Here is a 68,416-nt window from a genome sequence, read left to right on the forward strand (position 1 = left end):
GCGTGAAGCATTAAAAAAGTCATACTTGTGGAAATGATCATCAAAGCGGTTGACCCTAACAATTTTGCTAGGAGTATTTTCTTAAGAAAAATAAATGTAGCAGTACATAATTCCTCTTAAACAAAATATTCCAACGTCCCCACAATAATCTAAAGTTGAATCCTCTGAGCATGCGATACCTTTTAATATCTTAATGTTCCTTTCCCCTAACTTTCTATTCATATCTACCGGTGATATGCACTGGCATTAATAAATAATTTTGTATGTAAAATGTGTAACTTAAGTTAGCAAACTAGATTCAGATGAATGCTTAGATAAACATAAATGATATCTGCACTCCCTTGTTTTCGTATTGGCACTTCACACTTGATCAACCACTTCCTCCTATGTTGAGTTGAGCATCTTGGAAATGCAACGGCATGTAAAAATTAACACTTCAAATACATTTCAAGGGATTTGCTAGTCAATTTCATGGAAAGCCATTTCTCGGCTAACTTTTGCAGTAGAGAAAAGCCACACATGCTCACTTTTTAGCAGATTTTGTCGTATTCATTTGAGGTGGTTGTTCTTTCATGCAAAAGTCAGCCGTGAAATGGCTTTCCGCGTAATTGCATAGCATGTCTCATAGTCAAAAGCAATTTTAAAAATTAGTTCGACCAAACTCCTTCAAAAACACTATATAAAACTGTCAAAGGTTTGATTCAAGTTTAGACTGTACAAGTATTCTTGAACCCGAGCCATCCATTTTGAAAATGTACGGCCTACGTGTGTTCTTGTGAATTTTCAAATTGAATTTGAATCTTACCTGAAGTGAACTTATTTTTACTGATTTCTACCTAAGATTTTAGTCCCACATCAACCAAAAACTATTTGGATCGCCCTATATAAAGGGGTGAATTCAAAGCTATGAAGAGCAATAGTATTCTTCAATTTCTTGGAGTGATGTTTCTAAGAATAAACCTTAAAAGTGGGATTTCGAATTTAAACTCTATGACTAACCATTCTTTCATGGCTTCTTAATTTGAAGAGAGGGTGAGGATCACTAATTCACTATTACAACAGTATCCACCTTCGACCTTCTCCTTGAGGTAATTTTCTTTTAATTTCCAATCATTTTTATAATTTTCATTAGTGTAGCTTAGATTAGCTTGGAAAACTTATTAATTTCTAGCTTAGATCCTCTGCATATATGATAGGATTACATCTTATATGGTGATATTTGGTCAATTTATTTTGAATTTCTATCATTTGATGTTTCATCAAGCCTTTAAGATGTAGATTCCAAAACATAGAGAACACCCCCCCAATTTAATATGAATTTCCTATTTTATATTCGTTTCTTAGGTTGTTCTAGTGACCAAACATCAGAAACCCTACTAAGTTCTAGGGTTTTCTGATTCCGGTCTGCCCCGAGTATTCAACATGAATCCAAGCATGCTAACAAAATTGGTCAATAATGTACGAGATGATTTTACGATAAATCTGCCCAAGTCATAGATAAGTTCTGATTCGTGGGACCATTTCTATATATTCTAGCATTTTTTATGCATGGTTGTAAAAGAATAAGGGAAATGATAAATGCGCCCATTTTCATCACTTGGAACACCCGGGACACCCAGCAATAGTGTATCAATGACTACAGAGGGGCTGATGTACTTCTCCTCAAAAGGATTCAATGAATTTGATTACAAGGTACACTACAGTTGGGTGTCCATGTGATGAAAAGGGGCGCATTTATCATTTCCCAAATAAAAAAAATGGATCTACCCACTCAAAACAGAACATGACTTGTAAAATTGTGGGCACCACCATACACATGGGTGGAGACCATGGGACCTAACCCATCAAAGCATGAGGCAAAATGGTGGGCCCCACCCGATGCATGGGTTTGAATTGAGTTAGTGGAACCAACACTATCAAAACATATCACCGAGTTTCATGGGTATTTCAGTCTTTTTATAGGGTAATTTTCATCTCTTCATTGATAAGGACATTTTGGTCCTTTACTAGTAAAAAAAATCTATCATGGCATTTTGGTCACAACACGATTGCATGACTCCATTTGCAAATTCTTAAACTGGAAGACTCTTTTTGCAAATAAAACAAAGGAGATGACTTCTTTTGCAAAACCCTTCTTTTTAGAAAGAGAGGGGTTTAGGGTTTAAACGGTTGGGAAGAGAGAGGAGGCTCATTTACGCCACGGAAAAGAAAATGGAGTTGCAGGCCCTTTGCTGTTCGCATCTCCTTCCCAATCTCTCTTTACGCTCATCGTATCTGAAGAAAATAAGCAAGAGTAGAGCCCTCAATCCTCAATTTTCTTCCCCAAAAGTAAGTTATTCTCTCACATTCTCAAACACGTATCTCAAACACTAACTAAAACAGGCAACTGCTATTAATACCAGTTGTGTTCTAATCACTACTGATTGTAGATACCATTAGTTCCACATTTTCCTCAACTCTTTAAGTTATTCAAATCAAAGTACAAATCGAAACCCACCTCAGCAAATGAAGAAAAAAAACCCCTAATGGCTATCTTTTTTGCATTACATAGGAATAAAAACACTGTTAATAATCAGAATCAGCAATACAAGTCGGGAAACTAGGGTTATAATCAGAATCGAGAATACAGAATTAGGGTTATTTAAATTTAAAGACTAGTTTATAATCAGAATCAGCAATACAAGTAAAAGAGAAATTAGGGTTATTGTTGAAAGTAATTGTAGTTACATGTTTGTTTTGGATATCTAGGTTTCAGCTACTTGTTTCTCTCGGTACAAGATATCTGGAAGCTATACTGGATTGAGAAATCAGAGAACTCAATTGGGGCAGTCCTTAAAATGTATGAACTGCTTTGTATGATACCAAACTTTACTTATTTCATTCTTTAGAAAGTGTATATGGATTGCCCATGTTTTAGTGATTGCTAATTATAACTTTTCTCAGGGTATACGTTTAATGATTCGCCGAAGAGAAGAAATGAAACCTTTTATTTGCCCCATTCAGATGTAGGAAGTACTGCTAGCTCTTCAGGGTCTGATCAAGATGCAATATTGAAACCTCCCGAAAAGACTAATACTAGTGTGACTGCTGATAAAGGGGTTTTCAATCTCAGGGAACCCTTTCGTGGTAAATCGGGTTCTGTTTCCTTTTGCGGTTTGACTCACCAGGTAGTTGAAGAAGGGAAATTGGAGTCATCACCTTTCAAGGAAGGTACCGGTTCGTTCATTTGGGTTTTGGCTCCTGTTGCGTTGATATCATCCTTGTTGCTTCCGCAGTTTTTCCTCGGCAATGCTATTTATACAATTATAAAGGATGAGATCCTTGCAGGTATTATTCTGTCTCTGCTTCCATTCACTTGTTTGGCTGTTGCTCTGTATTTTATTGTGCAAGTTATACTTTGTCTATTAAATTACTACAATGCTATTTATACAATTATAAAGGATGAGATCCTTGCAGGTATTATTCTGTCTCTGCTTCCATTCACTTGTTTGGCTGTTGCTCTGTATTTTATTGTGCAAGTTATACTTTGTCTATTAAATTACTACAATTATGCCTGATAAAATCAGTTGGGACTAGAATGTTTACAGGGTCACCATTTTTTGTGTGAGTTGGATCGTACTTTATAGTTTTCAGTGGTACTTGTTGTGTGTAGTTGCTACCTTCTGTTTTTTAGAGCTTGATTCATGTCTCTGTGGCAAGTTTTTTTTCATGTAAAGTTAGGTTATCAATATTATTCTATGATTTGGCCGACAATTTGAATTTATTGCTGACAAGCGTGTCGTGCCATGTCCAACACGACACCCGTGTCTGCACATGTCGACACGCTTTTCGACACTTTTAATTGTACTACTAGAAGTGTCAGACTTAATGTGGTCGTGTCGACACGTTTTTCTACCATGTCAAGTGTCGACACATTGTTATTTGATTATCTTATATTTGTTTTAGATTATTGTTGATTAATCCTAAAATTTATTAGTTTGTTAAATGAGTAATGTATTTATATTGTTGCAAATTATGATATTAATCAATAATTTTATATGTATGTACATGCATGAGTGTGCTATCATTTCTAGATTTTTTGGGGTTGCCATGTTAGACACCTCGTATCTGTGTTGAAACTCGACACACAAATCTTTGTCCACAAATCATAATTATATATAATGTCCGTTTAACCGTGTCCCCGTTTTCTAAATTTTGAGAGCTTGCCGTGCCTGACACTTTGTGTCCGTGTTGACACGCGGCACTCGTGTCCGTGTCCACAAATCAAAGATATTATTAGAGCTCTCTCTCTCTCTCTCTCTCTCTCTCCTTATCCTAAGGTCTCTTTCTTCTATCGATTACTGTCTTAATAAGCCATGAGTTAGTATACTTGCTTATATTATTACAAGTCTTTGCTCATAGATGCATTGGCAGGTTTGGAATGCAGTAATAATTTTGGTAGTGGTTCTTAATTTCATTGGTTGCTGTAGCCCCGGTGAATTACTACATTTTTTAACCACACCAAGTTGCAGAAAGAATGTATAAGACTGCAAAGAGTTTATGTGACCTTAGGAAGAAATTGAGAGTGGTCCATTCCCAAAAAACTGCATTAGTGGTGGTGTCACAAGCATGATGTTAGATGCGACCAATTATGTATTCCTTATTTTCGCACTAAATAATGTTGTTTTGTGTCTTTATAAAAAGGTAAAAGGGTTTTATTTATCTTATTCTTCTATTGTGGTGGGCTAGAGGCAAGGTTCTATGTCCTCCTCTTGTAACTATTTTTTCTTTTCTTTTTTGAATGATTTGTAACTAGTTTTTCTTATTACTACATTTTCAGGTGCCGCCCTGGGTTCCTAGATAAATTCTGGGTTTAAAAAAACAGTAAAAAAGAGTAGCTTGACTTCCCCTGGGAACAATCATTTCTTACGGAATCACATCAATGCTTCATCTTCACGAGCAGTTCTATAGTACATAATTTTATGGACAGAGATTAACTAAAGAACACTGACGTAACTCGATAATCAAAATGAGGACACTGCTGAGTCTAAATTCAATTTCTAAGAACTGATCATCTATATAGTTAAACAATCTCGTGGATATGGTAATAACAAGCTCTCTATCTTTGCATTTCTCTTAGATATTAACTCTCCAATAACATTTTCAGAATAGCAGCATCAATAACAATTTTTGATATTCATCAAGCCTTGGAGGTTTTGTACGCCCTTAATTATTCCTGGTATTCATCAAGCCTTGGAGGTTTTGTATCCCTCAATTATTCCTTGGTTACACATTTGTTATCATTAAATTTCTAATCACTGTAAAGGTATTCTGTTTAATTTTTAGCTTCCACTCCGTAAGACACGGATATGGTTTCAGGTATTCCATGCCAGGAGATAAGACATAAGACATCTGTATCATAGAACTTAACTAGATTTGACTTAGAAGACGGAATTAATAATAAACTTAATATTGGAAGTATAAGACACAAGCAATAAACATGGTAGCTTCCATCACGTCTTAGCCCATCAAGGACACTTGTCACCATCTTAGCCCATCAAGGACCCCAATCTTCCACTATAAATAGGGGTAGAGGGGCATTTCTTGGTAGCTTGATGATGGAATTTTTAAAGGAGTTTGGGTGGACATCCAACCCCACTTGTTGAAGTACTTGAATTTCTTGAGGTGGTTCTTCATGGAGAAAAGGAGAAGACATCTTGATTTGGAAGGTTCTTTTCTATCTTTCCTCTTACTAATGAGTTTCCTTGTTGAAAATGAAGAATATCTCTGAATTTTAGTGTTAGTTTCTATTCTTGAATTGTTCTTCTTGTTATCCTTGCAATTTTTCCTTGAATTGTGTGAGTTTTTGCCGTATCTTCAAGATCCGAGGAAATCGTCCTCCGATCCGCCGTCCGTATCCCCGTCAGATTTCCAAAACTGTCGTGTATACATTTCTAGATGTCGTGTATACATTTCTAGAACCAACATGCATGCTTATGCTACTAATTAGGGCATCATTGTGGAAAATTTTGTTTGAGATTTTGGCTCCATGCCCACTAGCTAAGAATCTGTGATCCATACCTTTAAAACAAAAAAAAAGAATCTGTGATCCATGGTTTATGTGACAAGCTTTCTAATCTTTTAAATGACCCAAGTTACTTGTCATGGATTAATACTTTTTCCTTTTTTGCCATGAGCTACATGCAACTAAGTCCTGCTGTAACACTTCATCTTTGATGCAACCATGATGTATTAAAGTCTATTATTGCATCCAGGAGTGGAAGATATTTTTCGTGTACTTATTTTAGTTACCTCTTTCATTAGACATGATCCAGCATGCGTGCCAGGGATTTCTCCCTACAATTATAAGTTTAGGTATATACTCATGATCAAGTAGCACCTTTGCATGTGTTAGCTTAAACCATTAATAATTTGGTAAGCATCTACAATGGAACTCGACATATTTCTTTTCTATTTTATTTTTATTTTTTTCCTTCCAAAATATGTGATTATTTTCATGATTTTACTGTTATCTTCCTAGTCTCAAATTTGATTCAGAGTTCCTTTTCGTGACCATCCACACCTTTTCAGATATGGTAATCTCCTTTTCTTCCGAGGCCTTGTTTTATATTGGCATAGCTGCATTCCTTCTGGTCACGGATCATGTTCAGCGGCCTTATCTCCAGTTCAGTCCAAAGAGGTGGGGCCTCATCACAGGCCTCAGAGGATACTTGTCTTCTGCCTTCTTCATCATGGGTTTCAAGTTATTTGTTCCTCTTTTAACTGCATATGTAGTTTGGCCAGTGATTGGCCTACCAGCCCTAGTCGCAGTGGCTCCCTTTTTAGTTGGATGTGGTGCTCAATTGGCATTTGAGGCACAGCTTGAAAGACGCAGGTCATCATGTTGGCCACTAGTGCCAATTATTTTCGAGGTATATCACCCATTTTCCATATTCTAACCTTTTTTTGTGATATAAAATCAATTTTTGTTTTTTAATTCCTTGAATTAATTTGGCAGGTTTATAGATTGTATCAATTGACCAAAGCAGCAAATTTTGTAGAGAGGTTGATGTTGTCAATGAAGGGTTCAGCCATGTCGCCTGAATTGTTGGATACAAGTGGTGCATTGGTTTTGATGTTGGTGGTTTTCCAAGTCCTTGGTGTTATTTGCTTGTGGTCCTTGACAACTTTTCTTCTCAGGCTCTTCCCTTCAAGACCTGTTGCTGAGAAGTACTGATCTTTGTAAGTCTACTGTATATTGATGATTACTACGTTTGGGCATCTACTTTATAGCCACAACTTTTCTTTTTTCTCTTGATTTATGTATTGCTGAGGCACTATAATAAATATCAGGTTTTGAAAGAATTAGAATCTCAATGGGGTAGTCAATTAGAATCTCAGGGGGGCATTTCTACACATCATTATTCATTTAGGTATTTTACATTCCAACCCTATACACCTTGTTAGAGTTGTAATTATATAGTAGCCATTCAAAAAACAAAGTTGTAATTAGAGTTGTTTGGAATATGCATCCATGTAATTCTGGATAACTGTAATGTATTGAAAATAAGTGTTAAAGCATATTCACTGTCTACAGAATCAATCTCTGATGTGTATTATTTCTAATAATAATTTGGGGCTTTTCTTTTTTCCTCAATAAGCAATATGATTAATTGATAAACAAATTTTGGTCTGCACTGTTATGAAGCTAATATGTCAAATCTGTCTTGAAATTCACAAATAACATGACTCAGGATCAAACAATTCTGTTTAATTAGCTCTTGATATTATATTGATTTTGTTTTGGCTTTCTAAATACATCATGGTAATATCAGAATCATGAAATCTTAGACTTTAGGTCGGCATGAGATCTAGCTTTAACCATCCCACAAATTAATTATTGTAGATTTTTAAGCTTATCATCTGTGCAGTTGAAACTCGAAAGCGCACTCGATTTTTTGGATCCAATCCTTTCAGCAAAATCTATTATCAAGTTTATAACCGAGTTTTTCACATTTCAACGATGTTGTTACTGTTGATTCTGCTTTAAATCCTCCATGTATCATTAAAAAAAATAATCCTCGTATTGTTATTGTCCGCCAACTACTTTTGTGGCTTTTCTCAAGTGATAATAGATAAAAAGCAACTCATCTAATGCAGTGCAGGACAGCGAGGATATCTCACCAAGACTAGGAAACAGAGCACATGATAGAAGACTGGTGGAATCTTTTCTCGATGAATGGCCCACACTGCATATTTTCTGGGAAATCAACGGTAACGGTGTGCTGATCTTTTGGATAATGTTGCTGCATGTTCTCAAACCACTTGCCATTGGTTTGCTCTCCTGAAATATCTCACATGAGAAAACTTATGTGAGAGAAATATCTCACGGTGTGCTGATCTTTTGGATAAGTGGTAGAGAAAACTTATCATATATTCATATGTATATACAACTATCCTCTTTACAGAAATGAAGTTTGGTAGTGTTTTTTTGTGCAAAATAAAATAAAATCATAATAATAAAAAAAAACAATCTCGTTGAATCCATCACTGCAGTTGTTATTATTTACCTAGAATTTTCATCGGTGTTCTTCCGTTCGATCAACAAATCCTTATTTTACATTGTGCGAATTCATCTTTGCCTAAAAACATTTTTTTTGTTTATCGAAAAGTCTTCCTTTCAATCAACATATCCTTATTTTACATTGTGCGAATTCATCTTTGCCTAAAAACATTTTTTTTGTTTATCGAAAAGTCTTCCTTTCAATCAACATATCCTTATTTTACATTGTGCGAATTCATCTTTACTGTGACTGCATATAGATGGAGATTCATTTTTACTGTAGCAGCTCTATTTCTTCATGAACTGCCAAATGCCAATCAATACAAATCTCATTGCTGTTTACCATTTTCTTTTCTGACCGTCATTGAGAAACTCTACCATGAACCAGCACAATCATGAATCCTCTGTGAATTCATATTAAACACACGGACTTTTCATTATCGAAGTTTGACACCAGATTATTGCCCATGAAATCCCACAAATTTTCATTCACCTGTGGATAGCCTATGAATTCCTTTCTTATTTTTTGCTGTTCTTAACTTGATTTGGAGGTAGCCTATATCTGAAATCAAGCTCCTCACCATGGTTACAAATTTGTGTGGTTTGCCGCCTATGATTATAGGAGAAATGAAATGGTGAATTTCAACATAAAATTTTGTGGAAAATCGATATTAATTAATGCATGAAAAAAACGTAATGTTTCATTTTCCTGCATGAAAATCTATAAATAAGGTAAAAAGAAAATAGGGACAAAAGTTCATGCCCATTTTAATTAATCCTCTGGGTACCTTGTAGCTCTGATTCTCTTTTCTCTACTGTGGAAGATCGTATCTAGTCGTGTGAATACAGGCTTCGTTGTCGAACTATGTATATCTCTGTGTTGTATTTGCTTAGTTTTATTCGTACTTTCTCCTATTATTTATTTTTGCCAAAAAATTTCAAGAAATCGTATATGAGATAAAGTGCATCCGCAGAGGAAAAACTTACTATTCGATCTGTAGGCAGAGCTTAATTGCCAGTGTAGCATTGTTTATGTTAGTGGCAATCCCCAACTTTGATAGGGTGCATTGGTCAATGTTAGACGACAAATGATGGATTTTCTTAGACTGATTAAATTCCTCAGTGTAATTTACAAGATGGCAGTGAAGGCTTCAAATTCTCAATTCCCTGTTAAGGTGTTGATTATCCCTCTTAATCACTGAGGAGGGCCAGAGAGTGTTCTTTGGTTGTGAAAAGAGATGAAATGAGGATTTTTATTTTTGGTATGAATTACTAGGATTTGGTATCCTGTGTAATTCTTGTTTTCTTTTACCTATAGTGATGGATCATATTGATTATCCCTCTTATTCACTGAGGAGAGAGGGCCAGAGAGTTAAGGTGCAACTCGGGTTGAACTTTTACCGTAAAATCGGGTCGGGTTCGGGCTGATTCCAATTCATTTTTTAGCAAAAGCTCAACCTGACCCGACCCAAGTTGCAGGCATACAGTGAGTGTTCTTTGGTTTTGAAAAGAGATGAAATGAGGATTTGTTTTGGTATGAATTACAAGGATTTGGTATCCCTTGTAATTCTTGTTTTCTTTTATCTATAATGTTTGTCATGAACGTCCGATGCCATGCCATCAACCCATGGCCATTTGTCACGTTTTATCAATGTTGGGACCACCATGAAGCCCTACGGATCAACATTATCCTAATGGGGTTTAAGGTGGGTCCCCCATTTTCAAACCTCTCTATTTCCAATCGTGCTGGTACAGGTAGGAATGCACGGATTACAGTTCACGGTTGTCTCAAATTATTGGCTTTGCAATCAATTCTTGTAGAGTCATTTAGGCCCTATTTATTTTCCAGTTTTTTCTTGAAAATTTTGGGAAGGAAAAATATTTCTAAAACTTCATACTATTTTCAGACACGGAAAAAATATAACTTTCGAACAAATCCTAGTCAATTTTTAATTAGAAGGGCCTCCGATTTTATCATTTCCCTCTAAATTGTATAAACCGTTTAAAATGTTTTTCTTATGAATAATCTTTTTGATAAGCATCAAGGCTATGGTTGGATTGAATAAATTTTTGGGAAAAAGGCAACTTGAACCACTACAGTTCAAGTTTTATAAAGATAAGTTCAAGATTTATATATGATTAATGGACGCTATGAGATGGACTCTAGCAAATCCCATGATTAAAATATAAAAAGCATCTATTCTGTCCTAGAAATAATCTTTCCCTTTCCCATTGCGGTTTGTTTTATTTCTAAAGTGTAATTTTTGCTTATCTTATTAGATTTCCAATTTGTGCCTTCGTTACCATGGTTTTAAATTTTGGTTTCGGCTAAAATTTCGATTACGGATAACCAAAATTTTAGCCAAAATCCGGGGCGAAATTCCATAGAAATGCCGTTTTTTTGGATGAGATTTCGGTAATTTTGTTTGAAATACTTTAACGGAATGAAAATATATTATTTTATTACGAATCTCGACGAAATTTACGTTTGGGTTTAGGTCCTCACCGAATTTCAAAATTGGTTGTCGAAATTTAAAACCATGAGTGTAACGGAGAAGGGAGAGGGAGGTAAGCTGCCTTGCCTTGTAGTGGGAGTGAAGAGGAAAAGAGAAAAGAAAGAGGATAATGAAATCTTAGGTCTAAGGTGACATTTCAAAATCCTCGCCACCCTCCTTGGCATGGGTCTCTAGCCCTTGAACCTGTTCAGAAGTAGACAACAGGGGTAGCTAGAAAAGAGGGGTGCTGGAAAAAAAAAGAGTTAATGACTTAAATCCCTGATTTGAGAGTATTTATCATCTTCTCTTCAATTGATGATCATTTGGTTTGTTCAGTTGAGTTTACAGACCCACATGTACTTAACCTTAACCTTTTACAGACCCACATGTACTTAACCTGCCCGCTCTGCACTATTTTAGTGTATAAATACTTTCAGCTTCTCTCCAACTCCTACACTCCAAAAACAAACCAAAGCCAAAAAGTAACAAACAAAGAAAACAAGTGAGAACTGAGAAGAATGCCATCCTCCTCATCTTCTTCTTCTGCGGAAGTTACAACAGAACTCCCCTTACGAGAAATCCCAGGCTACTATGGCCTCCCATTTTTCGGCCCAATACGCAACCGACTCGAGTTCTTCGACTCTCAAGGAACTGAAGCCTTCTTCAAAACAAGAATGCACAAACACAAATCCACTGTATTCAGAGCCAACATTCCTCCAGGCCCACTCATGGCCTCAAACCCTAGAGTCATCGTCCTACTTGACGGCTTCAGCTTTCCCGTTCTCTTCGATCTCTCCAAAGTCAAAAAACGAAATGTTCTGACCGGAGCTTACATGTCCTCCACCTCTCTCACCGGTGGCCACCGAGTTCTTGCCTATCTCGATCCGTCCGAGTCCAAACACGCCAAGCTCAAAACCCTAATCTTTCACCTCCTCCACACTCGCCATGAAAAATTCATCCCACAATTCCAAAAATCCTTCCAAAACCTCTTCCAAAACCTCGAAACTGAAATAACCCAGAAAGGAAAATCCGATTTTTCTGCTCTCAATGACGTTACAGCCTTTGATTTTCTTTCTGAATCATTTTTCGGTGTAAAACCGGCCGATACAAAGTTGGGTTCGGATGCAACGAAACTAATGGCTAGATGGCTTTTTTTAGAAGTCTGCCCTGTTAAGTCTTTTGATTTCCCAAAGTTTCTAGAAGATCTCTTGCTTCACACCTTTCCTCTTCCTTTCTTTCTGGTTAAATCAGGTTACAATAAGCTCTATGAGTTTTTTTACACGTATGGGGGTTGGGTTCTAGATGAAGGGGAGAAGATGGGAATTGGAAGAGACGTGTCACAATTTCCTCTTTGCGATGATTTTTAATGCTTATGGAGAGCTCAAGGTGTTTTTCCCATTGTTGGTGAAGTGGGTAGGGTTGGCCGGAGAGGAATTACACCGGCAGCTTGCAGAGGAGGTCAGGTAGTGTGAAACAAACAATTACTCCAAAAGCTTTAGCCCTCGAGAGTTACTTTCATTTAATTATTTATACTTACACTACCCCTCACTTGTGTCCCCCACTTTTTATTAGATTGGTGCTACATCGTGGCACATTTAGTCCACCAACCAATTACTTGAAATGAAAGGATTAGAGAAAAAAAAAAAAAAAATCTTTTCTACAACCATGAGAGGGGATTTCTATATTTTGCATCTAATTGAATCGTGGGAATATGATAAATCTCGTTCATAAATTATTAGAACCTGTCGACTCAAAGTTTACCAAGAACTTCAGTTTCTAGTCGAAAGCCAATACTTGAAACACGATATTAAAAAAATTTGATCATTTTTTTATTGAATGACACTTGGTACCGCATATACTATTCTAAGTTGGCCATACACATGTGGAATTTTAATATCAAGTTGCTAAATTTTGAACTCAGGATACCATGAGGCAGTAGCTCTTATAGGTTTGGCCATACACGTAGATTTTTAATATCAAGTTGTTAGGTTTTGAACCCACCGTACGTCAAGCTCTTGTACAATGTGAAACAACCAATTACTCCGAAAGCTTAAGTAGTTAGAGTTTGTGTTTTTTAATCATATATACTTCAACAGGTCGGAAGTTAATTCTGCTGGAGGAGTGACTTTTTCAGCGATTGAGAAGATGAAGCTGGTGAAGTCCGTAGTGTACGAGGCATTGAGGATCGAACCGCCGATACAGTACCAGTACGGGAAGGCGAAGAAGGATCTAATCATTGAGAGCCACGATGCAGCATTTGAGGTGAAGAAGGGGGAGATGATTTTTGGGTTTCAGCCATTTGCAACCAAAGATCCCAAAATTTTTTATAATGCGGAAGAGTTTGTGGGAGATAGGTTTGTTGGGGAGGGAGGGAAGCTGTTGAAGTATGTTCTGTGGTCGAACGGACCGAGGTGGAGAAGACGACAGAGGAGAACAAGCAATGTGCAGGGAAGGATTTGGTGATTCTTGTTTCGAGGCTTTTGGTTGTTGAGATTTTCCTCCATTACGATACGTTTAAGATCAATGTTGAGAAGGGAACGTTGGGGTCAGCTGTTGTTGTCACCTCGGTAAAGAAGGCTAACAGTGCGGAAGTTAAGTGAGGTGATTTTGGTGGTGTAATGTCATGTTGGTAAGTTCATTTTAAAAAAATAATGTCATGTTAATAATCCAATATGATGGGTTTTGGTTTTGGGAAGTGATAAATTCGCTCTTTTTTTTAATATGGGACTGCCAAATGAGCAATCAAGCCCGTTGAATCCTTCCCACGTGAAATAAATAAACCCCTCAGCAGTCACAGATGCATCAGAGGTTCCTGGCCCAACTAAAATAAGGGGCGGATGTATCACTTCCCTTTGGTTTCTGTTGTCTTATCTAATCTAATGGCATTCTTGGCCTGGTGTAAAATAACAGGCCTCATCCCATAAAACCATGGTTTCAAATTTCGGTTTTGGAATGCGTTTAGGTCCTCACCAAACCGAATTTTCAGCGGAAATTTCGGACGAAATCCAACAAAAAAAAAAAAAAAAAGGAATATTTTATCTCGTACAAAATTTCGACGAAAATTACCGAAAAGTTTCGATAATTTTGGCTGAAATTTCGGGAAAATATTAAATAATGAATAAAATCCCCAATTTTTTGTGATATTTCTTAAATTTCAGACAGGAATTTCGGGGAAACTAAATTGTCGAAATAAAGTAACATTTCCATTATTAGGGATTTCGCTTTCAGTCTCCACCGAAACCCGGTATTTCGGATTTCGGTCGAAATTTAAAACCATGCATAAAACATGTGGTGTAAAATGGTGGCCCCACCCCATAGCTTGGGTGGAGATTGTAGGTCTCAACTCTCAACTCATCAAAGGTAAAATGGTGGGCCCCACTCAATGCACGGACTGAGTGGAGTTGGTGGGGCCTCCCATCTGCTATTTTTCAGCCTATAAATTACCTTCACCTTCTCTCTAACTCCTGCACATCTGAAAAAAAAGAGAGACAGAGAAAACAAGTGAGAAGAATGCATGCCCTCATCATAGTCTTCTTCTTCTTCTTCTAACGAAGTCACAACAAAACTTCCCATACGAGAAATCCCCGATGACTACAGCCTCCCATTTCTCGGCCGAATACAAGACGGTTTCGAATTCTAATATCAGGGTACTGTAGCCTTCTTCAAGACAAGACGATTTTCAATGCTTATTGTGGGCTCAAGGTGTTCTTCCCATTGTTGGTGAAATGGTCAGGGCTGGCCGGAGAGGAATTACAACTGCCGCTTGGGGAGGAGGTCCGGTAGTGTCATAATTACTCCAAAATCTTAAGCTCTTAGAGTTGTTGTTATTTAATAATTTAAACTTCAACCCTCTCCCGCACGCATGGCCCCACTTTTAATTAATTATTAGGTTGGTCATAGGCCATACACATAGACTTTTAATAACAAGTTGTTTGGGTTTGAGCACAAGACCTGCCATGAGGCAATAGCTTTGATACCATGTGAAACAACCAAATAATCCAGAAGCTTAATCTGTTAGAGAGTTGGTGTTATTTAATCATTTATACTTCAACACATCCCCTCACGTGTGGCCCCCACTTTATTGGGTTGGTCGTAAACATGCCGGATATGGCCCCTCTTTTGGCTTGGCCATACATGTAGATTTTTAATATCATGTTGTTGGGTTCTGAACTTAGGACCAGCCGTGGGGCAATAGCTCGTATACCATGTGAAACAACCAATTACTCCAAAAGCCTAAGCCGTTAGTGTTAGCGTTATTTAATCATTTAGACTTCAACCGGACGGAAGTTGAACCTGCTGGACGGAAGTTAATCATTTATACTTCAGCAGTTGTTGTCACCTCAATAAAGAAGGCTTAACAGTGTGGACGTTAAAGAGGGGTTAGTCGCGTAGGATTCTGGATCACTCTAGGGAAGTCCAGCGGATTGTGGTTCACTCTGAAAATGCCCGGGACTCCTCAAGCGGGGATTTTATAGTGATCAAGGCTTTCAAGTTTGGTATTAGTCGCGAAGAAATGGGTATTGATAAGTCGTAAAAAAAGTTTAAATTTTTTAACCATAACCACTAAATCATCAAGGACGAGAGCGAATTTTGACAGTTGAGCGTTGTGATCAAAGAGGGAGATATTGGAGGTAATAGGCGATATGCGATGCTGAGAGAATCTGAGATTAAGATAGGTAGAGAGAGGAGAATTTTTGTTGTGTACAAGAACAATTTACAGATCAAAAAAATTATTAATATTGATGAAGAGGGAGCTCATCAATAAAATTGGTTTAACAAAAGAGGGAGGAGGAGCATGTAATTTGTGCAAAAAGGACTCAAGGAGTGGGCTTCCATGTTAAAATCGTTTATTAAATGTAGCACGATACATCCCCTTCCATTCTTCAGTCACTACCACGTTTTGTCGGTAGGTTGAATTCTTCACGAGTTAATTGTTAAAGTTTCCTCACTTTAAAATGGCTCTGTCTGAATCAACCAAAAGCACGTTTAAAATGGCAAAGGTCTAAATAGTTGCATTCATAAATTTTACTTATTGGAATAATGAATCCCAGCAGATGAACGGTCTCTATCAGAGAATTGATGGGGCCTACTAACACGTTTTCCCACTTCTTTTTTTTTAAAGACACCCCATAATTTTTTATTCCGAGAAGTACTATCCAGAATGCGACTTTCAGGATCAATTGTATTAAGCAATCTCTGGGCCCCAACGGTAATTCTAGTTTAAATCTAGGCCAATGATAATGTACTACATATTATTATCAACGGTTTATCATTTCTTGATACACCTTTAAACGATGCTTAGTGAATCAAGCAACTTGAAGCATTCGATCAAGCTTTTTCGTAGTGGATTTGGGCCGGACGTTTGGTTTCCCATCAGATCGAAGGATCCTATCACATGACGCAGAAGTGGACACCAATCTATACAGTTTTGGGAAGGAGCGTAACAGCCCCTTTCTTTTTACCATTTTAGCTATAGTATATCCGAGGTTTAAAATTTCGGTTTCAGTAATGGTTTTGGACCCTGAATGATAAGATCATGCACTGAATCAAAAGAAGATACACAAAATAGAAGAGAAAAGAGTTCCACTTCCAGGGGAACAACCTCAATAGTTCTGTTTTAGGAAAATATTTCTCTACCTTTTTCCAGTACAAACTAACTACATAAACATCACTTTTCCCAGATCTGAGATCCACTCATCACAAACAGTAACTACCTTGCCACATCACCCCACTACCTATAAGCTGTAAAACAGTTAGAGCACCACTAACTACACATGATTGTTAACAATACACATAACCTAACTACGACATATCTAACAACAACAGACACAATAAACATAAATAAAAACAACAGACTCATACTACGTATGGATACGTAACACTGAAATTTTGAAATTTCAGTAGAAATCTGGTACAAAAATCGAAACTAATATTTTATTCAATATTAAATTTCAGCAGAAATTACAGAAATTTAGGTAATTTGCTTGAAATATTAAATTAAATTAAAAAAAAACAGATTTTTTGGACCAAATTTCGGAAAACCCAAAATTTCGGCCGAAATAATTGACCGTTCGGATTTTGGTGGTTTCGGTGTCGGTCTCCACCGAAATCCGAAATTTCGGACAAAATTTAAAACCATGAGTATATCACGAGATTTTATAGTATTTTTGAAAAAGTACTAAAAGGTCACAGTGTAAATAGGCTGTGCTCTAAATGCCATTTCTATAGGATGATCCTGACCCTCTGATCTATGGAGGTTTCCATAATACGCAGTTTATATTGGAGGGTTGTGATCATCTTATGAAAATGCTGCACTACAGGGGCTTTGCACCGACTAAAAACTCCGTGTACGGACATGTCTCCTCCGAATATGAAAGACCAATTCATGCACGCATTTTAATGGACAAAATTCCAAGATGTCTTATCTCTCGGTAAGATAAACACCACACGTGTTTTAGTCAATTTGCCAGTTTCACATGCAGCCCTCTCCCAGTGGGCCCCATCTGAGTTCTCCTACAAAAGTCCAATCCCCCCCTCATTCTCCTCAAACATCTTTTCCCTTTTCAACCCCAACCAAAACCCCCGAAACAAAAAATCAACAGAGCTGAGAAAAATGGTTTCTTCATCTGAATCTCAGCCTCTCATAAAAGATTCAGCACCACCAAAACGCCCGATACAAGAAATCCCCGGCTCCTATGGCCTTCCATTTATCGGAGCGATACGTGACCGGCTCGATTATTTCTATAACCAAGGCCGAGACAACTTTTTCAAAATCCGAATGGACAAATACAAATCCACCGTTTTCCGTTCAAACATGCCCCCAGGACCCTTCATGGCTTCCAACCCACGTGTCGTCGTCCTCCTCGACGGTGCCAGTTTTCCGGTCCTCTTCGACGTCTCCAAAGTCGAAAAACGTGACGTTTTTACCGGAACTTATATGCCCTCTACCTCCCTAACCGGTGGCTACCGAGTCTGCTCTTATCTCGATCCGTCCGAGTCCCAACACGCCAAAATCAAAGACCTCTTATTCTACCTTCTCCGCACCAGACGAGACTTTTTCATCCCTGAATTCCACAACACCTTCAAAACCCTCTTCGACGATCTCGAAACCGAGTTGACCCAGAAAGGGAAATCGGATTTTAACGCTCTGAACGACAAATACTCGTTCGAATACCTCGCCCAGGCTTATTTCGGAGTCAACCCGGCCGATTCGAAACTCGGCACGTCCGGGCCGAATACTGCGGCACTATGGCTGTTGTTTCAGCTCCACCCATTGATGACCCTCGGATTACCGAAGTTTCTAGAAGATTTACTCCTCCACACGTTCCATCTGCCTCCTTTCATTGTAAAACCAGGCTACAAAAAGCTCTATGATTTTTTCTACTCTTCAGCCAGTTCTCTTCTAGACGAAGCTGAAAAAATGGGTCTTAAACGAGACGAGGCTTGTCATAATATCCTCTTTGCTTCAGTTTTCAACAGTTATGGTGGAGTCAAAGTTCTCTTCCCAGTGATCTTAAAATGGATTGGTTTGGCCGGAGAAGATCTCCACAAAGAGCTCGTAAAGGAGATAAGATCGGCCGTTAAATCTGACGGTGCAGTAACTTTATCAACGATAGAGAAGATGCCGTTGACTAAGTCAGCGGTCTATGAAGCTCTGCGTATGGAGCCTCCTGTTATGTTTCAGTATGGGAAAGCTAAGAAGGATTTGATTATTGAGAATCATGAAGCTGCTTTTGAAATTAAAAAAGGGGAGATGATTTTTGGGTTTCAGCCATTTGCAACAAAAGATCCGAAGATTTTCGAGAACGCTGAGGAGTATAACGGGAGTCGGTTTGTTGGGGAGGGTGAGAAGCTGATTAAACACGTGTTGTGGTCGAATGGTTTTGAGACTGATGATCCGACGGTGGATAATAAGCAATGTCCAGGGAAGGATTTTGTGGTGTTGATGGGGAGGCTTTTGGTGGTGGAGCTTTTCCTCCGTTACGATACGTTCAAGGCCGATATGTCTACGCAGTTGTTGGGACCTCTTGTAACGTTTACGTCTGTGACCAAGGCAACCGACAGTTGAAGTGCAGTGGTTCTATTCGTTGTGTTGGTTCTGGTTTTTTTTAACGTGTTTTTCGTAGAGTTTGTGTAATTTGATTACTCTGGAATAAAATGGGGTTGCTTCTAACTAGGGGTGTCAATTTTGGCTCGGGCTCGGAAGCTCGCTCGAGCTCGGCTAGAAAAAAGCTCGGCTCGAATCCTTAACATTCGTGAATGTTGTTATGGAGACCGATTTAGAGTAGAACAGAACAAATCCTTGCATGCCACGTGGCATGCGAGGGTAGTTTTGCCATTAAAGGGAAAAAAAACCCAAAAGCAAGGAACCAATTATTTTAGGGGACTGATAAATCGACTCTCCCTTATTTTAATATTTTGATAATAAATTTCGGGAGATGATATTTTCATCCCACGGGGGAGCCCGAGGTGGGCGAGGGGGGGCAATTACACTTCCCCCCTCAAAATTGAAAAATGCTCAGGGTCTATACTCTATATGCATACTTATGTACAAAGTGAGGAGATGAGGGCGGACCCACTTAAAAATAAAAAATAACGGTTTTTTCAGCTTAGAATAATCTGTGATATAGAATTGTCAGAAATTGTCTCTTGCAATTAATGCCTCTCTCTCTCTCTACATCGAGGGAACTAAAAATTTCCTACCAATTGTGGATTGGACAGTTAGAATTGTCAGAAATTGTCTCTCGCAATTAATGCCTCTCTCTCTCTCTACATCCAGCGAACTAAAAATTTCCTACGACATTGTGGATTTGACGGTCTGATCATCCTCTAAAGTGGGGCCCAGGAGAAATCTGGACTTCAGGCATACACACGCCATATAAATTCTCAAATTATACGCTCAGATTATATCAGTTTAAATATGACGTAAGCATGTATAGTCCAATTTTTTTTTAAAAGTATTGTACAACTTACCGTAGGATGGACGGCAGTACAACTTACCGTAGGATGATCCATGCCGTTCATTTGATGGGCTACATCGTAAATGCTTTGTACCCTCCCCCTCTTTTACTCTGACAAACCCTTTAGTGTAAAAGAGTAAAAGAGTAATGGGCCTCCCTAGGGGTGTAAGCGAGCTGAGCCAAGCCGAGCTTGGACAGGCTCGGCTCGGCTCGTTAAGCTCAAAAGATCGGCTCGGCTCTATCAAGCTCGGCCAGGCTAGCGAGCCTTACCGAGCTTGGATTATATTAAGTTCACACCCCCTTCATCTTCCGTGGATAGCCTTATCTAGTGTAATTTGACTACTTTTTTTACAACTATCGGGGGTGGTGCAATTAACTCAAGTCCCATCCAACCCTTAACACGCTATTTTTGATAGGCGGGACCTACCATCTCTACCTAAACTCATTGATGGGGTTCTGCGCTCTCTAATCCCTTGGTGGCCAGTGACCACTTCGAAACGAAATTAATACGAAAAGTCAAAAGTAGCCCCATTAATGAATAAGGCATATCGAATGAGACTTTTTAGCGTCAGGGTCTACGGAGTTTTCATATTCCCCCACTCCGTATTAAGTTTCAATGGTAATTAATAACATGTTAACCAGTTGAAGACCCGTGCGATGGGACAACTAAAGAAGAAAATAATTCACTCTTTTTTTACACAGCAGCAAATTAAGAACATCATTCAAATCAAATGTGCTAATGTCACTTGAGAAACAAAAAGAAAAAGAACAAGAAAGGAAATAACAAACAAATATTTACGAAAATCGGTGAAGATAACCGGAAAGATTTGCAAAAATCTGGAGAAAACTAATTGGGAAAAAAAGAAATATATCAGCAAAACAAAGGCATATCTGGTAACAAAGAGCCTGATTTGTTTGCTCCCCAAAACCTTCTCTATTCCCTATAGGATGATCCTAACCTTTGGAGGTTTCTAGATTGATGCCAGGCTTGCATCGATAAATTAGTGTATATGCTGATTGTTTTGTAGCATATTTAATAAGAAAGAGCATGATTTTTTTGCATGCTTGATTGATTGTCATTTGTTAACTGACTTTTATAGGATATATAGTAGTTTACGGATGTGAAAAGACTGAATCAGCAAGCTAAAGAAAATCTCTCCATTGATAAGAGGTAATTGTGAGATTTTCTAGCTACTCCAATGTAAAACACGGTTTCCTCTAGTAATACGGTTTCCAAAAATACTTTTGTAGTGGAAAGATTTCCAATTTGTTTTGCTGCTTTTTTGCTAATACGTTTTACAGGAGAAACCAATACGAAATACGCAAACCAATTTAGTTTTCAACAATTCTCTAGCTTTCAGCAATTTTCTATACGCCTGTTTTGAAAGGAGGGTGAATAGTTTAAAAAATTGCCGACAGAAAAAATTTAAATAGTTCAATTAATTTAAAGGATAAGAGGCCTTATTGCTCAAAATAAACCCACTTTTGTAACTATTTTCTTAATTTGAACTTACACTTGGTTTTCCAATCATGAAGATAATACTAAAGAAAACAAAAATGCCCGGAGAAGGCGTCCGTGAAGCTGAGCAGTTCATGACCCGCAGTAGCATCTACCAATTGATCGATTTTTGGAAGCGGGTAGCTATCCTTTGGGCATGCCTTGTTCAAATCGGTGAAGTCAACGCAGGTTCTCCACTTCCCGTTGGATTTTTTTACCATAACGACGTTTGCGAGCCATTCAGGGTATTGAATTTCTCGAATAAAGTCAGCCCTTAAGAGCCTGTCCACTTCTTCCTTGATTGCTTGCCGCCTCTCTAAGGCGAAATGTCTTCTTTTCTGCGTTACTGGCTTATAGGTTGGATCGACGCCGAGTTTGTGCATACTGACCTCAGGGTCTATACCAGGCATGTCCGCAGGGGCCCTCGCAAAGACGTCTGCATGAACTGGGTGAGCTCCTGTTGGGCGTCTTCGCCTAAGGAAGAGGCCATTTGAACCGCTTTCCCACTGTCGTCTTGGTACAACGGAATGGAGATAAGTCCTTGACTGGTTCATTTACGACGGTTTGAGCTTTGTCTCTTAGATCGAGCAGTTCAACCGGTAGTGTTTCTGATGCATTTTTGCCTCTGAGCGCCGTGGCATAGCACTCTCTTGATTGCGGCTGGTCTCCCCTGACCTCGCCCACGCCGTTAGGGGTTATGAATTTTATTTTTTGGTGGTATACGGATGCGACTGCTCGGACGAGGTTATGTCCGAGTCTTCCTAAGATAGCGTTATAGGCCGAACCGGCCCTCACTACTAGGAAGTTGACCATAGCAAATGTCTGACAAGGAGGCTCGCCAACAAGAATGGGGAGCTCGATCTGTCCTTGGACTTTGACCACCTCTCCCGAGAAGCCGAACAGATCTGAATTTGCAGGCCTTAGCCGATCATCTCCTATCATCATCTGTTTGAAGGCGTGATAATAGAGAATGTCCGCGGAACATCCATTATCGACCAAGATTTTTTTCAACTCCCAGTTCGCAACGAGCATAGTGATGAACAGGGCGTCGTCGTGAGAGAGTATCAAGTTGTCGATGTCCGCGTCTGAGAAAGAGATCTCGTTCTCTATTTTCATCTACTTATCACAGGTGTGGACGACGTTGACTCGGCAGGCGTAAGCTTTTCGAGTTGATGACGAAGTTCCCCCAGCTGCTGGCCTTCTCATAATGGTGTTTATGACCCCATTGGGCAGGAATCAGTGGCTTTCAGGACGCGGGCTCACTGGGGCAGGAGACTTACGCCGCCCCGGGGGTGGCGGGGATCGTTGAGGGCTTCGACCCCGAGGGCTTCTCTCGCTGCGCTCCCTTCTGCGGTCATCCTCTTTAACATACTTCTTGAGGTATCCTCGGTTAATCACCAGCTCGATTTCTTCTTTAAGGTGCCTGCACTTGTCGGTGTCGTGCCCGTGGTCTCCTTGAAAATGACAGTGTTTTGACTTGTCTCTTTTATTTCCCTTTGAGAGCATTCTGGCCGGCCATTTTAAGAAGTCTTCTTTCTTGATGGTAGCAAGAATGCGCCTTCTAGAGGTGTTGAGGGGGTGTAATTTTCTTCTTTCCTCTGGGGGGCTCCTTTCTCTTCGCGGAGCTTTATTGTCCATGCGCTGCTTGGTGCGGTTCTTTTCTTCCTCGGAGGTTCTCCTCTGGTTCGAGTCCAGGGCAGCCAGAGTCTCCTCTACGGATATGAACTCTTCAGCCCCAGCCATCAGATCCGCCAGTGACTATGGGTTTCGGTGGGCTACCGATCGCCGGAAATCGTTAGACTTAGCACCGGCGAGGAGCGCATTTGTGGCTGCAGAGGGATCTAAGTTCGGCACCTGAAGGCCTCTTTATGGAAACGGCTCACAAACGCCTTCAGATGTTCGCTTTGCCATTAGCGACGCCGCCGTTTTTCTTGGCCTTTGACTGTTCATGAAATGTCAGACAAGGTCATCTCCAAAGTCTTCAAAGTTACTGATGGAGTTCGGCTTAATTCACGAGTACCAATCTCGTGCAGTACCCGTCAGGGTGGTCGGGAAAGCTCTACAAATGAACCTGTCAGAGGCTCCATGGAGGATCATCATGGTTCTGAACGTCTCCAAATGGTCCATAGGATCAGTGGTTCCGTCATATTGTGGGACTGATGGCATCTTGAACCTTTGGGCGTTGGTGCGCCCAATACATTATCGGTAAATGGCGGTCTGTTTGAGAATGCCTTTGAAGGAGGCCGGCCATGATCTTTCGCTAGCTCTTCTATCCGATGGTCTATTTCCTCGATCCTTCTCAGCATTAGGTCGAATCTCTTGTCTGCTTGCCCTGCCGATTTGTCCCTTCCCACAGAAGGGCCAACGGGTGACCCGGAATGACTTTTCGAGCTTCTCCTCCGACGATGAGATTTATCTTGTTGTGCACGGTCCTCCCTGGCACGGTGCCGCTGTACGGAGCGAGATCGAAACCGGTGACTGCGGTGAGGCTCCGTTTGTGCGTGTCTTGTACGGGAGTGATGCGCTAGCCTTGAGTGGTGGGAATAATCACGACGGGGAGGTATAGGTTCTTCCCTAGGGGGGCTCAACCTTTCCTACGGTGGTCGGGAGGCCTCTGGGTCCTGCTGCTGGGGTGCTTGTTGGGCCAGGTGCTTGTATTGATCGACAAGAGTTGTCATTTGTTGAAAAAGAGCCTGAATTTGTTCTGGAGTAGGAGCAGGGTTCAGATGTTCCGAATGAGCCGGGTTCTGTTCCGCTATTGCAGAAGGAGCTACTACCTATGAGGCAACTCGCTCGCTCTGAGCCCTGCGAGGCACTTCAGCTCGGGCTGTCCGGGCAGTTGGTACCTGAGCACTCATCCGTCCTGCCATTTTATAAAGGGGGCTTTGAACAGCTTTTAGTTCAAGGTCCCACGGATGGCACCAATTTATTAGGCTCAAAATTGGTAACAGATGAGGCAATTTTGAAAGAGCTGATCTGGCGAGTCATGGTAGTCCGAGCTGGCTAATTAACTGTGACCTGCGCAAGGGAGTACCCGGTCAGAAGACCAACCCGGAGTCGTGCTTCGGACGGGCCCTTCGACAGTCAAGTCAGTAATCGGCACAAAAAAGGAGAAGGTAATTTTAGGGATTCTCACTCTTGTGGATTTGATCCCTTCCTTAGCATGAGTGAAGGCTATTTATAGTGAAAGCTATGGGGTGGTTGAATTACCTGCCCTGGGACAGGTGTCGGATTTAAAGAAGCCGGTTTTTTTCCTACGAATTTGGATATGGCACAGGCGTTCAATATCAGATTTAAAGAAGCCGGTTTTTTTCCCTTCTATTAACGAAAAATTAGGCTTTAAGAGAGCACTGCGGATTTGTGGTTGTGCATAATATCTTTTTGATAGAAAGGGTTTTTGTTCTTTCCACATATATTGCCCATATTTATGGGTCGTTGGTTTAAGGAGCAATTTTGAGATTTAAAGAGGGACGTTAGTTGTGCCAATATTTTGTAACGAAAACTACCAAATTGCCCTCTCTTTGGTAATAATTTTGGGATTTAAAAAGGGACATGGTTGAACATGTATATGAAATCAAGACCATTGATCTTGTAAAATATCATCGGGCATAGTCTCAGTACCATCCTAAATGGATACCCAACCAGGTGTAATACAAGTGATTACAAAAGTAAGAGTTAACATTTGAGTGGAATAGCCTTGTTGGTTTTCGGATTTTGAATCTAAAACTGATTATTGTCCTGTGTTTTGGAATTTTTTCTATGGTGTAATTTTTTTTGCACATTATGCATAGCATGAGTGGGGCCCACCATTTTACACATGTTTTGATGCTGTGCATGCATCCCACTATCTCCACCCAAGCCATTGCATAAGCTGGGTCCCACCATTTTACAGCTATGGAGCAGGGCCCGCCATTTACACATGATGTTTTGATTTGGTGGGGCCCAGTATTTTCACCGCATGTTTGGGTAATGATACATTCGCCCCTTTTTTTGTTACTTGGGACAGCCATCTCTAGTGCATTAGTACAGCATAAATACACTAGAGGCGGCTGTCCCAAGCAGAAAAAGGGCCAGATGTATCACTTCGCCTCATATTTTTAAGGGCTACGAATGCTTAGTTACTCAAATCTTATGACTTGTGAGAGCTTCAAAATTAATTTGGAAGACAATGAAGTGAGTAAATCTTTTGTGGGAAGAAAAAATAAATATAAATAAATTTTAAATTGAAAGTAATTTGAATTAAAATTTATGTAATTTTATTTTTTTTACTTTAAGATAATTTATTAATTATTATATAACAACTATTTTTTGCCCTCCCCCCGGCAAATTCTTGGCTCTGCCCCTGGTCCCACTAGTATGAATTAAATGAATAATACAAAATCTACTAAGAAGTGGTTGTTCTCTCCTTCTAAAAAATAGCCACCAAATGGTTTTTTGCGAAATTTCGTTCCCCACCACGTGCATCACATCGGATGGTCCCACTAGTATGAATTAAATGAATAGTACAAAATCTACTAAGTGGTTGTTCTCTCCGAAAAAATGAGCCACAAAATGTTTTTTTGCGAAATTTCGTTCCCCACCCCGTGCATCACATCGGATGGTCCCACTAGTATGAATTAAATGAATAGTACAAAATCTACTAAGTGGTTGTTCTCTCCGAAAAAATGAGCCACAAAATGTTTTTTTGCGAAATTTCCTAGCAAATCCCTATATTATAAAAATGAAGGAGGTGTCATGTGCCCCACCCCGTGCATCACATGGATGGTCCCACTCGTATGAATTAAATGAATATTACAAAATCTACTAAGAAGTGGTTGTTCTCTCCTGAAAAAAATGAGCCACCAAATGGTTTGTTTTTTTTTGCAAAATTTCCTAGCAAATCCCTATATCATAAAAATACTATATGCAATTAAAATGACCAAAGTACCCCATCTCATATATATTCACCAAAATATCTCATCGAAAATAATAAAAATATCCATATCTTATGAAAATTATCAAAAACACATATATCTCATGTATAAGGAAAACGACAAAAATACGCATATGGTATGAAAGAGATTTTATATGTTGAGGGGTAAGGCTGGCAACGGGGCGGGTTGGGGCCGGATGTTGGGGTCCCCTACCCCTTCCCCTTTGCGGGGAATTTCCCCCCTCCCCTTCCCCTCCCCTCTGCAGGGATGGTGGGGAATCCCCTTCCCCTCTCCGCATCCTTCGGGGACAAAATCCCCGCCCCGCTCCGCTCCAACATCACCCCCTCTTTAGTCATTGATACACTGATGATGGGTGTCCCTAATCAACTTGATGTAATTTCAATATATAAAAATGTTATAAACTAACATACTTGTAGACGAAGGAGATATATTTCTTACTCTTCAGAAGATAGCAAAATCCCTTGAAGTACTGACTTGACTCTTGAGTGCCCTCGCAGCAGTCGCACCAACAGGCGTTATAAACCCAAATAGATGCCTGAGCAATGTTCAGAGCTTGGGAATCACCAAAATGCAAAAAGTGAACTGTGTCCCTAACCTGAGCAATGTTTCTTTCGTGGGGAGGAATTAAGGAAACCCTAAGTACCTAACCAAAATAAAAATTCAATTTATTATTTTATTAATTTATTTTCGCCACCGATGGTAAATGGGTGGGCCGGGCCGGGTTTCACCCAACCAGTACGGTCCGGTTCATATGGGCCAGGTCATAAATGACCCGGAATTTTATGGGTCACAATATGTTGAACCTATACCCCACCCGTACGGGCCTGGTGGACCCACCGGTCACCCAGTTTTTTTCTTTTTTTTTGCTGTTTTTATTCCCACATTATAATAGGATGATCCAAACCGTCCATGTGATGGGCCATAACTTAAATATGTTGAGCCCAAAAAATTATTTCCATAGGATGATCCTAGCTCTCTAATCTATGGAGGGATTGTATATTATTATTTATGGACACCTCTATAGCAGATTGGAGGGCTAGGATCATCCTATGGAAATGATTTTTGGGGCACAACCTATTTAAGTTGTGTTCCATCAAAAGGACAGTTTAGATCATCCTATGATGTGGTCCGTACAGTACAATATGTAAAATACGGGGTTATAAGGGCTTACACCATATAAAATACGGGATCATTTGGGTTTCTACGGGCACCCGCGGGTCCACCCGGCCCGGCCCGGCCCAGTTTTGACGTGACCCATATGGGCCGGGTCAAATTTCAAACGGACTAACTAGTGACCATGACCCCATAAATTACAGGAGGGCCAGGTTGACCTGCGGGTCCGGATCACTTTTTGCCCGGTCTAAGATCAACTTTCACTAAAGCCTATCTAAGAAGTCACATTAGGATTACTAGAGTTCTTGGGAACTAACAAAAATTTGACAATAATTCTAAAAGAATACCAAAAAACATATAGAAGAAGAGTTTCACAGTTATAGACTATATATAGGCATTAAAGCTTCTAGTACTTTATTCGTTGCTTCCAAAATTACCCTCTCTGTCGTTTTCAAATATGTCTGACAAATTAGCTTCCTAAAAACACCATTGTGGAAAAAGTTTAATTTTTAACAGGCTCAGCATGTTATATATTATTAAGTATATTATATTACTAATGATGTATTTTATATTATAAACTATGTTATATTAAAATAATGTATTTGAAGGGAAAGCCAAAGTTTTGAGACTTGTGCAAGTTTCCTCCATTAATTTAAAGGGAAAAATCAAAGTCTTGAGAGTTGTGCACGTTCCCTCCATCTTTTTTATTTTGGAATCTTTTCAATTATTTTGGTGGGAATTATTTGAAATTGTTGAATCCCACATTGAGATTTGGGATTTAAACCCCTTCACTCCTTCATCTATAAATCAGAGATGGTTTCACTCATCCCATTCAAGTTCTTTGGAGCTCTTTCTCTTTGAGAGAGCACCATAAAAGAACTTCAACTTTATATATATATATATATATATATATGAAGGATGAAGAATAAGAAATAGAAAGATGGGTGCAAGTCTCTTCGGAAAAGGGTGTTCTTTGCACCGATTCTAGGTCTCTTCACCTATTCGAAGTCTTTAAAAATGACTCGATTCGAGTTTATTAAAAATCTTCTACTCCTTCTGGAATTTCTAGTGTCTTTCTCTTCTGTCTTTCATACTAGTTTTAAAAGTTTTTCTGAGTGGGTTCTGATTCGTGAAAATACAAGAAGTGCAGTCTTGCTAAAATTCTCAGTGTTGGGCATTGTATCATGGAGATAGAATTTCAAGAGTCCATCTGCATCTATACGTGGAAAATTACTATCTTAAAGATAGCTTCTTGGAAGTGCCTTGCCCAACTATTTATACTGTTCTATTTTCTATATTTTGTTCTTATTATTTTCTATAACACAATAGTATGTCCATGACCATAGGCTCAAATCATCAAGGACGAGAGCGCATGCAGGGGAATTCCAACAGTCGCACGTTGTGATCAGAGAGGGAGATGTTGGAGGTAATCTCATCAGGGAAAAGGTGATATGCAATGCTGAGAGAGTCTAATACGAAGATAGGTAGAGAACATAATTTTTATTGAGTACATGGGCATTTTGGGAATAAAAAAATCATTAATTTCGATGAAGAGGGACCTCAATGAAATTGGTAGAATAAAGAGGGAGGAGAAGCTTGTTACTTGTGCAAAAATAGGAACTTAAGGAGTGGGCTTCCATGTTAATTCCATGTTAAAAACTTTTCTTTATTGCAGCAAAATATGTCCTTCCACTTTTCAGGCACTCCCACATTTTGTTCCTTCTTTGGGATGATGGGTTGAATTGTTCATGAGTAAATAGCTAAATAGTTTCCTCGCTTTTTATCTCCTCTAAAAAATGCCTATATACGTTTGTGACGTTTTGGAATAAAACATTTTGGATTTGTGATATGTTTGTGACGTTTGAAATCGGTAACCAAATAAAACGGTTTATTAGAAACTTGGTTGAATATGTCAAAAAAAAAAAGGGTTGAATGCAGTTTGCAGAGGGGGGGTGCCACGTGGCACACCCTCAGTGGCAATTTCCTTCAATTTTTATTCCAAATCCAGCTTTATATATTATTATAGATAAGTCGGTGGCAATTTCCTTCAATTTTTTTAAAAAACATTATAGGCATCTTTGGCTACCTTGGTAAAGGACAGGGGATTTTTTGTCGGCCAAAGTGACATGGGGGCCGATTATGAGGGGAAAAAATGCTATCAATGCTGATTTGAGGGGAATAAAAAAAAAAGGGTTTTTGCTATGGGTACTCGTTAAGGTGAATTGAGGACATGTTTTTACACACTTTTTGAAAATGTTTTAAGATTTTTATCAATGTTTTAAGGCTTTCTTGTTGGAAATAAGTGTGAAAATATTACTCACGCTTTCATAAAAAGTTCTTATTTTGAAAATATTTTTTTTCTTCTAAAAATCAGCCTCAATTACTCACGCCCTCATTAACACCTATTGCTCTTTAATGTTCTCTGCCCTTCTCTTATGTTGGTTAACATGATATTTCTTAGTTTTTTTTTATGGTGGCCAAACATATGGTACATGTCCAGCCTGTACGTGTCTAATCGTCTGTAACACAAATAAATAAGAAAGAGATAGAAAAGAGGGGGAGAGAGGTTGATTCGAGGCAACCGGACCTCCTAACAGCTCAATTCGAGAGGAGTAATGACTTTCCTAAACAAAATTTCCTTTGCTGTAAATTTCTGAACTCTTCAATATCATTCGAATACACTTCTTAAATACAAGCATAGAGATAGTTCCACATCACTACTTCATTAACCTACCTACATGACACATAAGAAGTTACTAACACCCACAAATATAAAATGAAAAATCCTACAATAACTACTTTGTAACTAAATCACATACACCATAACAAGTGCGTATCACAGCCCTTAAACATTGTTATAATTGCCAAGATTTTCTACACAATAATAAAATAGTTAATAAAATACAGTGTACATTTTCTAAAGAAATGATTACGGATATTATTTCCCTAATTAAATGGTCACAATATTTCAATGGAAAATGCTTTCAAAATTTTTTGGAAATTCATAATTTTTTTTTCTCCCTAAATTATTCCCATTTTGAGGTTTGTAACGATTGTGAGATTTTAAGAGAAAATCTCCATAAATCTCAGGATTTAAATTATCCGATTTGAAAATTTCATGGGCGTGTCTCACGTTCTAGCATTGAATCCCAGCAGATGAAGGTTTCTATCATTGAACTGGTGGGGCCTACTAGCACGTTGGAACGCTCGTATTTTTCCTTGAGACGTACATCCCCACAAGTTTTCTCACTATCCGTCGTTACCTGGTGAGCACGACTATCCGAAAAGTCACTTCCAAGATCATTTGAAATTAGCAATCTTTGAGTTCTACAGGGAAAATGGAGGAAAAATCTAGACAGTTAATCCCATAGAACATCACCATGTGACCCACCTGGCTTTTCTCTAATACATCATGCATAAGATAAAGAACAACAAAGAATCAACCGTTTCTATTTTCTTGGCAGAACTTTAACCGAGGCTCAACGAATAAAGGACTTATGATCATCGGATGAAGGCTTTATCACTGGATTCAAACCGGGTATTTGGTATACGATATTATCAATGGTTCTGATCACGTAAACGTCGCAGAAGTGGGGCAATATACAAATACTTACTCCAACCACGCTTTTTAATGTTCAAAATATAAGGTTTCTGTTGGTAAATATGACAATCACGTATGTTTGACTCAATTTGCCGGTTTCATATGAAGCCCATTCCATGTGGGTCCCATCTTAATTCCCCTATAAAACCCCACTTCCTACCTCATTCTACACCCTTCAACTTTCCAAACCCTACCAAAACCCTTGAACCAAAAAAAATGCAGAGAAAAATGGCTTCTTCTTCTCCTCCTCCATCCGAATCTCAGCCACTTATAAATGATTCAGCACGACCAAAACACCCGAAACATCCCCGGCTCCTACGGCCTCCCATTTATTGGCGCGATTCGTGACCCGTTCGACTATTACTATAACCAAAGCCGAGACAACTTTTTCAAAACCCGAATGGACAAATACAAGTCTACTATTTTCCGTTCAAACATGCCGCCGGGGCCCTTCATGGCTTCCAACCCCCGTGTCGTCGTCCTCCTCGACGGTGCGAGTTTTCCGGTCCTCTTTGACGTCTCCAAAGTCGAAAAAAGAGACCTTTTTACCGGAACTTACATGCCCTCCACCTCCCTCACAGGTGGCTACCGAGTCTGCTCTTATCTCGACCCGTCCGAGTCGAATCACACCATAATAAAAGACCTCCTTTTCTACCTTCTCCACACCCGACGCGAAAAATTCATCCCAGAATTCCAAAGCACCTTCAAAACCCTCTTTGATGTTCTCGAAACCCAGTGTACCCAGACCGGGAAATCCGATTTCAACAAGCTGAACGATGTGTACTCGTTCGAATACCTCGCCCGGGCTGAGTCAAACCGGCCGATACAAAACTCAGCACTTCTGGGCCGAAAGCTGCCTCTCTATGGCTGTTGTTTCAGCTGCACCCATTGATGACCCTCGGATTACCGAAGTTTCTAGAAGACCTACTCATCCACACATTCCCTCTCCCTCCTTTCAGTGTGAAACCATTTTACAAGAAGCTCTACGAGTTCTTCTACTCTTCAGCTAGCTCTCTTTTAGATGAAGGTGAAAAAATGGGGCTTAAACTAGACGAGGCATGTCATAATTGTTAGTGATTTTGCATTTTCAAAATCATGTATATTACATGTTTTAGTGTTTTGGAAAATGTTTTATCAAAAGCGTTTGGGAAAAAGAAAATGTTTTCTTGGAAATATTTGCTTTTACAAAAGGATGTAGAAGTGTAGTTGAAAAGATAGTTCCACATCGGATGAGAGAAAAAAAAGAGAAGGGCTTATAAAGCACTACCATTTCTAACTCTTGTTGATTGCACATTAGGTTGAACCCATGGTTGGACCCGCGGGACGGTGCAACGCACCGTTCGCACACGCGCACGCGCGCGCGCGGCGTGGGCTATAGGGCGCATAGTGGCGCTTTTTTAGGCGCACTTTAATTTTTCCAGATTTGATCTGCACCGTTGGATCAAGATGAAGGTGGACCGGTCAAATAGTTCGCAGGCCCATCAAGCCGAATGGTTCAGTTGGGTTGGGCTTCGGTTCGGGCCTAACGGTCGGCCCAACGGGCCCATGACTCCAACGGTCAAAGGGTGTGATCAAATGGGTTGTGTCCCTTCCCCCAACGGTCATGTGCCAAGGGGGTGCGATCCACACCATAGATGGTTGATCTAACGATGACTGGGTTGGAGAGAGGATTTACTCAAACCAACAGTCACCTCTAGAATCGATCAGGACCATTCAATATCAATGGGTGCGATCTAACGGTCAGATTTCAAACATTCTGGAAAGGTGCCCTGTAGAGGTGTTTTTCACACTGAAAAGACACCAGATGGTCTATAAAAAATGTGCAAACTTCTTATTTCAAATAGAAATCGAATTGGCAATTCTGACTGATTTTACACTCTCTTCTACACTCCTACAAAAATCCCCAAGTATTTCTACATACTGTTTTTTCTTTTCTTTACTGTTCTAGATACTGTTTTTCTGCAGAAACAGAATCTAGAGATTTCTCTAAGGCTTGAAATTTCGGAAGGGCATTTCGGGTTTGATTCCGCTAGTGCTACGCGTCATCAAACATTAGTAGGGCTTCCCTACTAGGCTTCATTGTATCTTGGAGGCAATTCGCGGATCCCCTTTGCACACTACTAGTGGGGGCGAATCTTGTCTTAAAGAAAGTGATATCACGCCTTGAAGCAACAAATTTCTGTTTTCTATCATCAACAGTACCCTCAACAAATTTTCCAACAATCTTAAGACAAGATTTTACTACTGTTGTTTCAATGGCACTTTATTCAGTTCGTCAAATGACCCAAGACTTTGTCAAACTCGAACGTTTCGACAAAGGAAATTTCAAGCGCTGGCAGAAGAAGTTGCACTTCATTTTGACATCACTCAAAGTGGTCCATGTTCTCTGTAACGCCCCGGTTTTTCTTTGAAAATACCAACTCGGTGCGTAGAATAATATGACATCATCTTTCTCAAAAACTTTCATTATTCCCAAGATCTCAAATACATTTAGAGGATTTACAGAAATTAGGTCTAACTTATTACATCGTAATTCCAGACATAGTTGATACACATTTAAAACATAAATATCCGTTAGAACAGTTCTGCATTCAACTCTAGCATTCCCCATCTTCCATCTATACTTCACCTGGGGTTTGGAACCATAAAACAAGGGAAAGAAGGGGGTGAGCTCAAATAGCCCAGTAGGGTATAAACAACAAGGTAAATCTCACATGGAAAGAAAGAAACATGCTTTCCAAACGTATAGAGAAACTTATAGAACTTGATATTAAGAACTATATATAGAATTAGATATATAGACTTCATGATGCTTTCATTCATAGCCATATCTCGGCCCATAATCCTCTAGATTTACACTCTCTAGAGTCGTCTTTACCCACGTGCACATGGAGGACTATAACGCGTCCACCGTAGCCATACCTCGGCTCATAATCCTCTAGATTCACACTCTCTAGAGTCGTCTTTACCCACGTGCATATGGAGGACTATAACGCGTCCATCCGTCATCATATCATAACTCAGTCCATATTCAGAATTAGGGTATCACAAGATAAACCCTAAACATAAACATATCTCATTGAAACAAGTTTCGGGGATACAAGTAAAATCATTTATCTGAAAGGAATGGGGTCTGAAAGAAAGGACCCCCCTTGGATTCTCATCAGTTGTGGATCTCAGAAGGATAGAAACTCTTATGGTAATAGAAAATCATTTCATCCAGTATAGCAGAAGGAAGAAAACCCTTACATCAGCAAAAGAGAATCAATAGATAGGCAACACTTACATAAAAAACATAATCAAAGGAAAGGAACACCCCTTACATAAAGAGAATCAATAGAAGAAAAACCCTTACAACCCTTACGTCAGCAAAAGAGAATCAATGATAGGGGACCCTTACCTATAGTTTTCTGGTCATAGGTTTGTTTGAGCTTACACCTTGGAGTGGATAACCTGTCAATATATTCTAATTTGTATCAAATTCATGTTTTAAGATCATGGACCCAGCATGCACTATTCATATGGACCCCTCATGTTACTATTCATGTGAACCCCACATGTTACTATTCATGTGGACCCCACATGTTACTATCCATGTGGACCCCACATGTTACTATTCATGTGGACCCCACATGTTACTATGCTCAGCAGGTTACCATTCTTTGAGTTAGTTTATTTCTTGGCTACTATGCTTAGCAGTTCGCCTATGCTTAGCAATTTGCCTTTCTATGCTGAAGTTTACTTACGGTTACTATGCTTGCATTTCACCGTTCAAATAAGATGGTAAAACTTGCATAATCTATAGCGAGTTATCGCCTCTTATGCATGTTTTATCCTGATTTACATAGATGGATATTTACATAGGTGGTAGAACCAACCATTTACTTTACAGTTACTATGCTAGCATTTCACCGTTCAAATAAGAGGGTAAAACTTGCATAATCTATAGCGAGTTATCGCCTCTTATGCATGTTTTATCCTGATTTACATAGATGGATATTTACATAGGTGGTAGAACCAACCATTTACTTTACGGTTACTATGCTAGCATTTCACCGTTCAAATAAGACTTGCATATAAAAGAAATACTTTAACTATTGAAAGATTTACCTTGATGAAGTGGATTTCCTTTTCCCTTCTCCTCTCTCAGATTTCCTTTTCCTTCTCCTCTCTCAGATTTCCTTTTCCTTCTCCTCTCTCAGATTTCCTTTTTCCTTCTCCTCTCTCAGATTTTTTTTTTCCTTCTCCTCGTCTGCGAGCCTCTATTTATAGGCTTAACTTGAATTATTATATTATTATTTTATTTGCTTGAATAGTAACTTGAATTATTATATTATTAGTTTATTTGCTTGAATAGTAACTTGAATTATTGTGTAAGACCTACTTGTTGTGGGACCTACTTGTTGTGGGACCCGCTGGTGGTAGGACCCGCTTGTGTGGGGCCCGCTGATGTGGGACCCGCTTGTATGGGGCCCGCTGGTGTGGGACCCGCTTGTGAATAGTACTCGGTAGGTCCTACTGTGAATAGTAGTTTTAAATAGTGCATCTCAATAGTGAACTTGCATAGTATTTCTGCTTAGTAATCTTGCATAGTGTAATGATATATATATATATATATATATATATATATATATATTTTACCGGTTCTTACATTCTCACTACTCTAAAGCCGTCAGCAAATGAAAATGAAACTTTGGCGGAGGCTCGTGCAAGGATGAAGTGGGAACAGGATGACTACATTTGCAAAGGGCACATCCTAAATGCTATGTCAGATACACTATTTGACATATATCAAGGCATGGGATCAGCAAGTGAAATCTGGAATGCACTTGAAGCCAAATACTTGGCGGAAGATGCCAGTAGCAAGAAATTCACTGTGAGTCAATTTTTAAATTTTAAAATGGTAGATGATAAGTCTGTTATTCATCAATTACATGAAATACAACATGTAATTAATCAAATTCATTTGCAATGCATCCTTCTTGATGATTCCTTCATTGTCCCGTCAATTATTGACAAACTTCCACCAAATTGGAAAGACTTTAGAAAAAGTCTAAAACACAAGAAAGAGGAAATGTCTATTGAAGACTTGGCTCAATGCCTCAGGATTGAGGAAGAGTCAAGAATCAGAGACAAGAAAGAAAATGAAACTGTATCCTCTAAGATCCATTTGGTGGAAAATGTCAAGAATTCGAACCAACAAAGAAAAGGCAATTGGAAGAGAAACAAACACCCTGAAAAGAATACTAATAAGAATAAGAAAAGAAAGGGTGCTTGTTTCAACTGTGGCAAACCAGGCCATTACAAGAGTGAGTGCCGACTTCTTAAGGATAAGAAGTCGGGTGCACCAACAGACAAAGAAAAGTTTGTCGCCATGATTTCAGAGGCAAATATGCTTGAAGATGGCAATGATTGGTGGATTGACTCTGGTGCGACGATGCATGTCTGTAAAGACAGGAACCTGTTTTCAACTTATGAAACAGTTGAAGATGGAAGCGTGTTATACATGGGAAATTCGTCGACAGCAGAAGTCAAAGGGAAGGGCAAGGTGGAACTTGAGTTCACATCCGGCAAGCGACTCACTCTAACCGGTGTCTACCATGTACCAGAAGTTAGAAAGAACTTAGTGTCTGGAAGCATTTTCAACAAGAATGGCTTCAAACTTGTATTTGAATCTGACAAGTTCATTCTTTCTAAGGGGGGTACTTTTGTTGGGAAGGGATATATGTATGAAGGGATGTTCAAACTTAATATCAATAAAGTGAATGTCTTTGCTTATGTTTTGGATTCTTCTTTATCTTTATGGCATAATCGTTTAGGACATGTAAATACTAGGAAAATGAATGATATGGTTAAGTTAACCTTAATTCCTAAATATGAAAATGACTTAGTAGATAGATGTAAAACATGCATGCAAACCAAGATAATCACTAAGTCATTTCCTAAAGTAGATAGAACTTCTAACTTGTTAGATTTAATTCATAGTGATGTATGTGACATACATAGTGTTCCCACAAAAGGAGGTAAAAAGTATTTTGTTACATTTATTGATGATTATTCTAAGTACTGTTATGTTTATCTACTTAGTCATAAAGATGAGGTTTTAGAAAAATTTAAGATTTATAAAACTGAAGTAGAAAACCAATGTATAACAAGCATTAAATGTCTCAGATCAGATAGAGGTGGTGAATATTACTTTCCTCATTTCTGTGAATCAGTAGGCATAGTCCATGAAACTTCTGCCCCTTATACACCACAACAAAATGGTGTAGCAGAAAGGAAGAATAGGACACTTACTGAAATGATTAATGCTATGCTTGTTAATTCTGGTTTAAATAAAAGTTTTTGGGGTGAAGCCTTACTTACAGCTTGTCACATTTTGAATAGGGTACCAAGTAAGAAATCTGATATAACCCCTTATGAATTGTGGAAGAAAAGGAAACCAAACTTAAGTTACCTTAAAGTTTGGGGTTGTAGATCTATAGTTAAAGTCCCTAAACCTAAGTTAAGGAAATTAGGTGAAAAGGGTATTGAGTGTATCTTTTTGGGATATGCTAGTCACAGTAAGGCCTATAGGTTCTTAGTTATAGAACCCAATGATTTTATAGATGTCAATACCATAATTAAATCTAGAGATGCCTTTTTCTATGAAAATAGGTTCACTGCAATTCCTAAAGAAATTGAACCTACAACTTCTGTAGATCATCCTTTAGAATCACAAACAGAAGTTGGTGAACCTAGTGTACAACCTAGTAAAATAAGAAGAAGTTCAAGAGATAGAAGGGATAGGAGTTTTGGCCCTGACTTTGTAACCTACCTGGTAGAAGGGACAAGGAAAAAACTCCAAGGTTCTGTCTTGTTAAACTTAAGCATAGAAAGTGACCCTCAAACCTATGGAGAAGCCATAAAGTCACAAGATGTTGCTTTTTGGAAAGAAGCAATTAATGACGAAATGGATTCTATCATGGGTAATAAAACTTGGATTTTGGTTGATCTACCACCTGGGTCTAAACCTATAGGATGTAAATGGATCTTCAAGAAGAAGATCAATGTAGATGGGACCATAGAAAAGTTTAAGGCAAGGTTAGTTGCCAAAGGGTTTACTCAAAAACCCGGTATTGATTACTTTGACACATATGCACCTGTTGCTAGGATTTCTACCATTAGAGTGTTGATTGCCCTTGCTTCCATATACAAACTTCACATTCACCAGATGGATGTTAAAACCGCATTCTTAAATGGTGAACTTGATGAAGAAGTGTATATGGAACAACCTGAGGGATTTATTCTGCCAGGCCAAGAGCATAAAGTATGGAAGCTTATCAAATCTTTGTATGGGCTTAAGCAAGCCCCTAAACAATGGCATGAAAGATTTGATAAAGTCTTAGTGTCAAATGGTTATAAGATACATGAATCAGATAAATGTATATACAGTAAATTTAAGGGCAGCAAAGGTGTTGTTATTTGTTTATATGTTGATGACATGTTAATTTTTGGTACTGATATTGCAAGCATTCAAAGTACTAAATCATATCTTTCTCAAAACTTTGATATGAAAGATATGGGTGAAGCTGATGTGATTTTGGGTATTAGAATCATAAGACAGGACAATGGTCTTATTCTAACACAATCACATTATATTGAGAAAGTTCTTAAAAAGTTTAACCATTTTGAATGTTCACCCATTTCAACACCTTTTGACCCAAATATAAAGTTGTATCTTAATACTGGCAGGACTATCTCTCAACTAGGGTATGCTAGTGTAATTGGTAGTCTTATGTATGCTATGACTTGTACTAGGCCAGACGTAGCATATGCTGTAGGTAAACTTAGTAGGTTTACCAGTAATCCTAGTTTTTCTCATTGGAATGCAGTCTATAGAGTTTTAAAATATTTAAAGAAAACTATAGACTATGGTTTATGTTATAGTGGGTATCCAACTGTAATAGAATGATACTCTGATGCTAGTTGGATAACTGAGCGTATAGACCATTTATCAACCAGTGGGTGGATTTTCACCCTTGGTGGGGGAGCAGTCTCCTGGGCCTCTAAGAAACAGACATGCATAACAACTTCAACTATGGAAGCAGAGTTTATAGCTCTGGCAGCATGCTGTAAAGAGGCGGAATGGCTTCGGAATTTGTTATTGGAAATTCCGTTATGGTCTAAACCAATGCCATCGATTTATGTCCATTGTGATAGTCAGGCCACACTATCAAGGGCATATAATCATGTTTATAATGGTAAGTCCAGACATATAGGACTTAGACATAGTGCTATAAGAGAGTTACTTACTAATGGAGTAGTAACTATTGATTTTGTGAGATCGAGCCAAAACTTGGCCGATCCATTCACTAAAGCTCTTGCAAGAGATCTGGTGTGTAAAACATCATTAGGGATGGGGTTAAAGCCATTAACCAATAGTCACCAATGATGGAACATCAACTCAACACTTGAATAAACATCAAGTCTTGAGTTCAATGAGTCCAAGTACATCATATGGAGTGATTGCAAGCACTATAATCTGTATTATTTGCCATCCCAAGGTAAAGTGCTTGGTACCTGTAATGTTTAAAAGGAGAAGGCTGAGTATTTAAACTCTTAATAGGCTTATAACATAGTGTTGGAGTGTTTTAGTTACAGGGGCACTCTTGATAAGCCCACCTATGTGAGTGTGGAAGTGGTGCCGCTTCCTATGAGACCTGGCTAGTCTCTAGAGCGCTCACGAAACCAAGATATAGACACAAGGCCAGTACATGTGTCGGTTTTAGAAATTGCCCAAAGAGGTGAAATCTTGTGTGTGAGACGTATCCGGTTAACCAAATAGAATAGCTAGTTCAAAGATACGTCTACTATGCAATTCTGGTTAACTTTGATATGTCCTCACTAAGTGAAGGTTCAAATCGAGAGATACCTTCATCTATGCATAAGATTTCCAAGCCTAATGAGAAAATTTTCTTTGATTTTGAAAATGGTGGGGGATTGTTAGTGATTTTGCATTTTCAAAATCATGTATATTACATGTTTTAGTGTTTTGGAAAATGTTTTATCAAAAGCGTTTGGGAAAAAGAAAATGTTTTCTTGGAAATATTTGCTTTTACAAAAGGATGTAGAAGTGTAGTTGAAAAGATAGTTCCACATCGGATGAGAGAAAAGAAAGAGAAGGGCTTATAAAGCACTACCTTTTCTAACTCTTGTTGATTGCACATTAGGTTGAACCCATGGTTGGACCCGCGGGACGGTGCAACGCACCGTTCGCACACGCGCACGCGCGTGCGCGGCGTGGGCAATGGGCTATAGGGCGCATAGTGGCGCTTTATTGGCGCTTTTTTAGGCGCACTTTGCACTTCGCACGTACGCAACGTCGCGAGGAGCGATTTGAGCCTTTAATTTTTCCAGATTTGATCTGCACCGTTGGATCAAGATGAAGGTGGACCGGTCAAATGGTTCGCAGGCCCATCAAGCCGAATGGTTCAGTTGGGTTGGGCTTCGGTTCGGGCCTAACGGTCGGCCCAACGGGCCCATGACTCCAACGGTCAAAGGGTGTGATCAAATGGGTTGTGTCCCTTCCCCCAACGGTCATGTGCCAAGGGGGTGCGATCCACACCATAGATGGTTGATCTAACGATGACTGGGTTGGAGAGAGGATTTACTCAAACCAACAGTCACCTCTAGAATCGATCAGGACCATTCAATATCAATGGGTGCGATCTAACGGTCAGATTTCAAACATTCTGGAAAGGTGCTCTGTAGAGGTGTTTTTCACACTGAAAAGACACCAGATGGTCTATAAAAAATGTGCAAACTTCTTATTTCAAATAGAAATCGAATTGGCAATTCTGACTGATTTTACACTCCCTTCTACACTCCTACAAAAATCCCCAAGTATTTCTACATACTGTTTTTTCTTTTCTTTACTGTTCTAGATACTGTTTTTCTGCAGAAACAGAATCTAGAGATTTCTCTAAGGCTTGAAATTTCGGAAGGGCATTTCGGGTTTGATTCCGCTAGTGCTACGCGTCATCAAACATTAGTAGGGCTTCCCTACTAGGCTTCATTGTATCTTGGAGGCAATTCGCGGATCCCCTTTGCACACTACTAGTGGGGGCGAATCTTGTCTTAAGGAAAGTGATATCACGCCTTGAAGCAACAAATTTCTGTTTTCTATCATCAACAGTACCCTCAACAAATTTTCCAACAATAATATCCTCTTTGCTACAGTTTTCAACAGTTATGGAGGGTTCAAAGTTCTCTTCCCGGTGATCTTAAAGTGGATTGGTCTCGCCGGAGAAAATCTCCACAAACAACTAGCAGAGGAGATAAGATCCACCGTTCAATGTGAAGGTGCAATAACGTTATCAACCATTGAAAAGATGCCGTTAACAAAGTCCGCAGTTTATGAGGCTTTACGTATGGAGCCTCCCGTTATGTTTCTGTATGGGAAAGCGAAGAAAGATCTGATAATTGAGAATCATGAAGAGGCATTCGAGATAAAAAAAGGGGAGATGATTTTTGGGTTTCAACCATTTGCGACAAAAGATCCGAAGATTTTCGAGAACGCGGAGGAGTATGAAGGGAATCGGTTTGTAGGGGACGGTGAGAAGCTGATTAAACATGTGCTGTGGTCGAATGGTTTTGAGACGAATGATCCGACGGTGGATAATAAGCAGTGTCCAGGGAAGGATTTTGTGGTGTTGATGGGGAGGCTTTTGGTGGTGGAGTTTTTTCTCCATTACGATACGTTCAAGGCCGATATGTCTACACAACTGTTGGGGCCTCTTGTAACGTTTACTTCGTTGACCAAGGCAAACGGCAGTTGAAGTGTCGTTTGAGGGAGAAGATAAATCCGCGCACCCCTGTAGGAGAATTCGCACTTCTGTACCATGAATTGGCGTCAAATGGCGTCAAAAAAGAGGTTAATGTGGCAGACTTTTAACGCTTTTTGACGTCAATCCACTTTACAGTGGTGCGGATTATCGCACAGGGGTGCGAATTTATCATCTCCCGTAGTTTGGCTCTATTAATAAACCGGCTTGTCTCGTTTTAGGTGTTTTAGGCCGTCTCTCTGTTACGTGACTTTGTGGCGTTTGTGTAATTTGATTAATCTAAATAAAATGCAAAAATTATTATAGTATCTATAGAAAATGATATTCCCACACCCTTTTCGGAGCAGTACCACCCTTAAACTGAAGAGTGTAGTCAAAAGTCAAAACACGCAGTCGCAAGTGCATCTCTTTCTATCCACCTCACCCAAGCCCATTTATCATTCCTTTAAAGCCCGTTTTGATACCTCATATATTGTATTTGGATTTGGAATTGAGTTTTGGATACAAAATGAATAGATCCGGCAGCTCATGTTGAGGAAGAGAGAGAGGGAAGGGGGTACTTCCTAGTGGAGGGGAGAGGATGAAGAGCAAAGAGGGAGAAGGAACGTCTTTTAAAGCACGTTTGACCCCTTTTGTTTTTATGTAGTAAGTCCCGTCCCACCATATTTAGCAAAATACCATTTGAAACGTCTTTTTAAAAAATAAAAAAAAACTCTTTAGTGGTGTGCCTTTTGATACTCCCTTTAGAACATTTTAAGGTGGGAAAAACATTGGGTTTTTTTTTTTTTTTTTTTTTTTTTTTTTTTTTGTGGAAAACATTTTAAACACGTTTAAAATGCATTTTAGACGTATTAAATGCTTTTTTTCTTTGCCAACTTTCAAACTATACTCCACTGTATTTTCCAAATAACAAAATTTTAAATTCATTTTTTTGTGTTTCCATTTATATGACAATGTTTTTTTTAACCAAAACTGTATGAAACTCAATTTTTTTAACAAAATTTTAAAACTTTAATAGTGGTTGATGATTGTTGGAATAGAGGTTAAAACTGTATAACTAGTAGTTAAAAGGGTATTAATAGTAGTTTCAACACTGTCAATAGTGGTTAATGTGCGTGAGTTGTTCAAACTCTACCTAAACTGGTTCATGGTTGTTCAAATGTTGTTCATTGGATTGGATTCCATCTAGTCGAGGGTTTTTGTCATTGGATTGGATTTCATCTAATTTAATAGTGGTTTATGATTCTTGGAATAGTGGTTAAAACTGTGTAATTACTGGTTGAAAATGTATCAATAGTGGTTGCAGCACTGTCAATAGCGGTTAATGTGTGTAAGGAGTTGTTCAAACTCTTCCCACACTGGTTCGTGTTTATTTAAATGAACAACATTTCAAGGGGAAGAAATTCTACTTCAAATTATGTCCGGATTACATTATAACAAAGTGATTCGTTTACAATGTCAGTTACATTTCCTAATTATGATGCACTTGATATATATGAGAATAAAACAGTGAACTTTACATTAAAAAACATAGATAAGTATTTTAATTACATACAACAATGAACCACATGTTCTTTAATAACAAATAGCCCAAGGTTGGCAAAGTCTTATACATTCACATGCCCATACACACCCTCTAAGAATTCATTGAGCAGAGTTCTTCTCATAGCAATAATATCACCCTGCCAGAAGTCCAAAGCTCCATCTCTGCTGAGGCAATTCATTTCCTTAATAACAAATATCCCACAATCAAACCTGCAAGAAGGTAAGATTAGACGAAGTTAGAACTGACCGAATTTCATAGTTATAGTGACCAATTCAAATTTGATTACATCACTCGTTTTTTTTAATGGGCTGATGAGTAGGTTCAACCCCTTGAAATATATCTACATTTTGAATGTCCTGATGAGTAGGTTCAATAAGTACAGAGTTGAACCACTATTTAGATAATTTCAACCACTATTTACATAATTTCAAACACTAAGTACAGAGTTCAACCACTATTTTAACCAATTTCAACCATTAAAACAGAGTTCAACCACTATCTTTACCAATTTCAACCACTACTCACAGATTTGAACCACTGTTTCCACCAATTTCAACCACATAAACTGATTTCAACCACTATTTCAACCAAAATTTTATAGATTTGAAGCCCATTTCAAACAAGAAGTACAGAATTCGACCACTATTTAGATAATTTCAACAATTATTTACATAATTTCAAAAAGTAAGGACAGAGTTTCAACCACTATTTCTTTATTGTGTTTTTATATAATGAAAGGCCTTAGAGTCCATTATTTTTTTAAAAGTACCGTACGGTCACGCCATAGGATGATCCAAACCGTCCATAAGATGGGACACAACCTAAATAGGTTGTGCCCCAAAAATCATTTCCATCGGTTGATCCTAACCTTCCGATCAATGATCAACCCTCTAATGTGCGGTCCGTCTATAGATCGGATGGTTATGATCAACCTATGGAAATGATTCTTGGGGCACAACCTATTTAGGTTGTGTCCCATCTTATGGACGGTTTGGATCATCCTATGGTGTCGCCATAAGGTACTTTTTGAAAAATAATGAACTTTTAGGCTTTTTATTATATAAAAACTCTTCTTTAATAAAAAAAACTATGAAAGGAGAGAGAAACGTCACTTTCAAAGGAGAGAGAAACATCACTTTCAAAGGAGAGAAAAATGAGAAAGAAATGTCACTTTCAAAACTAAAGGTAAAAGTAAAAAAATTATTTCTTTATTCAATAGGGAGAAGGGAAAAAGGGTCCAAAAATAGTTGTGAACAGTAAAAGTACTTCACTTTGGTCATTTTCAACTCTCCCTTTAACGTCAATAGTCCAAAAAAGTGCTTTTTTAGGTCATTTATGAAGGAGTGCCACTTCACCCTAAATCCGAAAATCAGCCCTTCCTTTGCCCATTTTTTTCAAAATCTTCCCCAAATGCCATGGAATCTTGCCCAAGATCGTGGACTTTCAATCAAACGACTATAACTTATGAGATGACTGCAAACTTATGAGGAATCAAAGACCCAAGTCAAGGAAAGCAGAGTCTTGCAGTACTGTTAGATGTGTCACCAGTTGAACAAAGACGGCCTATGGTAAGGCAAATACCAAGGAGAATGAAATTTGGGTTATCGGAAAGAAGCGTGATGGTGTGCAAATCCGATTGACAACCTCTATAAATAAGGAGGATCTACAAACCAGCAATGGCCTCGGAGGAAGAAGATTCTGAGCCTGAGAATGTTTTGGCGGTCCCTAAGCCTCCTGGACTGGATAATGATCAATCAGAAGTTCACAATAGAGATTGGAAGGAGTATGCTGAATCAGATGTAGACAAAGAACCTCCAACTAAGGAGGTAAAGTATTTGTCTTACATTCAACTCCTTTCCCATAAGCTAAACAACTCTCCTCTTCTTAGTGAAAGACTGACAAAGCTGAAAAACCTGATAAGCACCAAGAGCATCGACGATCTTCCTATGCACACAAAAATGGATATTTTGAAGGATTTTAACGAGGAGCTCTCTCGCACAGCAGCCCAGATAAACCAAACTCCTCCAGCCCCATCCAACTCATTGAGCAAGAAGAAGAACAAATCATCCAGGCATAAATCAAAGAAACATATTCAGGATATCATTAGAGAAACTCAAGCTCAAATCTTTGGAGACATCATCCCCGGCATCGGAAATTCAAGCTCGACAACATCTGCTTGCTGCTGCTATGGCCGGAAAACCGCCCACATCCCTTTAAGAAATTAACAACCAAAATTGACCTCAATACCACCTCGATCCTTGGAGAGATGGTTTTGCCCATTTTGGTGAAAGACCCTACCTCTAATCCTACTGGGGCAGATCAGTTCTTCCATTCCAATCCCCAAGACTTACCTCCATTAAATTAAATGCTGATGGGAGCCCTACAGCAAATCCACCGGCACTTGGCACAACCCCCAAAGGCAGTTCCAGCACATCTGTTGGCACAAGCCCCATTGTCCTAGAGGACCCTATTCCTAATGACAAGCATTAGAAGGGACTTAGATAGGCCTGCAGAGAAACAACCTTTCCAACGGTGTACTCTAATTTCCAATCTACCAGGGACTCATATAGGCCTGCAGAGAAACAAAAATCCAATGCCGTCACACCCTCTTGTTCTCTTTCTTCGAGCAATGGTGCTGGAAACTGCTCGTATGTTGTGCCCAACAACGACCCGCCCCCTTCGGTCCAGAACCCTCGGACAAATCTCTTCACAAACCAAGCTTCCCCTCCTGTCCCCACAAAGCTTGACCTATCTCTCCCGCTGAAGAGGAAAAATCGAAGATGGAGCTATTGTTTGAGGATGAAGAAATGCTCGAATCAGAGAACAAATGGGCAAATTTCCTGGTGCGATATTTTCTCGGCAAACGACCCTACTTCTTCTCCTTAAGAGAGATGCTCACGCGCAAATGGAAGCTCACTGGATCCCTCCAAATGCACACTCTGGAGCATGGCTTTATTCTTTTTAAGTTCTCCTCCGCTGATGACTGTACACGAGTCTTAGAAGACACGGGCCAAAGCTATGGAGGTAGACCCTTAATCCTACAAAGATGGGACCCTGATTCCAACCTGGAAAAGAAGATTCTCCCTGAAATCACTGTTTGGATCAGGCTCCCTGGGCTTCACCTCAAATTCTGGACAAAACATTGTTTGAGTAGGATTGCTAGTTTGATTGGAAAGCCGCTATATATGGATACCCTGCAGAATCATCCACACTAAATCACGCCAGAATGTGCATTCAACTAAGTACCGAGCAATCTCTCCCGGAATCTGTCAAACTCATAACCTCTTCGGGAGAGATTATTCAACCAATAGTATACAATTTGAAGCCAAAAGCTTGTACCACATGCAAAGACTTCAGCCAACGCACGGAGGAGTGCAACGTCCATAGACATTCCCAATTTCATTTGAAAAGGAATGGAAACCTGTCAAAAGAAGCTCCCAATCCGATGAGATCCATCCCATTGAAGCAATCCTAACCATTGAGAAGCAATCCGAACTACCTAGAAGCCCTTCAAAGGATCTGAAAATAGTAGGAATTCCTCAAATGGCAATCCAATAGACACTATTCTGACCCCTGCCCAGGACCAGCTCAAAGGCAATAGATTCTCTGCTTTGGAGGACTTGGATCCTGACCCAATCACCAATGACGTGCAATCTCCGCTGCAGAAGCTTCAAGGGCAGAATGCCATCGAGATTCAGGACCATCCTGGGCATTGTACGAAGAGTGACTCTCACCATCAGGATAATGGCTCTTGGCAAAGGGACCAATTGGCAGGAGGTAAATCTGCAAAAGAGCCAGAGAGCTAGGAAGCTGAGTCGGAGGCTAGTAGACGCCCATGGTTATTAAGAGTTTTCGAGACTTCATGTCCTTAGATATTGCGTCACTTGATATCGTCTTGTCGATGTACTCTTGGTCTGTTTCCCTATTCTTGTGATAGGGTTAGTTTTGTGAGCTGATTATACCATCTTTATTATTCAAATAAACCGGTAGGGGTTCACGCCAAACCCCAGCTACCTACGCAGAAAAAAAAAACGACTATAACTTTCCTAAACCAAGCAATTTTGCAAATCTACCCTTACTCCAAACACAAAATCCATTTCAAACCGAAAATTCCACAAGATTTTTGCCCTAAATACCAATTTTCAATCAAAAAAGGTATAAATCTCCTCCAAATCTTCAATTAAGACCAAAAATCCTTGCTTTCATTCCATCTTCGCTTTACAATCAAACCCAAATCCGATCCTTTTAAAATCCTTGATCAGTGCCCCAAAGATAGTAGTTGATAGGGTCCGGACTCAGCACTGAGGGAATCCGGACTCAGCACTGAGGGAATCCGGACTCAGCACTGAGAGAATCCGAACTCAGCATCCAATTGGCTGCTGGCACGTGGCCCTCACAAGGACCGTTGGAAGGCCAACACCTGTCCCCACTAGGTGTGGCACCTGGACCAATCAGGGACCTCCACCTGCCCTCCTTAGGTATGAAACCTGGTCCATTCAGAGGCCACCACCTGGCTCAGAACTACCACCTGTCCTAGACAGGTGGCTTAGAATCACTATAAATAGCCTTCACTTGTGCTAAGGTGAGGGTCCTGAAAAATCTAAGAACCAAAACTCTAAGCTTTTTGCTCTGACATTGCTCTGCACTCCTGCTCATACTGACTTGAGTGTCGAAGCGCCCGTCCGGAGTATCACTCCGGGTTGGTCCTCTGACCCTTTTCTTTCTTGTCTGTACTCTGTGCAGCGCAGGACTCAACCAGCCCCTCAGTCGTGGCTCGTTAGTTCGGACCGCCCAGCCCTACCATAACCTGTTACCGATTTTAGGCCTAACAGATTTGGCGCCATCCGTGGGACCCCGAAACAAAAAGCTGTTCGAAATCTCACCCAGATAAAAATGGTAGGACAGACCGGCAAGCGAGCACCTCCGACTTCTCGGGCTACCCGGGCTACAGCCCCCCGGGAAGGACGAAGTGAGCGGCTGGCCTCGCAGGTGGAGGTCGGGGCGGCCGTGGAGCGGACTTCGCCCCACTCGGACCGTTCAGACCCCACCCCGACCCCAAGGGAGATGCGGGCCCTTTTTCAGGAAATGACGGCTGTAGTTGCGCAGTTCAGGAATGCGGCCCCCGCATTCCAGCAACACCCAGTCGAGGTTTCTCGACCCGTTCAGAGGGGAGAAAGCTCCCGCAGAGAACGTGCGTCTCCACCCCGCGACCAAACTCGTCACTCCACAAGAAGAGACCACCGCTCGCGGGACAGGAACGTGCGCCTAGAGCCTCGTCAGCATCACCGGTCACGATCTCCCTCCGTGCAGAAACGTGGCAGCAAGAGAGACCCCATGCACGGAGAGGGATCGCGGCACCGGCGAAGGAGTCCCCTCAGCCAGTCCGGATCCGCAAGGAGCCCATCAGCCGTAAGGAGTAGACCTGCCCGTCTGGCCGAACAGAGGGATGATCCGATGTTACTGAGAATCCAGAAGATCGATAATAGAATCGAGGAGCTGGCTAGAGATCATGGCCGCCCTGCTTCAAGGATCTTCAGTAGCAATCCCCCTTTCACAGACAGGGTACTCGGTGCGGCAGTCCCCTTGGGCTTCAAGATGCCGCAGATCCCGCAGTATGATGGGACCACCGATCCCGTGGATCATCTGCAGACCTTCAGGACCACGATGCTTCTCCACGGGGCGTCGGACGGGTTCCTTTGCAGGGCACTCCCCACCACATTAACTGGAGCCGCGAGAGATTGGTACTCACGGCTGAAGCCCAAGTCCGTTGACAATTTCGACGACTTCGGGGACGATCTGGCCCGGCATTTCATGAGCAGCAGAAGGCCTCGAAAGACGACGGCTTCACTGATGGCCCTGAGGCAGGAAGACGGTGAGGCCTTAAAAGCGTTCGTTGGCCGGTTCAACAGGGAGGCCCTTCAGGTACCCAACCTGGATCCCTCCGCGGCAACGAATGCTCTTCTGGCCGGAGCCCGGTCCACCGACTTCCGAAGAGCAGTCGCCCGGCGAAATCCGCAGTCCTTGGCAGATCTGATGACCGGGCGGAGGAGTACATCTCCGTCGAGGAGACTCTCGCTGCCCTGGATTCCGTCAGCAAGAGAAGACCAGAGGAGAAGAACCCCGCCAAGCAGCGTAGGGATGACAGACCCCAGAGGAAGGAGAGCAGCCCGTCCCGGAAGGAAAGGAGCTCCCCCCGGCCTCGAAAGGAGAGGAGCCCCCCGACGAGGGAGCGCTACACGCCCCTCACCGCATCTAGGGCTCAAATTTTGGCAGCCATCCGGAAAGAAGACTTCATCCGGTGGCCGAAGAAGCAGACGCCAGAGGCAGGCACCCAAGACATGTCCAGGTATTGCCGGTTCCATAAGAGCCACGGCCACGACACCAACGCCTGCATTCATCTCAAGGAGGAGATCGAGCAGCTGATAAGCAGAGGGTACCTTGGGAGGTACTTAAAAAATAATGACAACAGAAGGGAGCGCCAGGACAACCCGAGGCCCAGAGACCGAAGCCCTCGAGACGCCCAACCCCTGGGCGACCGCATCCAGGCTCCCGCCCCGGCCGTTCTCCCTCCTCAGGTACCTCAACCTCAACTCCAACCTCATGGTGTTATTGGTACCATTTCAGGAGGGCCGACCGCGGGAGGGACCTCTTCATCGGCCCGCAGAACCTATGCCCGGCAGGTCAACGCCGTCCATGCCTGCAGCAAGAGGGCCGAGCCAGAAAATGAGATATCCTTTTCGGAGGCAGATCTTGACGGTCTGATCCTCCCGCACGATGATGCCCTGGTCGTCACAATGCTAGTGGCGAACTGGGAAATGAAGAAGATCCTGGTCGACAACGGGAGCTCCGCCGACATCCTCTACTATCACGCCTTCGAACAGATGATGATCGGAGCTGACCGTCTGAAGCCGGCCAACTCAGATCTGTTCGGGTTCTCAGGAGAAGTTGTCAAGGTCGAAGGGCAGATTGAGCTTCCAGTTCTTATCAGGGAGCCGCCCCGCCAGTCCTTTGCCATGGTGACCTTCCTGGTGGTTAAGGCCAAGTCGGCCTATAACGCCATTCTAGGATGCCCTGGCCAGAACCTCCTCCGAGCCATTCCCTCCGCCTATCATCAGAAGATGAAGTTCATTACGCCAGGAGGCGTAGGTGAAGTCAGAGGGGATCAGCCTCAATCAAGACAATGCTATGCGGCAGCGCTGAGAGGGAAGAATGCGTCTGAATCTCTTCCAATCGAGCTGTACGATCTGAGAGATGAAGCGCAGGTCACAGTCAATGAGCCCGCAGAGGACCTCGTCTCTATTCAATTGAACATCGATGACGAACAGAGGGTTGTCCAGATCGGCTCTGCCCTGCCAGAGGCCGCGCAGCAGGATCTCGCTCAGTTTCTCAGAGCCAACGCAGACGTCTTTGCCTGGACTCCTTCAGACATGCCCGGCATTGACCCGTCGATTAGCACCCACGAGCTCGGTGTCGATCAGACATGCAAGCCCGTGAAGCAAAAGCGGAGACACTTTGCGCCAGAAAGGCGGAGAGCCATCAGAGAAGAGGTGGAGAGGCTTTTGAAGGCCGATTTCATCCGTGAGATCCAGTATCCGGACTGGCTCGCGAATGTGTGTGGGACATGATCCCGCGAGAGGGGCGTGGGGCGCGAGCCGCCGCGCGCTCTCTCTTGGTCTCTCGTTCCCACGCGATTGGCGTGTGCATTTTAATTATTGATTTGAATTTGTCTTTCCTGTAAACTTGGGATCACTAAGGCAATCCGAATTCCACACGAAAGAGACTGACAGAGTCGCCACCTAGATGTGGGATCTAGGACCCGTAATTAACCAGAAATCTAGACTCGCTACCTGGTTACAAGAATGGAAGGTATGGGGATTTATCCACCACATGCACCATTCCTGCCCGATAATCGGTCTTCGATTCCAAAAGCTAACTCTTTTAAATTTATTTTAAATGGCTCATTCAACTCTATGTTAATATGTTATCTACGGGACATGCATCCTATGATTTAATTTCAATGTGAATCCTAAATGTGTATTTTGATTTCTTAATTTGTCTGGATTCATTCTACGTGAAAGTTCTCCTAGAATTCTAATTTCATGGAAAACCCTAACTGATTTGATTAAGTATTTACAAGAAAATTAATATACAAAACACCACAATTTGTTGTGGTGCCGACTCGCGGGTGGTATGCCGTCAGACATCCAAGCTGCCTACGTACCCAAGCCTCACTGGGATCAGAGTCGACGTAGTTCGGTGCACCTAAGCTAAGCTACATATGCCTAACTCAACTAGGACACCGACTTAGACGGATTTGACTGTTTCAACAGTTTTAAGAGGAATTATTTAATTCAAGTTGAGGATTTTATTATCTTAGGATTTCATCTAAGATGCTATATGATTCTTATCTGAATGCAAGTTGTCCCTTAGACTAATGCAGGTTTTGCCTACATCCTAGTTTACTAGGCTTGTCCTAAGGAAAGATCGGGTGACTAGTGTAACTAGACCTATGGTACGGTTGCTATTCATAGCAAGCGTCCGTGATGAGGCTGGACTCCTAACTCTAGGACTCCCTAAAACCTAGGACACGGCACGACACCAGTGTTCCTAAATTGGGCTCTAATGGTTCTTAGATTGGAAACCATAATCCAATGGTTCCGAAAGACACAAGATAAATCGATTTAAGTTCTCGAGGTTAATGAGTTTCAGATTTCGAAGATTTTCAGTTTCTAGACATTTAAGGATTACCAATGGTTCTAGGGTTCACCAATTTCGGCCTTGAATGGCATCCAAAGGAGGGAATCGTGCGCTCTTTCCTTGTGCAATTTAATACTTAGGTTATAGCATCTTATTGCCTGGCAGAATCTCAGGATTTCCGTGGACACTAACCTCGGAGCCAACAACATGCTATAACTTAAATATTCAAATTGTCAAAGATCAAGTTGCAATTGGGATACGATTATGGATGCACGGGCCATTTTTCCAGAAAAATCTAAAGATCCTAAAATTTCTGTTTCAATGGATTAAGGAGTGAACATGTGACAGAATTTTAAAGTTCTTTAGGAATTTTTATATGATTTTCAATTAATTTCGAATTTTCCATGGATTTTATCAATTTTAAGCATATGAGCGGTTTTACAAGTGAAATTGTTGCAAATAAATTCGAAATGATTTGAAATTTCTACAGCAGCAAGATGAAAATGTATGTAGCTTACAGGATGAGTTTTGCATATTTTTACATTAAATTCACATTTAATCTTGATTAAACCATTAAATGTCCAGATTGCACAATTAACACATAAACTAGTAGAAATATAACTCTAAATTCTATGAAATTTCTACAGAAATACTATATGAATCAAAATAGCATGCAGTGAGATTTTCATGAATTTTAGAAATTATTTACTACCAATTTCGGATTTTACAATTTCCAGACCAGATTATAAATTAACACTACATCCCATATTAAAACAGATCCAAATCACACGAAAATTTTACAGTAACAAGTAATATGGAAGATAAGACTACTGTAAAAATTTTATGAATTTTAATGATGATCTGATGTTAGTAAAAATTCTCCTAAAATCTGATAAGTTTCAAAGAAAATATTAAATAATATACCAAATAAACTCCAAAACTCTTTACAAATTCATGGTAAAATGAATCAGTAACATATTATTTTCCCACGAAATTTCATTTATTTTAGAATCTGTTTGGTATATAATTTAATTTTTCTTCGTCAAAAGATGTTTTTTGAAGAGTTTTCCATTTTTAAAACACAATTTGCGGAAAAAATCAGAAAAATTCGGAAAAATACAGAAATATTTTGAGAACAATGCACCTACCTGTGGTGAAGATCTCCGCCCAATCCAAAAAATATAAAAAATCCTGCCGCCGCCGATCCGCTCCGCCGTCTTTCGCTTTCTCTGGAGTGTTTAGAGGGAGTGAAGAGATAATGGAAGAAGAATATTAGGGAGAGGGATGGAAGAATATATTGAGGAAAGGGATTGGAGGGAGTGATTAGAAGAGATAATGGAAGAGAAAGAGATAATGGAAGATAAATTTCTTTTTTTTTTCCTCCCTCTTATGGATGGGAAGGGAGATATATATAGGGAGAGAAAGAGAGAGAGAGAGATATGTTGGTGGAGAGCTCATCATGTTGTCCCTCTTAGTGGAGAATCCATCATTATTGTTCTTAGTGGAGGGCCCATCATGTTTCTTAGTGGAGAGTCCATCATTATTGCTCTTAGTGGAGGGCCCATCATGTTTCTTAGTGGAGAGTCCATCATTATTGCTCTTAGTGGAGGGCCCATCATGTTTCTTAGTGGAGAGTCCATCATTATTGCTCTTAGTGGAGGGCCCATCATGTTTCTTAGTGGAGAGTCCATCATTATTGCTCTTAGTGGAGGGCCCATCATGTTTCTTAGTGGAGAGCTACCATCATTGCTCTTCATAAGAGGCCTCACAAGAGGCCCCACTGAGGCCCCACAACGCGGGCCCCACAATGTGGGCCCTCGGTTGATTCGATTTTAAACAAATGTTCAATGCGGGCCCACCAAACGAGTCCAAATTTAATCAAAATGCATCATGCGGCCCCACCAAATGGGTCCAACTTTCTCGATCCAAATTTAATCGAAGCACCCAATGCGGGCCCACCAAACGGGTCCCAATTCTCTCTGGTTTAGATTTTTCTGAATAATCCTTCTCAACATTTAGCGGGAAAATACGAAACACGACGGAAACGACCAAAAATATTTAGAAATGTAACAAACGGATGCGGGAAAGAAAGACATTGGAAAACCGACGGAAAACAAACCCTAATTTCTTTATCGATTAAGGTAGAGCAAAATGGGGTGTCTACAGATGCCCCTCTTTGGTAGAGATGACGTAGTCATCGAATACCAAAGTCAAAATGACAGAGCCATTTTGCGTAGCTTTAATCGACAAAAGACTCTACACAAACGGAACTTAGACGCAAACATTTACTACCTAATGCAAGGCCCTAAATGAAATCCTAGAATTAGAACATAATAAGAAATCCTGATGCGGTGCCGTTCACAAACGGGCAACGAGAGAATGAGATACCACTTTCGAATGGATTCCGAACAGAAAGAACAAAGATCGTTCTCAAGCGGTTTTTTTTTTTTTTTTTTTTTTTTTTTTTTTTTTTTATTTTAAAAGAAAAAGAAAATGAGACATCTTTCACAAGCGGGCTCAAGGAGGATAAGAGACCATTCACAAATGGATTCAGAAAATGAGGTACCGTTCACAAACGGGCTCAAGGAGAAGACGAGACCATTCACAAATGGACTCGAAAATGAGGTACCGTTTACAAACGGGCTTAAAGAGAACACATGACCATTCACAAATGGACTCGAGAAACGAGGCACCGTTCACAAACGGGCTCAAGGAGAACATGAGACCATTCACAAATGGACTCAGAAAATGAGGTACCATTCACAAACGGGCTCAAGGAGAATAAAAGACCATTCACAAATGGGCTCAGAAAATGAGGTACCGTTCACCAACGGGCTCAAGGAGAAGACGAGACCATTCACAAATGGATTCGAGAAATGAGGCACCGTTCACAAACGGGCTCAAGGAAAACATGAGACCATTCACAAATAGACTCAGAAAATGAGGTACCGTTCACAAACGGGCTCAAGGAGAATAAAAAGACCATTCACAAATGGGCTCAGAAAATGAGGTACCGTTCACCAACGGGCTCAAGGAGAAGACGAGACCATTTGCAAATGGACTCGAGAAATGAGGCACCGTTCACAAACGGGCTCAAAGAAACAAGATAGCTTTGATTGATGAACTCAACAACGAAGAATTTAGAGTTTTTTCATGAACTTGAATTTGACATAGGATTGGATTTGATGAATTTTTGATTTTTCAGAAATAAGGCACCGTCCACAAACGGGCTCAAGGAGGACATGAGACCGTAAATGGACTCAGAAAAATGAGACACCGTTCACAAACGGGTTCAAGGAGAAGACGAGACCATTTACAAATGGACTCGAGAAACGAGGCACCGTTCACAAACGGGCTCAAAGAAACAAGATAGCTTTGATTGATGAATTCAACAACGAAGAATTTAGAGTTTTTTCATGAACTTGAATTTGACATAGGATTGGATTTGATGAATTTTTGATTTTTCAGAAATAAGGCACCGTCCACAAACGGGCTCAAGGAGGACATGAGACCGTAAATGGACTCAGAAAAATGAGACACCGTTCACAAACGGGTTCAAGGAGAAGACGAGACCATTTACAAATGGACTCGAGAAAAGAGGCACCGTTCACAAACGGGCTCAAAGAAACAAGATAGCTTTGATTGATGAATTCAATAACGAAGAATTTAGAGATTTTTCATGAACTTGAATTTGACATAGGATTGGATTTGATGAATTTTTGATTTTTTTGAATTTAATGAAATCGAGGATGTTATAGATCGTGCCTGACAAAGATATCGGAAACTAGGACTTTGACGAATGATGAAACGGCAAACCGAAGAACCATTACTAACAAGAATGGATTAGAAACACTTTTATGAAACTTCAACAAGATTTTTCTCAAAGAGACTGCTGGTCTTGTCTTTGGGGATTTGGATGACTGAAACCTTGAACAAGACACTTGAAATTGGTAATCTAGAACAACGGCTCTCTTGGATATAATCATGGAAAAGTGGGACTTGCCTCTTGATAGGTGTTTAGATAAACATTTCTTGACCAGGAAAGTATTTAACTAACTGGAAGGAAATTCTGAATTTTAACGGTTCATCTTTCTGAGAAATTGGCTCGACCATCATTGCATCTGAGGCTCTTCCAAGCTTAAGATGCCTTTTTGAGGTATGATCTTTTTACGGAAGCTGGGCTTTCTGATGTTTCTACTTCTGAACTCTTCTGAGTTGATCATCTTTGAAATGAAGCTGTTTGACTGGATTCTCAAGCTCTTTCAGGTACAATCGAAGGGAGCTGACGAAGCCGGGCCTCCTTCACCGAGACAGTTGCATCATTTTGGACATAGGAACGACGATTGGCTCTTTCTAAAGAGAAAACTTAGATGAAAGGCACTACTCAAAGGATTGAGCAGCTCTGAAGGAGTGAACTTAGAATGACAAAGAATGACTAACGACACTGACAGACACAGTAATGCTTCTGACTTAGTTAACGTTTTATTTGGTAAGTCTATCCTTTTGAAGAATGCTTTTTCTTTTTTTCTTTTTTTTCTTTTTTTTTGAAATCGTAAACACTGGACTTCTTCCTTGAAACAGTAATGCCTCAAGAATTTAATTATGACCCCTAAGATTGCTTAGCTTCAATGCCCCCAGTTTTGAGGATATCACTTGCATTTGCTTGAACTTCAGTTGATCTTCAGTCTTGATACCGGCTGTAGCCTTCTTATATCGATTCTCTTACCGTGACCAAGTCACCTCTTCAGGGTTTTTGACTTGGCGGACCGCGCTAGCCTTAACTTTTGCCTGAACCACCTTTCTAGGTTTTCGATCCAGCAGGCTATCCCCTTAGCTTTTGCCTAAGTCGCCCTTTCGGGTTTTCAACTTAGCAGGGGAATGATCTTAAATTTTGCCTAAACCGCCCTTTCAGGTTTTCAGTCTAGCAGATCTTCAAACTCCATATTTTTTTTTTATTCATCATCATTTTTTTTTCTTTTTGTGTTTCGGGACCTAGATCATTAGTTCTGAACACCGGAAGGACTTTATAGGTAGGATAGGGTTTTTCAAAGAATGGCTTAAGGCTCGACAAAGATTTCGACCGAACCTATGAATAGGTTGCCTACATATCCCAAGATAGGAATCAGGTCGTGTGTAGTTCAGGGCGAATGCCCCTAGTTTGAAGATAAATTGTTCGAAGGTTTATTGATTTTTCTTTTTTTTTTCTCTTCTTTCTGGAATAATTGAATTCTCTTCTTTAGGAACTTGTCCCTCTTTTTTCTGAAAGGATTGAATTTCTTTTTTTTCTTTTTTTTTTGGATTGATTGAATTGCTTTTCTTTTTTGAATCGACCGAACTCAGTTTAACCGAGCTGCCTACGTACCCCAGTGTAGGGATCAGGTCTCGCGTAGTTCGGGGCGAATGCCCCTAGTTTGATGGGTTTTCAAGAAAATTTCATTTAGGCTCGAAGGGTTTGCAAACCAGTATTCTTTTGACGTTGGGTTCTGATTTTGGGATTTATTCGGCCAAAGGAGGCCTTCCGATGTTCAGATTGGGAGTCGATCTAGTTTACTAGAGTCCCTCTGGTACTGATTATTTATTTTTTTATTTTCTTTTTCTTTTCTTTTTTACGGAGTTTGACGGCATTTCCAGGTAAGAGATAATAAATCTTCTTCTTTCAAGATTCTAATACGTGCCTTCGACTTTCATAGAGCGAAACTTGTTCTTCGACATCCTCCATCTATGGATTTGTAACTCTTGATATCTGATGATCACTTTTCAATGCTTGCTCTTGAACTTCTTATCTCGAATTTGATGGCTTCATGTTATGAATTTGAGAACCAAGGTCATTGATTGGAAATATGAAAGTTGTTTCCACTCCATGCCCCTTGCATAGCATATGATATTCACTTCATTCTTTCTTGAACCTTCTATCTGGGTCTTTCTCTTGGCATTAATGGTAACGCTTACCGGACCATCTTTTTATCCTCAAAATGGGTTTACCAATTCTTCACACTCTTCAGAGGGTAATGTATTTTCAATCGGCATTTACTGGATCAAGGTTTCAGTGCCAGTGTTTACCACTTTAATTTCATCTTTGAAAGGCTGAGATTGGCGCTCCTCCTCTTGTTCAAGTAATTGTTGTGACTCAAGTGGAGTTTCGCCAATTTTGTCCTCATTTGAGGAGGGAGTCTTACTTTAAGATCAGAAGCATACTTAAGAAACAGACACAAGTGAACTATTGAAACTTGAAATTTTATTTAAAGGAAAGGCTATTACATCTGACGACCTATCCTGAACATGCTCAGGATTCACAACTCTGAAAAGAGAAAAGCAAACGATAACTTGCCTGGACTAGGCATTGACCTTGAAATGTAAGACCGGACTCAACAATTGTACTGACCATGATTACTGATTCGCATAGGGGAACGCCCCTAGTTCAAGGATTATGATAGTGAACTCTGAAGGACTTAGCAAAATATTCTTGAAAAAGGTTGCCCTTAGAGTAAGAAAAGACCAAGGGTACAAGCAAGATTGGATCATCTGGACCAGGCATGATCAGATCATGAGATTGCATAATTGAAAGATTGTGAGATTCTGCTCCTGCCAGTTAGGGGATGGCATGAAGATACGATCGAATCGTATGACAGAAGAATGAAAGACGCACGATCAAGAGATTAGATGAGATAGTATAAGATTGCTTTCAACGGATAGATCATGAATGACTAATCCTATGATATCTTTGGAAATGATGGGATTTATATCCTAACCCCAAAGGAAAAGTTTTTAGTCTTCGCACATTTTAACAGTGTTACCTGAAGGCATCAACCCTAATCCTAATCTAGCGGAGTGGAGAGAGGATCTCGACTCATGACTTTGTTTGTGTACCTAGGACCGATCGTAGCCATTGGAAGATGGACTACGGCCTAATCTAGACACAAATGGGTAAGATATCCTAAACTAGGCTCACACATGTGGTGCACATGTGTTCGTATACTGCATGCATGTGTGGGTTAATCTAGGGGTAAGGCCAAGAGTCCCCTTAGCGCGAATCCATGTTCGATATACTGTACCAGTGTCCGGCGTATCAGTACGTGAACAAGAGATCCGTTTACGCACCATAAAGGTACTAGGCTAAGGGTGGAATGCTTCTCTAGCACAGAGGCACCAGGTGATGAAATCCCAGTCAACCATGCTAGATAACACTCCGGGTTCCTAAAATAGGACGTGTGTGCATGTGAAATGCAAGGGTTTAGATGCAAGTGATGTAAGTGTGTGCAATAAGTTCGCGCAATCTATGATGCCTTCAGGTTTTGTTAAATTAAGTTCGAGTAAAATGTGATGAGAAAATAAAACGAGACAAACTAATCTAACAAGTATAGAGTTTTTATGAGCCAGTTAAATTAAATTCAAATGAATTATCTTTTGAAATTTTAATGAAGTTAGGTGGTCCCCAGCAGAGTCGCCAGACTGTGGGACATGATCCCGCGAGAGGGGCGTGGGGCGCGAGCCGCCATGCACTCTCTTGGTCTCTAGTACCCACGCGATTGGCGTGTGCATTTTAATTATTGATTTGAATTTGTCTTTCCTGTAAACTTGGGATCACTAAGGCAATCCGAATTCCACACGAAAGAGACTGACAGAGTCGCCACCTAGATGTGGGATCTAGGACCCGTAATTAACCAGAAATCTAGACTCGCTACCTGGTTACAAGAATGGAAGGTATGGGGATTTATCCACCACATGCACCATTCCTGCCCGATAATCGGTCTTCGATTCCAAAAGCTAACTCTTTTAAATTTATTTTAAATGGCTCATTCAACTCTATGTTAATATGTTATCTACGGGACATGCATCCTATGATTTAATTTCAATGTGAATCCTAAATGTGTATTTTGATTTCTTAATTTGTCTGGATTCATTCTACGTGAAAGTTCTCCTAGAATTCTAATTTCATGGAAAACCCTAACTGATTTGATTAAGTATTTACAAGAAAATTAATATACAAAACACCACAATTTGTTGTGGTGCCGACTCGCGGGTGGTATGCCGTCAGACATCCAAGCTGCCTACGTACCCAAGCCTCACTGGGATCAGAGTCGACGTAGTTCGGTGCACCTAAGCTAAGCTACATATGCCTAACTCAACTAGGACACCGACTTAGACGGATTTGACTGTTTCAACAGTTTTAAGAGGAATTATTTAATTCAAGTTGAGGATTTTATTATCTTAGGATTTCATCTAAGATGCTATATGATTCTTATCTGAATGCAAGTTGTCCCTTAGACTAATGCAGGTTTTGCCTACATCCTAGTTTACTAGGCTTGTCCTAAGGAAAGATCGGGTGACTAGTGTAACTAGACCTATGGTACGGTTGCTATTCATAGCAAGCGTCCGTGATGAGGCTGGACTCCTAACTCTAGGACTCCCTAAAACCTAGGACACGGCACGACACCAGTGTTCCTAAATTGGGCTCTAATGGTTCTTAGATTGGAAACCATAATCCAATGGTTCCGAAAGACACAAGATAAATCGATTTAAGTTCTCGAGGTTAATGAGTTTCAGATTTCGAAGATTTTCAGTTTCTAGACATTTAAGGATTACCAATGGTTCTAGGGTTCACCAATTTCGGCCTTGAATGGCATCCAAAGGAGGGAATCGTGCGCTCTTTCCTTGTGCAATTTAATACTTAGGTTATAGCATCTTATTGCCTGGCAGAATCTCAGGATTTCCGTGGACACTAACCTCGGAGCCAACAACATGCTATAACTTAAATATTCAAATTGTCAAAGATCAAGTTGCAATTGGGATACGATTATGGATGCACGGGCCATTTTTCCAGAAAAATCTAAAGATCCTAAAATTTCTGTTTCAATGGATTAAGGAGTGAACATGTGACAGAATTTTAAAGTTCTTTAGGAATTTTTATATGATTTTCAATTAATTTCGAATTTTCCATGGATTTTATCAATTTTAAGCATATGAGCGGTTTTACAAGTGAAATTGTTGCAAATAAATTCGAAATGATTTGAAATTTCTACAGCAGCAAGATGAAAATGTATGTAGCTTACAGGATGAGTTTTGCATATTTTTACATTAAATTCACATTTAATCTTGATTAAACCATTAAATGTCCAGATTGCACAATTAACACATAAACTAGTAGAAATATAACTCTAAATTCTATGAAATTTCTACAGAAATACTATATGAATCAAAATAGCATGCAGTGAGATTTTCATGAATTTTAGAAATTATTTACTACCAATTTCGGATTTTACAATTTCCAGACCAGATTATAAATTAACACTACATCCCATATTAAAACAGATCCAAATCACACGAAAATTTTACAGTAACAAGTAATATGGAAGATAAGACTACTGTAAAAATTTTATGAATTTTAATGATGATCTGATGTTAGTAAAAATTCTCCTAAAATCTGATAAGTTTCAAAGAAAATATTAAATAATATACCAAATAAACTCCAAAACTCTTTACAAATTCATGGTAAAATGAATCAGTAACATATTATTTTCCCACGAAATTTCATTTATTTTAGAATCTGTTTGGTATATAATTTAATTTTTCTTCGTCAAAAGATGTTTTTTGAAGAGTTTTCCATTTTTAAAACACAATTTGCGGAAAAAATCAGAAAAATTCGGAAAAATACAGAAATATTTTGAGAACAATGCACCTACCTGTGGTGAAGATCTCCGCCCAATCCAAAAAATATAAAAAATCCTGCCGCCGCCGATCCGCTCCGCCGTCTTTCGCTTTCTCTGGAGTGTTTAGAGGGAGTGAAGAGATAATGGAAGAAGAATATTAGGGAGAGGGATGGAAGAATATATTGAGGAAAGGGATTGGAGGGAGTGATTAGAAGAGATAATGGAAGAGAAAGAGATAATGGAAGATAAATTTCTTTTTTTTTTTCCTCCCTCTTATGGATGGGAAGGGAGATATATATAGGGAGAGAAAGAGAGAGAGAGAGAGATATGTTGGTGGAGAGCTCATCATGTTGTCCCTCTTAGTGGAGAATCCATCATTATTGTTCTTAGTGGAGGGCCCATCATGTTTCTTAGTGGAGAGTCCATCATTATTGCTCTTAGTGGAGGGCCCATCATGTTTCTTAGTGGAGAGTCCATCATTATTGCTCTTAGTGGAGGGCCCATCATGTTTCTTAGTGGAGAGTCCATCATTATTGCTCTTAGTGGAGGGCCCATCATGTTTCTTAGTGGAGAGTCCATCATTATTGCTCTTAGTGGAGGGCCCATCATGTTTCTTAGTGGAGAGCTACCATCATTGCTCTTCATAAGAGGCCTCACAAGAGGCCCCACTGAGGCCCCACAACGCGGGCCCCACAATGTGGGCCCTCGGTTGATTCGATTTTAAACAAATGTTCAATGCGGGCCCACCAAACGAGTCCAAATTTAATCAAAATGCATCATGCGGCCCCACCAAATGGGTCCAACTTTCTCGATCCAAATTTAATCGAAGCACCCAATGCGGGCCCACCAAACGGGTCCCAATTCTCTCTGGTTTAGATTTTTCTGAATAATCCTTCTCAACATTTAGCGGGAAAATACGAAACACGACGGAAACGACCAAAAATATTTAGAAATGTAACAAACGGATGCGGGAAAGAAAGACATTGGAAAACCGACGGAAAACAAACCCTAATTTCTTTATCGATTAAGGTAGAGCAAAATGGGGTGTCTACAATGTGGTGATGGTGAAAAAGTCCAACGGGAAGTGGAGGACCTGTATAGACTTCACAGACCTGAACAAGGCCTGCCCAAAGGACAGCTACCCACTCCCAAAAATAGACCAGCTCATTGACGCTACAGCAGGTCACGAGCTGCTCAGTTTCATGGATGCTTTCTCAGGCTACAATCAAATCAGAATGTACGAGTCAGACATCCCGAAGACATCATTCGTTACCGACCAGGGGACTTATTGCTATCGGGTGATGCCTTTCGGACTGAAGAATGCAGGAGCCACTTACCAGCGTCTCGTCAACAAGCTGTTCAGAAATCAGATCGGTCGGAACATGGAGGTCTACGTTGATGATATGCTAGTGAAGAGCAGAAGTGCTTCCAACCACGTCTCCGACCTCGAAGAGGCCTTCCAAGTCTTGAGGGAACACAACATGAAGCTTAATCCGACCAAATGTACGTTTGGCGTCGGAGCAGGCAAATTCCTGGGCTTCATGGTAAGCCAGAGAGGAATAGAGGCGAATCCGGAGAAGATCAAGGCGGTAATGGAGCTGACTCCTCCCAACACTATCAGAGAAGTACAGCGGCTGACCGGGCTGGTGGCAGCCCTGGGGCGGTTTATTTCAAAATCCGCCGAGAGATGTCTCCCGTTCTTCAATGCGATCAAAGGTATAAAAACCGCGCCCTGGACTCCGGAATGTCAAGTAGCGTTCGTGGAGCTGAAGCAGTACTTATCCTCCCCCCCTTGTTGTCCACACCGGAGCCAGGAGAAGAGCTGATTCTGTACCTCTCAGCGGGACCCTTGGCAGTTGCAGCAGTACTGATCAAAGAAGAGTCTAACCAGCAAAAGCCGATCTACTATGTTAGCAAGGTCCTCCACGATGCAGAGACCAGATATCAGCGAGTAGAGAAGCTCGTGTGCGCCCTCATTATGGCGGCCCGGAAGCTAAGGCCGTACTTTCAGGCGCACACAATCAAAGTCTTGACAGGGCAGCCTCTCAGACAGATCCTCCACCGGCCAGACACTTCGGGCCGACTTGTCAAGTGGGCCGTGGAGCTCAGTGAGTTTGATATCAAGTATCTACCCAGGCCGGCGATCAAAGCTCAGATTCTCGCTGACTTCATAGCCGAGTGCACAGTTCCGGACCCAGACCCCGGGCTGGTGGCAGTTCCATCTCCAGAAGCAGAGCTGGCCGTACCGGAGCCTCGAGTCGTTTCCAGAGCATCACCGCCCCCCGGGACTGAGTCCGTCATCGCGCACCCAGTTTTTGATGAAGAGCCGCTCTGGGAAGTTTATGTGGACGGGTCATCGAACAAGACAGGGTGTGGTGCAGGACTAGTTCTCACTGGACCACAGGACTTCGTCCTGAACTATGCCCTGCGGTTTGGTTTCCGTGCGTCCAACAATGAAGCAGAATATGAAGCGCTCATAGCCGGGATGAATCTCGCTGTACAGACCCGTGCTCAGAGGTTAAGGGCGTACTGCGATTCACAGCTGGTCGTCTGTCAGATCCAGGGAGTATATGAAGCCCGTGAAGAGCGAATGATCAAGTACCTGGGAAGGGTTCGCAGTCTGGCCGTTCATTTCAAGAGCTTTGAGGTCGTCAGAATCCCCCGAGCAGAGAATGTAAAGGCAGATGTGTTATCAAAGCTTGCGGCATCGGGTTACACCGCCCTCAGAGAAATTCGCATGGAGTTTCTGAAGAGGTCCAGTATCGATGCCCAGTCCGTCGTGGTAATGCAGATTGACGACGAGCCGTGCTGGATGGATGAGATAATCAGCTATCTGCGCAGCGGAGAGCTCCCGGGGGAGAGAAAGGAGGCCCGTAAGGTCATGCAGAGGGCAGCGAGGTTTTCACTGGATGGCGAGACTCTATACAAGAGGTCGTATACCCTCCCGTATCTGAAGTGTCTTCGCCCCAGCGATGCCTTGTTAGCCCTGCAGGAAACCCATGAAGGAATCTGCGGAGAGCACCTCGGGGGCAAGGCCCTGGCCATTAAAATCCTCCTGAGAGGTCTGTACTGGCCTACATTGAGGAAGGACGCGCTGAGCCTTGTGAAAAAGTGTGAGAAGTGCCAGAAGTTCTCTCCAACCGTCCACCAGCCACCCGTTCCGATGGCCCCGATCATCAGTCCTCTTCCCTTCGCAGTATGGGGAATGGATATTCTGGGCCCCTTTCCGCCGGCCTCGGGAGGCCATGAGTTCGTCGTTGTCACCATTGATTATTTCACCAAATGGGTAGAAGCAGAGCCTCTGGCCAAGATCACAGAGCAGAATGTACAGAACTTCTTCTGGAAATCAGTGGTGTGCAGGTTCGGAATCCCCCGGGTCCTCATAACGGACAATGGCAAGCAGTTCGACTCGAGGAACTTCCGAAAGTTTTGTTCTGACCTGCACATAGAGCAGAGATTCACATCTGTGGCACATCCTCAGACGAATGGGCAAACAGAGGTGACGAACAGGACCCTCTTGCAGGGGATAAAGAAGAGACTGGATGGCAAGGCCGGGCGTTGGGCAGACGAACTGTATCATGTGCTCTGGGCGTATCGGACTACTCCGCGTACGGCCACAGGCGAGTCACCCTTCAATCTCTCCTTCGGAACAGAAGCAGTGATCCCGGTTGACATCGGCGTCCCCTCCCCAAGGATCGTCCATTTCAGTGAGCAGCTCAACGGGGACGGACTCCGTGCCAACCTTGACTTGCTTGAGGAAGTCCGTGAGGAATCTCAGATCAGGGCGGCGGCCTATAAACAGAAAATATCCAGATATCATGAAGTCAAGATCCGACCAAGAGAATTCCGTGCTGGCCACCTAGTCCTGAGGAAAGCCTCCGTTTCCCAGCCAAGAAGCGTGGGCAAGCTCTCTCCGACCTGGGAAGGACCGTACCGAATCAAAGAAGTCATCCGTCCAGGAAGCTATCGGTTAGAGTCCCTCGACGAACAGATCCTACCACACGCCTGGAATTCTAGAAATCTTCGGATCTACTATCAGTAATTTTGTTTGCCTCATAGGCTTGTAAAGAACTGGTGTAATCATCCAAGCTCTGGAATGAATAAAATAAGTTTCCCAAATAATTGTCCCTCTTTTAGTAACTTATTTAGACATCAGCATATAGCAGCAGTGGTGCACTCCGGCTCATCCTAGTGGCTTGGAGATCAGTTCCAGCCAGGACGCCCGCAGTGGAAACCACCTTCAAACATTTCCTAAGTGTTTGAGTACCAAGCTTCCAGCTCGGTTCTCGCAGACTTAGGACGAGCAGCAGTGGTGCACTCCGGCTCATTTTAGTGGCTTGGAGATCAGTTCCAGCCAGGACGCCCGCAGTGGAAACCACCTTCAAATATTTCCTAAGTGTTTGAGTACCAAGCTTCCAGCTCGGTTCTCGCAGACTTAGGACGAGCAGCAGTGGTGCACTCCGGCTCATCCTAGTGGCTTGGAGATCAGTTCCAGCCAGGACGCCCGCAGTGGAAACCACCTTCAAATATTTCCTAAGTGTTTGAGTACCAAGCTTCCAGCTCGGTTCTCGCAGACTTAGGACGAGCAGCAGTGGTGCACTCCGGCTCATCCTAGTGGCTTGGAGATCAGTTCCAGCCAGGACGCCCGCAGTGGAAACCACCTCCAAACATTTCCTAAGTGTTTGAGTACCAAGCTTCCAGCTCGGTTCTCGCAGACTTAGGACGAGCAGCAGTGGTGCACTCCGGCTCATCCTAGTGGCTTGGAGATCAGTTCCAGCCAGGACGCCCGCAGTGGAAACCACCTTCAAATATTTCCTAAGTGTTTGAGTACCAAGCTTCCAGCTCAGTTCTCGCAGACTTAGGACGAGCAGCAGTGGTGCACTCCGGCTCATCCTAGTGGCTTGGAGATCAGTTCCAGCCAGGACGCCCGCAGTGGAAACCACCTTCAAACATTTCCTAAGTGTTTGAGTACCAAGCTTCCAGCTCGGTTCTCGCAGACTTAGGACGAGCAGCAGTGGTGCACTCCGGCTCATCCTAGTGGCTTGGAGATCAGTTCCAGCCAGGACGCCCGCAGTGGAAACCACCTCCAAACATTTCCTAAGTGTTTGAGTACCAAGCTTCCAGCTCGGTTCTCGCAGACTTAGGACGAGCAGCAGTGGTGCACTCTGGCTCATCCTAGTGGCTTGGAGATCAGTTCCAGCCAGGACGCCCGCAGTGGAAACCACCTCCAAACATTTCCTAAGTGTTTGAGTACCAAGCTTCCAGCTCGGTTCTCGCAGACTTAGGACGAGCAGCAGTGGTGCACTCCGGCTCATCCTAGTGGCTTAGAGATCAGTTCCAGCCAGGACGCCCGCAGTGGAAACCACCTTCAAATATTTCCTAAGTGTTTGAGTACCAAGCTTCCAGCTCGGTTCTCGCAGACTTAGGACGAGCAGCAGTGGTGCACTCCGGCTCATCCTAGTGGCTTGGAGATCAGTTCCAGCCAGGACGCCCGCAGTGGAAACCACCTTCAAACATTTCCTAAGTGTTTGAGTACCAAGCTTCCAGCTCGGTTCTCGCAGGCTTAGGACGAGCAGCAGTGGTGCACTCCGGCTCATCCTAGTGGCTTGGAGATCAGTTCCAGCCAGGACGCCCGCAGTGGAAACCACCTTCAAATATTTCCAGCTCGGTTCTCGATGCAGCACAGAAATAATACGTACAAAAAAATAAGAATGCTGTACAGACAGTTGAACAAAAATGTATTTGTATTCAGTATTCATATTACAAAATTGCTCTTCTCGCCGAGCTGGCTTACAAAGAATAGGCATTACAAACTGTGCAAACAAAAAACGTATCACCAAAAAGAAAGAAGGCTGCTGTTCAGGCCTCCTCGTCTGCCACCACCTCGGTGACGACCTCTGCGGGAGTGAGGGCTGCAAGCTCGCCACCCTCCGCCGAGGAGACGGCGGCCACAGTCACCTCCGCATCTACCTCAATAGGCCGGGAGGAGTCCGGTTCGTCTTCCTCCTCATCTTCCTCATCCTCTGGAGGTGCATACGGGACGGTTAGCCCGTCCAAGGAGATGTCAGGGTAAAGCTTCTTCACCTGCTCGGAGCAGAGAAGGAAACCCGCCCTGTAAGCCTGGAGGCCTAAGTCGAAGTGCTGGGCCTCCTTCCTCTCCTCAGTTTCCTTCACGGCCTTCTCCACGGCCGCCTTCTCCTTCCTTCCGGCCCTCTCTGCCGAACTTAGGAGATCCTGCACGGCCTGGTTTTTTACCCTCTGCAGTTCGTCCTGTAAGCTGTTGAGTTCAGCTTCTTTGATCTGGACGGCTTCAGTGAGCTCGCCGTTCTCCTTCTGGAGCTGGGCCTTTTCGGACTCGATCCTTGTGATCGTCTCAGAGAAGAGATATCGCTTCTTGGCCATATCCCTTGAGTAGACCTGGAGTTGATAGAGGGCGGAGCTGATTGCCGCTTCGCAGGTCTCCGGCACCTCCTTTTCGACTTCTAACCGGTCGCGTGGGAGGACGCCCTTGTACATCAACTCTGTGGCCACCCGGGTATCCCCCAGGCCGGTGTCCG

The 68,416-nt window shown here is 41.2% G+C and overlaps 3 protein-coding genes and 2 pseudogenes across 4 annotated transcripts; 4 read left to right on the top strand and 1 right to left on the bottom strand.

Moving 5' to 3' along the window:
• Positions 1–2,119: 2,119 nt before the first annotated feature.
• LOC143875863 (tRNA-processing ribonuclease BN) lies at positions 2,120–8,529 on the top strand. Of its 2 annotated transcripts, none has more exons than XM_077377452.1 (6): positions 2,120–2,328; positions 2,749–2,839; positions 2,944–3,327; positions 6,571–6,911; positions 6,998–7,221; positions 8,145–8,529. In XM_077377452.1, exons 1-5 carry the CDS (start codon positions 2,212–2,214, stop codon positions 7,214–7,216), a joined length of 1,152 nt encoding a protein of 383 aa, XP_077233567.1. In that variant the 5' UTR covers positions 2,120–2,211; the 3' UTR covers positions 7,217–7,221; positions 8,145–8,529. The 2 variants fall into 2 exon arrangements, with proteins under 2 accessions (XP_077233567.1, XP_077233566.1); XM_077377451.1 differs by having other exon boundaries at positions 2,121–2,328; positions 8,140–8,529.
• A 2,976-nt stretch (positions 8,530–11,505) lies between these two features.
• Positions 11,506–13,737, top strand: LOC143875865 (allene oxide synthase 1, chloroplastic-like; annotated as a pseudogene).
• Positions 13,738–17,577: 3,840 nt separating this feature from the next.
• On the top strand, positions 17,578–19,210 carry LOC143875504 (allene oxide synthase 1, chloroplastic-like). Its single transcript, XM_077377072.1, has one exon. It carries the CDS (start codon positions 17,651–17,653, stop codon positions 19,103–19,105), a length of 1,455 nt encoding a protein of 484 aa, XP_077233187.1. The 5' UTR covers positions 17,578–17,650; the 3' UTR covers positions 19,106–19,210.
• A 2,759-nt stretch (positions 19,211–21,969) lies between these two features.
• Positions 21,970–22,611, bottom strand: LOC143875654 (uncharacterized). Its single transcript, XM_077377260.1, has one exon. The coding sequence runs from the start codon at positions 22,609–22,611 to the stop codon at positions 21,970–21,972; it is 642 nt and encodes a 213-aa protein (XP_077233375.1).
• An 8,738-nt stretch (positions 22,612–31,349) lies between these two features.
• On the top strand, positions 31,350–42,193 carry LOC143875866 (allene oxide synthase 1, chloroplastic-like; annotated as a pseudogene).
• Positions 42,194–68,416: the final 26,223 nt, after the last annotated feature.

This window comes from Tasmannia lanceolata, unplaced genomic scaffold (assembly GCF_043159265.1).
Source record: "Tasmannia lanceolata isolate RefF3 unplaced genomic scaffold, GAP_Taslan_0.1 ptg000004l, whole genome shotgun sequence".
Lineage (NCBI taxonomy): Eukaryota > Viridiplantae > Streptophyta > Magnoliopsida > Canellales > Winteraceae > Tasmannia > Tasmannia lanceolata.

What these genes read in the sequence shown, in the direction of transcription:
- LOC143875654 (XM_077377260.1), bottom strand. Translation starts at nt 22,611, where the DNA reads ATGAAAATAGAGAACGAGATCTCTTTCTCAGACGCGGACATCGACAAC.
- LOC143875863 (XM_077377452.1), top strand. Translation starts at nt 2,212, where the DNA reads ATGGAGTTGCAGGCCCTTTGCTGTTCGCATCTCCTTCCCAATCTCTCT. An exon ending in ATTGGGGCAGTCCTTAAAAT is followed by an intron (nt 2,840 to 2,943) that starts GTATGAACTGCT and finishes AACTTTTCTCAG; the next exon opens with GGTATACGTTTAATGATTCG. An exon ending in TAGTGCCAATTATTTTCGAG is followed by an intron (nt 6,912 to 6,997) that starts GTATATCACCCA and finishes TTAATTTGGCAG; the next exon opens with GTTTATAGATTGTATCAATT.
- LOC143875504 (XM_077377072.1), top strand. Translation starts at nt 17,651, where the DNA reads ATGGTTTCTTCATCTGAATCTCAGCCTCTCATAAAAGATTCAGCACCA.